The 61,205-nt window shown below is 38.0% G+C and overlaps 2 protein-coding genes across 2 annotated transcripts in view; one reads left to right on the top strand and one right to left on the bottom strand.

Annotated features, from left to right (window-relative positions):
• Positions 1-7,856: 7,856 nt before the first annotated feature.
• Asic5 (acid sensing ion channel subunit family member 5) lies at positions 7,857-28,034 on the bottom strand (the record flags this gene model as incomplete). The annotated part of the gene is made up of 9 exons (XM_028880131.2): positions 7,857-8,157; positions 9,500-9,591; positions 12,489-12,657; positions 14,654-14,710; positions 17,213-17,360; positions 18,245-18,394; positions 20,044-20,169; positions 22,080-22,317; positions 27,694-28,034. Coding segments are annotated over 9 exons (1,482 nt in total), but the record flags the coding sequence as incomplete, so codon positions are not given.
• A 26,510-nt stretch (positions 28,035-54,544) lies between these two features.
• Tdo2 (tryptophan 2,3-dioxygenase) overlaps positions 54,545-61,205 on the top strand; it is a 15,198-nt gene continuing 8,537 nt past the window's right edge. Inside the window, exons 1-5 of the mRNA XM_028880130.2 lie at positions 54,545-54,649; positions 54,866-54,971; positions 55,696-55,786; positions 58,444-58,514; positions 59,866-59,993. Of these exons, the coding sequence (XP_028735963.1) occupies positions 54,615-54,649; positions 54,866-54,971; positions 55,696-55,786; positions 58,444-58,514; positions 59,866-59,993 (431 nt within the window). The 5' untranslated portion in view covers positions 54,545-54,614. The remainder of the gene's footprint in view (positions 54,650-54,865; positions 54,972-55,695; positions 55,787-58,443; positions 58,515-59,865; positions 59,994-61,205) is intronic.

Here is a 61,205-nt window from a genome sequence, read left to right as displayed (position 1 = left end):
TCATATTAGTATTTCAGTGTTTAGATAAAAGTATATTTACCTAAATCACATAGTATATTCCTATTATAATGAAAAATTCTGTTTAATCTCATGTTCTCAACATTAATTTATAATCTGGAAATAATTTTGAAATTCTAGAGGAAATAATGAGATATTGTTTTAGTTGTATTAAACATTGTTTTTTAACCGATGGTAAGGAAAGGAAAACCAATCATGATTAAATGGGAAAATAAATAAAGTAGTAAGAGATTTACAGCTCTTTAAACATATTTCACTAAACAAAATTGGAAACAGGGCAGGATGGAGTTCATATAAGCTAAAATTAATAAAAGTGCTTCTATAAATTCCCACTAGAAAAAAAATTGTTAGCTCTTTTATGTAACTGAAAGTTTTCCTGTGCCCACCCGGCTCCTGGATCCTCGCTGTCCCGCAGCCACTCAGACCCAAATGAACACACAGAGGCTTATGTTAATTATGAACTGTAATGCCTACTAGCTCAAGCTTCTTGCTAGCTAGATCTTACATCTTAAATTAACCTATTTCTATAGATCTATACTTTGCCATGTTGCTCGTGGATTACCGATATCTTTACATCTTGCTTCATATGGCGGTGGCTGGCAGTGTCTCCTCTGTTCTCCTTCCTCCTCTCTAGTTAGAATGTCCTGCCTAACCCTATTCTGCCTCACCATTGGCCAAACAGCTCTTTTAAAAAGCCAATCAGAGGAACATATTTTCATAGCATACAAAAAGACATTCCCCTATCATCTTTACTTACTTTGTTTCTTCCTAAGTTTGAAATCATAGCTAGATTTCATATTCCCAGCACATCTAAAGTGAGCCACAGTCCAGTGCTCAAAGGCTACACACATAAAGCTATCATTCTCCATGAGGTAAGAATGCAGGCTGTAGCCCAGCTCTTCTATAACACCTGGAGGGATCTGAAATATTTGATTGTCTTGGTTTCTCTTTGCTATCAATGTAGCCACTGTATCACAGACACTACAATGGATTCAGTAGAAGCAACTAGTAGCAAGGAAGACATCATGGAGGACAGCATGGCAGAGCAAAGCTGCTTACCTTGTGGTGACCAGGAAGAAAAGAAGGAAGAAAGGGGTTTGAGATAAGCCCTAGAACATGCCCTAACTACATTTTTGCTCCAACTAGGCCCCATCTCTAGACTTTTCTACCACCTACCAATAATGATACCAAATTCTGACTCAACAATAGATTTATCCACTGGTTAAGTCATCGTTTTTTTTTTTTTTTTTTTTTTTTTTTTTTTTTTTTTTTTTTTTTTTTTTTTTTTGACTCAATCACTTCTCACTGCTGAGATCAGTCCCTGGGGGCAAAGACACATGGGCTGTTCTAGTTTGCATTCCTGTTGATATGATAAACACCATGATCAAAAACAACTGGGAGGAGAAAGGGTTTATGCTTGCAGTTCCAGGTTAACAGTCTGTCACTAAAGCAAGTCGAGGCAGGAATTCAAAGCAGGCCCCTACAGCAGAAATCATGGAGGCATGCTGGCTACTACCTTCCTCCCTCTGACTTCTTTAGCCTGTTTTTTTTAAATGTTTTTGTTAGATCATTAAGAATACCATATAATTCATTTTGATCATATTCACCCCCCCTCACCAACTTCTCCCAGATCAACTACCTTGCTATATCCAGAAGACCAGCTTTCTTAGACAAACTGTGCTTGCCTGTCTAGGGATGGTGCAGCCCACAGTGGACTGGGTCCTTGCACATCAATCATCAATCAAGACAGTCTCTCACAGATATGCCCATAAGCCAATCTGATCCATGCACTTCTTCAAATGAGTTTCCTTCTTCCCAGATGCCTCAAGTGTGTGTCAAGTTGACAATCAAAACTAATCAGTATATGAACATCCAAACCATAACAATATTTGAAAGAGAAAGTAGCTGTTGGATAAAGAAAAATGGTAAATCCATATTTATACTTTTTGTTTTGATTTACAATGAGCATCTCTGAACTGAATATTGCATTTTAATATTCTGTGTACTACAATATAATGTACAGTGGCAAGAAGAGAAAGAATAAAATAAAGAAAACAAAGGGTACTGTAGGAAAGAATTTTAGAAAAAATACAAAAACAAACTGATTGTTTTTATAAGTTGCTAACATAAGCAACTTAATGTTTTGGGATGACAAAGGAGATCTTCTATTCCCACTTGACAATTCTTTTGTTAATTTTAATGAAGTGTAATTATGTGACACTAAGTGGCACCTATTGTCCAGTGACAAAGTCAAGGCTTTTTGTGAAGATTTAGATCATCAGTCAGTCCATACTCACATGATGCTTTTTGTTTGTTTGGTATATATATATATATATGTGTGTGTGTGTGTGTGTGTGTGTGTGTGTGTGTGTGTGTGTTAAGGATATTCCCACTGTCAACTGAACATATCCTTCTGCATTTGGCAGAAATATTCCCAAAATGTGAACAGAAGGAGAAATCTGCAATGGTGACGACCAGAAGACTAGCATACCTATGCACATACAAGCACATTTTTAATGAACTTGTGCTCAATCAAATGTTCCAGAATTACAAGAACCGTTCAGGCTTTGGGAAGCAAGTGTCTCTACCATACTAAGTATGTGCTCTTATCTGTAAATTTACTAATATTTCTTCTCTGATTCATCAGCATTTTAAATTCAAAACTTCTTGTCTCCAGAACATTGCATTTCTTGACATTTAATGCTCCGTTAGTGTTTCTGTTCAAAACATAGTGTCAACATTTTAAGTCATATCACTCCTTTTTGAAACTTGTGTTTCTTTAAACATTGCTCAGTATTGTAAGTAATAATTCAATTTAATAGGCAAGAGTGTAGAGGGTACGAGGTCCTGGTGCACACAGATATGCACTAGGGGAACCAGGAAAGTTAAACACTCAGGCTTATCTCTGCAGAGGAAGAAGATATTTACCTCTCTTCCACCCTGAATGCTGGAAGAGGTTGCAGCTGACAACCTGGTGATCTTTCGCTATCTGTGGGGCCAGGCTTCACCAGAATCCCTCAGACTGTTACGTTTGTTTATCCTAGATTCCCTCTGCCACCCTGATAGACCTTGAGCATTGTGTCCCATCCCATCTTTATGAAGATGGCATGTGTGCCTTATAACAACCTAGGTAACTTCTGTGTTATCATAGGGCCAGTTGACCCTGATTCATACAGGCATTATGCTTACCTCAGTCATTCTCCCCTGACTCTTGAGCAATGTTTCTGAGTCAATAGAACCCATCTTTTGGAAGAGATAGTGTGTACTTTGTCAAGAGTTTGAATGTAAACATTACTTAAGCTTTGTGTGCACACAGTATTGAATTAATTGTCATCAGGAAATGTTTTTCCAAAATTATGCTGTTCTTCGCTATGGTTAAAATGTCAGATCCTAGACATTTCAATCAGCCTGGCTGATACATCTGGCTGACTGGATTTTCTTCTCGCCTCATGCTGATCATTTCTGTGGTGGCAGGCATGCTTGCAGGGAGCCCAGCACAGGAGACTAGCCAATGATAAAGATCTTTGCTGCTCTTCAAACTCCCCACTCCCCAGGCACAAGCAAATGGCACTTAAGAGTAAAGCTACAGTCACTAATGTCACCATGTGGCCTGTATTCCCAACATGACTTTAAATACTTTGCAGGAATTTAATTCTTGTAATAATCTGTTTAATTGTTCATGTATGAATTCTCATTATTTTACTTATGAGGAAACCAGAGTACATGAACTTTGGTGGATGCACCAAAGTCAAATAGAGACTGAATGTTAAAACCAGTGTCTATACTCAGCCAACTGGAGGCCAGAGCCCAGGCTCCCACCCAGTGTGCCCAAGCTCCACAATAAGAAATAAACCAGCAGTGTTTTCGAGGTGTGGCAAATTGAGATGATTGTATGCGAGACAGATCTTTAGTCAGGCAAGCACAGGCTTTTAAATAAACTTGGCAGGTGGACTTCCCCTAAGTGGCCACTGCCTCTGCCTCTGCCTCCAACCACCACCTTCTCTTGCTCCTTCTTCTCTTCCTCCACCTTCCTTCCATTGTTGCTTCCATCCTTTTCTTTTCTGCTGCCTCCTCCTCTTCCTCCTCTCCTCCTCTTCTCTTTTCTTCTTTTCGTTGGTTAGGGTTTTCATTTTAGCTCACATCTCAAGGCACAGTCCACCATGGTGCTGTGAAATCATGGCTGCAGGAATTTAAAACATAGAATCTAATTGCATCCCCACTCAGGATTCAGAGAGATGTGAATGCTGCTCTTCAGCTGTTTTTTTTTTTATTTTTTTAATTTTCAAACTATGTTTCATTTATCCATTCACAATTTCATACATGCCCACAGTGTATCTTAATCATATCTATTCCTGTTTCCCTTTCTCCCATACCACCCCAAACATATCCCCTCCAACTTCCATGTACTCTTTTATATTTATTTTGTTGTAACCCACTCAGTCCAGTTAGCGCTGCCTGCTTGGATGTTGACTGAGCTTGTTGACTTAGCCTTGTGTAGATCTTGTGCAAGTAATCATAACTCTAGTGAGTTCACACGTGCAATGACCATGTCATGTGCAGAAGACAGAATTTCATGGAATTCCTGTCCTCTGGACCTTATACTCCAGCCCCTTTCTCACACATCCTTGTTGAGCAAGAGAGTTGAAATGGATGTCTTATTTAGTGCTGAGCTACCAACAGTCAGTTATTCACAGCACATTGACCAGAGCTTTGAATCTTCCTGTTGTTTTCCCCAGCAAAAGTGGCTCTCAGACCAAGACTGAAAGTGGCTCTAATCTATGGGCATAAATGTTGTGTTAAGAACAGCATGTATACAGGACTCCATGAATGCAATATCTGAAGGAAAGAATCCAGATAATGCTGGTTAGGTTAAAACTGAATAGTGAATACATGACTGTTCATTTCATTTCATTCTTTCTTGAAGTTTCCAGTGTTTGAGATATTGAATACTCAAAAGAGAAAGTGGAGATGGCATGCAGATACTTTTCTATGTTAATTTTTGCATAAAATGTATCCAGCTGTCTAGTTGAATTTACTGATTCATTGTAATATTGTAAGTAAATGTTTCCTATTGCTCAAGTGTCTTACATTTAGATGGAAGAGATTTAAATTGTGATTAAAGAAAGTGGGGGACATTTGTCAGAGAATGAATGCCTTCAAAAGTCAGTGAAACTTAAGCATTTTTAAGAAAAGGAAAGTATTCTGAAAAGAGGATAAATTGCTGAAATATTGGACTGTATCCTACCCTGTCAAACTGGCCTGTATACATATGTTTAAGAAGTAGCTAAAAGTGGTGCTTAATATATAATGCGATTAGCTTATAAGAGATCATAAGACAGTAAGGTCTAATGAATTATATAGAAGTAGACAAATAGCATAACAGTAGAATTATTTAAGAAATTGCATTTCAGCATGGTACCCCATGATATAATTTGTTGGGGAGCAGTGCAGAGTCCTGCACTGAGACGGTTGTCATTGCAGGGATGAAGTCACAGGTCAGGAAGATGATGGTGGAAGATGAGAAGAAATGAGAAACGATGGAGTCTCTAAGACAGAGGCAGTCAAGTCCTGTGTCCACACAGCTTGTGTATCCCAGCAGACTTGGGTGTCACTGCTGCTCTCATACAGGCATCTCTTGCTTCTTAACCTGCAGACTTCCCTTTCTTATTATCTCTGATGTCCAACTATTCCAGCTCTGCACCTTCCAACTGCTGCTCTTGATTTTCAGAAGTGACCTTTGCTTCTCTGTAAGGCTAAGTGAACTGGTTTGTTTACATCAACTCGCTCATTGGATTTTAGCATGGACAGTTACAGGTTTGGGTACAGAGATTCTGATCATCAAGCCAATCATATTTTTTCCTGCCAACTTCTGAGAAGAGGATATTCAGCATTTTTTTTTCAACTCCTTCCTTTCCACTTCACTTTTGTATTGTTGTTACAAAACTCATCCCTGGGAGGAAAGGCCAGGAATGTGCTGCACTGTAACTGTGATTATGCTGGGTCTAAGGAGGGAGCCCCTTTGCACCCTGAAAAAAGAAAAAGTCCTTGTCTCTGTCTAGTGACCTTGTCAGTTTCTTCTCTCCTGCTCGTCTTCAAACATCGCCAACATTTCATGTTTTAGTATTTTTTTTCCCCTGATGTTCCTCCTTATTATTCACTGTGTTTTGCTGCAATACAGGTTCCTCCATGAGTTAACTCAGATATTTTGCCCATCGTTTATATGTACACATGACATCTGCCCAGAAGGTCACCCACAGTTTGGGGAAGTCGTGTGACCTCTCCCTTTTTGATAAGAGATTATATAAGGTGCTTGATTTTGTTATTACATCCACGTCTGTTTGGGTTAAGTCTGTGACATTTGGGGGTGGCTCATTGCTGTAATCATTCACTAGTGTTGCTCCTACCACAGATTTCACAATGCTCTGGGAGGTTATTCCACTTTTCTCAAGGTAACATTTAAAGCCTTTATTTTCAAAGTACAAATATTTTATTTTCTCACCACTGATTCCCAAACAGATAGCACTCATACATTTGAATACCGGGAGCTGGCTGATTGCCCGCCGAGCACCAGTGTAAACAGCTGATGATCAATTTTCATTCTGGACAGTGTCTTTCATGTCAGTATGTGTTAGTTATCAGGCCATTTCTCTTTTAATTACCTGAGCAAAAAAGAGTGAAGATGCCATGTAGTCGGGAAGAAACTGTAACCAAACAATACAATACAGAAAGAATTGGGAATTAGATTTATATTGTTTGTGCTGCAGACTGAAATCAGGTCCCCATACATGCTAAGCACAAACTAACTGACCCTCAGCCCTGGAGTTAGAGTTATTTGCCTTGATCATTGTTCAATGTGTTAAAGAAGAATTTTGAGCAATTCACCATTGAATGAACATTCCGAGAGGCTGAAAGTAGTTGATTGCCTAGAGCATAACAAACAGAACTGTTGAGGTTTTGTCTAGATTAAATTAGTATGTAAAAGTTGTTAGAAATGAGGAAATGCTGTGGAGTCCCTCTATAGTACAGATTCAGCTCCATTTTCAATTACATTTATTTTATGAATCCATCTGTACAGAAAATAGATTCCTGCCTACCCCAAGTCAGTTATAATAAAGCTATGTAGAAGAAAAACAAAAATGCAATGGTTTAGCAAAAATGAAAATTCTGAGAAAGTTTATAAAGCATAAATTATGCATACTATTTCCTAAATGAACAATTGTCTTGATTATTTATTGTTCTAGCTTTGTTTTTGATGCTATGCTTTGATTTGATGCTCACAAAAAGCAACTAAGGAAGAAAGGATTTATTTGACATACAATTCCAGATCACAGTCAACTCTTGAGTGGAAGTTGAGGCAGGAACTTAAAAAACTTACAGCCACAGTCAAAGGCACAGAGGGGATAGATTCATGGGTTTTTGCTTGCCTGGTTGCTGTCTTCAGTAGCTTCCTTCACTCTTTAACAGTTCAGGGCTCAGCCTAGGGAATGATGCTGCCTGTACTGTATTGAGTCAATTAACAAACAAGACAATCCCTCACAGACATGCCCATGGACCAAACCCAACCACATAATTCTTCAATGAAGACTCTAGTCACAGAGCAGGTGATTCTAGGTTGTGGCAGATTGTTTAAAATAATCCTCACAACCACATACAGTTTGATAACTGTGATTACCATATTTAGATATAAAGTACACCTTTTTCCATTCATTATTATAAAAAAGGAAAAGATGCCTACCATGTAATTGTTACTATTTTAACTGATCAGTTTACAATAGAGAAATAATTGAACAATACAGAATATATTATACAATACAGGCAGAGAGAAGTGTACACAGAAATAGGAATCTTCAATGATTTTTTATTAGACTTTCCAAACTGTGACATAAAGTCTCATAACAATGAATGAGCCATTATAATTATATGTATTATGAAAAGAAAAAAACAATATTTTTTATTGTAACAGAATATTAACATTCTTCTATACTGACTGAAGTTGAGGAGTCCTCTGGATCATTTCAAGTATTTTCAGCAAAAAGAAAATGACTATCCAGTAGAAATTGGTCAATACATATTCAATAATTTCTATAATTGTAATCAGACTAGCTCCACAAAATAAGCCCAGCTGACCGCCAACATCGGCTGTAATAAAAATCCATAAAGAAATTACATGTTTTTCATTAAAAAGTAAACATTATTATAGTACACATTATTTTAATCCAGCAAGTTGATCATGACTGATTTATGAATGTACATTAATCATATTATTTTAAAATTTAGTATAAATAAAGTGATACAAGCTAGTAATACCTGGTAATAATATTCACACAAATCCTCTTCAAAAGGAGAAGGTATAATACTATGTTTCCAAAAATTTAATTTAGACTTTGGGAGATTTGAATGCTAGGTAAAATTTTAACTACGGTGTAATGCGCACTCATGAAATGCAAAGCAGAACTGGAACTTGGTACCATATGGACTTGCAGGATTATGCTGTGTCTCAAGAAGACAATTTCCATGCAAATTGCATTGCTAGTGTCCTAATTATATTTTGTGTTAAACATCTATTGTGGCTCATTTAACCAAAAAATATATTTAAAACACTGCATTTTAAAAAATGTTTTTAATTTACATTGATATATACAACATTTACATTTGAACAATTTCTAAGTATGTAGTTCTAAGGCACACTGTATACTCTTTTTTTTTTTTTATCTTTATCATTACCACCTCTAAAACCTTTCTACATTCCTCAGAAGCACTCCTTTGAAAAAAATAATGCCCCAATTCCCTCCATCCACAAGACCCCAGCAATCACTCTTTTGCTTTTCCCCCTTGTAAACATCCCTGCTGTATGTAGTACTGCCTTCTAAGGAAGATTACATCATTAATAGTCTGTGTGGACTCATCTTTAGGAAACTGATGTTTGCCAGATGTTTTATAGAAGTGTGTTTTCTGCAGGAGTTTTAAATAATTTGGAGACTTCCTCACAATCTCTCTCTCAGCTGATTCATGTGACTGTGCTTATGCCTTAATCTAATATTCACTTCTGACTCCTGCATGGCTTCCTCTAGTGTATAACTGGATCTAGGAAATCCATGTTATAACAGCAGAAGCAGACAGTGTCTGTAAAAGAAATGACTCAGATTGTTTGCTTGGGACCTTTCTTACCCCTTGCTGGGAAGAAGCCTTTTGTGGAAGACCAAAGATTTGAACCTCTTGAAATACTGTACAATAGTTACATAGTGATGGGGCATCCTAAGGAGAGAGTAACTGTCAGTGAAACTCTGACACACACAGCAGTGGCTGCTTTGGCAAATTTCTGTGTGGTGGAGTCACTGGTGTTTCCTAGGGAGTATAAACACTTAATACCTGGTAGGAGGCAAGGACAATTGATTGTTCTTCCTCCACTGATAACCTAACCCCTGAACAGGAAATTAGTCCAATAGAAAATGAGAGTTGAGCCTGGAGTCAACACACTTACCAAGTAACTCAGGTACACTCACTGCCTTTTGCTGCTGTGTTATCTTATAGTTTAAGTCACTGTAGTTTATTTCAATGTTCACAAGATTCTCTCTGAGGATGAAAACAGAATGAGCATAGCTTACAGCTGTCACCACTACTTTTAGTCCCTATTTTAGATTCAGGAACTATTTAAAATTGCATTTGATCCAGCATGTATTAGCTCAGTTTTAATCTCTTCAGCATTATCTGAAAGGCACTCTTGCCATGATGATATTTGGGGGGAAAGAAAGAAAGAAAGAAAGAAAGAAAGGAAGAAAGAAAGGAAGGAAGAAAGAAAGAAAGAAAGAAAGAAAGAACCCACCCCATCATGTTTCTGTGCTTTATTCTTGAGAAACTGAAGAAAGACAGTACATGTAATCATCTAACTGTAGCCCATTATATTTACAAACTTCTGGATTATAATTTTAATTCAATTATTGACTTTTGCAAGTTGCCTAAATGATCCTGAAGAAGCAGGGTTGTTTCCTTTTCCAAGGTTAGTAGAGAAGAGCTGACCTCACAGGTTTTAGTGAGAAATTAAACATGGACCAGAGTAGAAGCTGTCCTGTTGATAAATGCAATTTCCCACTTATTGTTTACAAACTTGTAAACAATTGAGTCATTGAGCAATGACTTTATTTTCTTAATGTCCTCTTTAAACCTTCACACATGGCCAGGGTGGCTCAATATCACCTTAAAACCTCTACACTTGATACAGTTGAGGTCCCCAATCCTCTCCTCCAAGACCTCTACTTTGAATTCCAATCATGTATTTGATTGATTTTTGATAATTACACTCACTTGTCTAATAATTTAACACACTCCAACACATTCCAAGCCAAACTCTTGATATTTTCCGTTTGGCACCACTAAGCTGTCTAATAACAAATCTTGTTTGTGGAACCATCAGCATCTATGTAGAGTCCTATTGTTTCACACCCCACTCTTCCCACTGTCACCCAAGCAATCATAATCTCTCCCTGGGAGTTTTGTTATAGACATCTGGCTGGAGATTATGCTTTCAATTTGAGTTATCCCACCTCAGTAAATACCCGCTGTTCTTCATACAATAACCGATAATTCTTCAACCTGCTGAATCAGGACCCTCTGGCTGCATTCACCTGATACTCAGTGGGCGCTCTACGGGAAACATCTGCATGGACTTTGCAGACCCAAGGTTGTAGAGTTTTGTTCACTTCTGCTCAAGGTCTTTCCCACTGACAGTCCATAAATCTGAAGACAAGTCTTTTTTTTTTTTCACTCTTGCTTCTCCAGATGAATTTTCTTTTGTTTTTGTTTTTTGTTTTTTCTGTTCCAGCACCATTTTATATAACTTAAATACTTATCATCCACTCCCACCACAATGGAAATGTGTGCGATTAGGCCTGGCTTGTAAATTTTATCCATCCAGGAATCCTCATGCCTATCACAGCCTTTGAATCCAAACACCCAACACATGCTTATTATATAATTTGTTAAAATTGCAACAACTTAAAAATGAAGCCAACAAACAACTGGCTAAATATTAACCTGTCTGTGCTGTTAACCGAAGTTGAAATCAATTACCACATGATTTTCAGATGGCAATAGGAATTTTAATGAAGAATGAACCCTATTAGCAATGTTTCCTGAAACATGGCATTCGCTAACATATCTAAGGAACATGGCTGTAAACCACTTTCCTTATTGTTTACAGTTTGGGGAATCAATACTCTCTAATATACTTAATTCAAAATGCACCACTAATATGTGTAGTTAATTTCCATTAGTCTAATGCTAGGTAACAGGAAAACGTAAGATATTTAGACAGATCATCAGTGGAAACTGTAATATTTACAAGTGATAAAACAGTTATCAAAATGGAAGAAGTTGTAATGTTGTCATGGGAATTCAGACATTTTAGTGGCATTCTTGACTTCCTGTTCTCCATTGTCCTTTTAATTTGCATGTACACTGATAATATGCTTTATCTCTCCAAACTAAACTTTAGTGATCGTTTATGAAGACTATCCATCAGTGTTTTTCACGAGATGATAAATTCCTCTTCCATAAAAATATTGTGATGTTTATGCTGCTTCTCTCTGTCAGCTGACTCATCCATCCACATGAGTCTCTGAAATTGAAACTCAAGGTAATAATGAAATGGTTCTATTGAGTCCAAGTACACTTGCTTGTCTTGGGGAAAAGACATATATAATAAATAATAAAATAAAATCTGAGTTTTAATAACAGTAAAGAGATAAAAGAAAACTGATTATGTGTCTATATTACTAACCTCCGTGGGGCTTGAGCATTAGTATGGCATTAGAAGGAATGATCTGGTTTTGCACAAAATATGGCAAAAAATATTTCAAATGAAAATCTGTTTGGTTTTCTGTCTCAAAAAGACACTAAAATTTCATTACAGCCTTTTATTTGTCATTTGCAAGAATTAACATAGTATGGCAGAGAGGAAACTAACTGGGTACTCAGGATTGGAAGTAGAATCCCACATCATTGAGACTTGGTGGGAAGAGACCGAGTCTTCTCATGTCATTGACTGCCTTGATAGGTAGTTATTTAAAATTCAATGGACTTTGGTTCACTCTTGTAAAATGAAGATAATTTCTTTTTCACCTATTTTATATAGTTATTAGGAGTCTCAAAGCACAAAGTGTACAGATAAAGGCTTGTCATGTTTGAAGCACTAATATTAGATATCATTTGTATTTTCTCCAGTTAGGGCAATGAAGGAATGATCATGAGCAAATAATTTCAGTCAGCATCATATGACTATGTTAAAAGCTAAAATAGGGAGCTAACAGAGGTGACCGTATTTGACTCTAAATTCCCACCATTGTCATTATTAGCTGAACGACCTCCAAACTGCCTTCCTCGACTGACTACCATGTCATTTCCTGAAACTTCAAGTGTTCAGTAAGGAAAAATTAATGTTAATCATGAATAATTTATAAGACTAACCAGATTACCTGAGATATTCTTGGCTTTGATTCAATTTCTTGGCAAGAAATTTTAATGCTCTTTGACTTGGGAAAGTAGAATAAGAAACAGTAGCTGGGTATTCTGTTTCTTCACATGACACAGGGCAGCTGGAGTTGTGTGTTCCCATCGTGCACAGTCCCTTAAGCTCAATGTGATCTGAAATAAAATCAAGAACAGTGCACTTAGACAAGATACCACAATGGGGAGACAGAGCATTCTAAAATTCATCATTTCTTTTCCTGTGTTGAAAAAGACGTAGTTAACTATGCCTATTACTTTAGTAAATCATGTTTATATTTTACTGTTAGTACAACCAACAAGACAGAATATAAGACAGTTGTAATCCTTGATCCATTGAGTCACTGGAGTCAAATCTTCATTGGGAAAGAAATTCCAGGATGTTCCTGGACTATTTCCATATAAGATCAACTGTTTGGACAGAGCAGGATCGAGAGCCATGCCACTGTGAGAGGAACCTGCAGATAGAATTCTGAAAGTCAATGGCTTAAACTGTACTTACCTTTACACTTATCCTAAATTGGTGTGAAGTACTCTGTTGACATAAGGTTCCCTGTTTCCATGATTCTCTTAGCTTCTCAGGCACCACGGATGTTCTCTGTCTACCAGGTTGTCACCTTTCACTTTCACCTGCACACTACTACACATTCCTATACCCACACACACACAATCCAAAACACTCATATATTCACGAATGCTATTCTCATACAGATTCTTTAATGAATGTTCTCTGACACACTTGTACACTCATATACACTAATACCCTACACATATACTCATCCCCACACTCACACTCCTGTGCATGGCTTTATGATCCTGTTATCCCATAGCAGTCTCCAGACTACTGTATGTATGATTTATTTTTCCAGGCTCTCCCTTTGGCTTTCATCAGTGGCACAAAACAAAAGTTTGACAGCCTAGTTCTTATTCTTTTTTGTTTTTAATATGGCATTATGGCATTTGCATAAATGGTTTGGAAACTAAAGAAAAATCTAAATCTACTTCATATCCAGACCTTGAAATATTTTATAGCCATTTAAAAAATATTTATTCTACTGCTGCCATCTTAAAGATGTTTTTCTAACATTGAGTTAGAAAAAAAGACTTTCCTAGAAGAGTACAATGGATAGTTATGTTAACTTGCCAAAATCTAGAAACATCTGGGAAGGGAATTTCAATTAGGGATTCTCTAGATTAGGTTGGCTTGTGAGCATGTCTATGGTACATTATTTATTGTTTATATTAATTGAAGTGGGAAGACCTGCCCATTGTGGGGGAAACCATTTAAGGGATCTTGACCTGCATGAGTGGAGAAAGTAAATTAAGAAGAGGTGTGCATTCATCAATTTAATCCTTTCTGCTCTTAACTGTGGATCTGTTGATCTCCCCAGTCATGAACTGTATGGAACCTGTAATTGTGTTAAATTGAGTTAAAATAAATCCTTTGTGCCCCAGCTTGTTTTGGTAGATTGCTATATCCCACAAAAATAAGACAAAGAATATATAATATATTATATTTTCAGAGGGAAACCAATGATTTAAAAACATAACTCTCAAGTTATGTGCAGGGATCAAATTATACAAGAATGTAATATAATATTAATAATTTGGGGTCTATCCAAAGTTTAGGCAAAATAAATCTGTTTATGTTGTCAATACATAAGACATGTGTGGTTGTGATTCTATTTAGGTAAAAATGTTATACGTGACACATGTTTAATTAAATGAAACAATGGTTCTTAAAAATGTAAATGATTTTCAAACTAACAAGCTGCTACTGAGTTTTACATGATTCTTTTTCTAATTTGGAATATTTGATCTAGTTGTAAAAATGTTTCAGCAATGAAATAAGAATCAAGGCCATTTTGATAATATAGAGAACAGAGGTTATAAACAGCATAAAGATTTGAAAATAACCCCCTGAGCTATTGTGGACACTGTGTTGTCCTTGCCTTTAACTTGGAGGGAATTTCTTTGACTGTGTAATGTAGTGAGTGTTAAATAATTATTTAAAATTTTTTATACAGCTTCTTTTTTTCATATCTGGGATACCCATAGTGTTATTTCATGTCTTGTAACTAAATAATTTTAATATTAACCTTGAAAGTAAAAGAAAAAAAGTCAAGCAACTTACCAAGGATGGGAGATACACAGTTGTAGTGTTTTAGTAGATCACATTCGACACCATTTCCTTAAAAACAGGAAGTGTAACATATAAAGAGTTTTCTTGAAATAAAATTCTCCCATTAGAAAAGACGACGAAGCTTTGGAATGTGCACCTAGCTGGAGAGGTAATTTGGGAGACTGATTCTGGACACTGTTATTTGAGTTCACTGGCCTCTGTATTTTTGAGGATGCAGTTGTTTGAGTGCAGGACCTCAAATATTTTAAATACACCTCCAGCACTGAGACACCTCCAGCACTGAGCTACATATGGGCTCCAGATTTTTGATAAAATCAAAAGCACATTTCTTTTCTATATCTTCTCCTCTAACCATCCTTCATACTGACATTTATTCTTAGGATAATGAACACGCAGACATATACGAATCCAGAGAAAGGGGCTGCCGAGAAGAACACTTGTTTTTGTTTTTTTTATTCTTTTCACTTGTCTCCTCAAGTCAACTCTTTATGTTTTTAAATACTTGTAAATTTTAATTTTACAATTGCTTCCACAAGTTTCATCTTGTTTTAGCATGTTCATAATCTTATGATGTAGGAATTATCATTTTCCAGATGAAGAGCTAAGCCTCAGAAAGTGGCTTGTCCTAGACCATGCCATTAGAAAGGCCTTGGAATACTCTATCTTGTATCCTGTTTTCTCTTTATATTAACATATTGTTTGTTATTAATATATAAAGTTATATATATAAAAAAAAAAAAAAAAAAAAAAAAAAATATTTATATATTAAAATATTTTTTTTTATTATATTATATTTTATATATTTTATTACACATCAATTGATTGTAAAACAACACACATTGATAAAACTGCCCTTTAGGGAAGCACTTCTCAACCTATGCATTGCAGTCTTTTTGACAAACCTCCATCTCCAGAAATATTTACAATAAAATTCATAACAGTTGCAAAGTTACAGTTATGAAGTAGCAATAAAAATCATTTTAAGGGCGGTGGTGGCGCACGCCTTTAATCCCAGCACTCGGGAGGCAGAGCAGGGGATCTGGAGGGGCAGCTTGGGCTACCAAGATTCAAAAGCGCAAAGCTACACAGAGAAACCCTGTCTCGAAAAAACAAAAAAAAAAAAAAATCATTTTAAGGTTGGGGTCACCACAACATGAGGAGCTAAATTAAAGGGTCACAGCATTAGGATGGTTGAAAATCACTTATCTAGAGGTTGGATTAAGCCATGTAAGTGCCAATGTTTGTTATGCACCTGCTGCTCAAGATCTCTTGAGATGAAGAGAAATCAATTTACAGTTTATTCCCTGAGCTAATTTAGAAAAAAAAAAAAACATGGACTTTAAATGTAACTGGATATTTGTTTATTGGCATAACACAAGTAGTCTCTGAGGTTAGCCACAATGTTTACTCAATAGTCTTCAAAATCTAAAGGAAAGTGTGCTCTGAGAACTGTGGACAGTTTTCAGATTGCTTGTGAGGCTATAGGGGAGGACTGTGTCCCAAGTTCAAAAAGTTTAAAAGAAGGTGGCAAAGAGGGGGAAGAGGAGGAGGAAAAGAGGGGGAGAGAGGGGGCTAGGGAGAGAAAGAAAGAGAGAAAGTAAGAATAATGTGCTAGTACAGACTTTCTTTTTTCTTACTGTTTATTGAAATAACAACATTTGTGAGCCTTTATTGAGCTAAAAAGATAGAAGTAGATAGAAAGACAGAAGGGAAAACACACACACAGAGGGAAGGAGGGATGGAGGGAGGGCAGGAGGGAGGGAGAAAGGAGAGAGAGAGAGAGAGAGAGAGAGAGAGAGAGAGAGAGAGAGAGAGAGAGAGAGAGAGAGAGAACATGAGGGGTTTAGAGTGGCCACAGTTTTATTCTCTCCATTTCTATTTCTCTAATAGCCCACATCTCTTTATGGACATGGTAAGAAAAGGCAATAGAATAAATATAAATTAAATTGTTCATCATTTCTATAGATCTTATCTATGTTTTCTATTACCTGTTGCATCCTCATAAGGACCCTGCTCTGGTGCACACAATTCTCCCCATTTTATGGTAAGCACAGAGAGGTATGACATCAGCTAGATGTGAAAGTCTGAAATCAGACCCAAGTTTTATCCTCTGCTTATTGCCTGAGGGATCCCTGGTCCTGGAAATAACTGAGACTGCATGCAAAGAAGCCTAGAAGTTTCCTTCACAGTCACAAGGCAAGGAATTTCCCAACAGTGAAATCTTTAGAGTCTGTAGTGCTGTATGTATACATGATCCAGTTTTTAATTTCAAGTTACAAAACTCTTGACATTCCTTGAATTTAAGGTCCTTAAGAACATCTGATTTTAACCCTCTAAGAAAGAATTGAGGACCTAGATTGACGGCATCATTTTCTTTCCCAGAAAACTCTGTGATGCTTCCATGCTTTCAAATGGACCAACTGAGATAAAGATTTGGCAAGTGGGCCATTTTCCAGCATAGACTTTCGTGAGAATGGAATACTATTCAAGGACACACTAGCTTCCTATGCTTCCAATTAGGCAGTGCGGGGAGAAGCTGTCAGTCTTTACCTGGAAGCAGAAAGGGCAAACATCCACACTGCCGCTGGATGTGCTGGGCTTTGCATTCCTTCAAACAACTGTAAGTGCTGTAGGTGGCAAAGTCCCTCAACTTGATGTCAGGATTGCACTCTCCCCACGGGTACTCCTGGTGGACTGTCTGAAGACAACAGATGCCAGAGTTAGGACACAGACTTCTGCCATTTTCCATTAAAGGATGCTGTGCACTTTTACTTATCTCAAAGTTTTAAATTTTTTTTCCAATACACTAAATTTACCCATTTGTCCACGTTATCTTGAAAGTCTCTGAAGGCCACTATAACAGCAGCCTTTAAATCTTTAACCTAAATGTTAATGAAAACATCAAATAGACTAACCATTCTAAAAATTAATTCACATGAGTAAAAAAACATTTATGCAAATGCTACATCATTATTTTACTCAGGTTACTCACAAACCATCATCAACCAATGTGAAAAAAATTAATCCTTTATTGAGCAACTGCTACTTAACATGCAACAAGTACTTTGCTTTCTTTTTGTTACTTGGCTTTTAAACGTCGTAACTCTGGAAACGGAAAAGCTGTCCACTCGCCAAGAGTACAGGGAATGGATGCAAATTCAGAAAGTTAATTAAGGAAGTTCCTGAGTTAAAGGCAGTCTTGTGGAAGCCTGCCACACTGGCTTGTCTCCATGGTTGCTGCTCTCCCACTTTTTAAAAAAAAAATTTTGCAGATGGCTTCACAGAGGAAACATTCAATTCTGAAGCCTACTTTGTGGTCCTGTTCTTAATGATGTCTGAAGTTACCTTGGATTTAATAGGCTTCCCCATGCTCACTTAGGTTGTACATAGGAATCTACTGCCTTTTGCCACAGGGGAGCCTCCAGATAAAGGAAAGGCATCTGAAACCAAATGTTGGCCTTTCCAGCCGTAGCTTAAAAACATAGGAGATAAGGGTCTTTCATTAAAAAGGTTATTTGCGTGTTTAATGCATTCATTACCAGCTAATCGCCTCTCTCTCCTCTGCCTTTCCCAAGTTCTTACCTTCAGCTGGCGAATGGTCACCCGGGCGTGCATCCCCACAGGAGAAGACAAACCCAAGCCATCAAACTGTGGCTCCTTCTTGGGTGAGTGAATAACAAAGATGATCCCAGCATCAGCAAAACCAGGCATGGGATTATCAGTAAATTCCTCCTGAAGGGAACACATATACACACATGGATAATAGTTCTACAAGAGTTCAAAGTTTGCTTTTATCAAATGCATGGTGTATTTGACTTCCTAAATTCAGTTATACCAGATTAGGTTTCAATCTATTGTTGTGTGAGAGGTGTGGAAATTTCATATCTAAAACAGGCTTTTCCAGGCTGAATCACAGACAGTTAGTTGCTCCTGAGTAAATCCACAAGCACAATGGTATCAGCTGATGACTTCACTTCCTGTCAATCTCTTCTCCTAAGTGCCTTTCAGAAGTTCCTACTTGGTTCTTCTTTTTTCCCTGCAGATGTCTTTGTTACTAAACCTTGTTTAAAATTCAAATGTCTTCTTCAATAATTATTAATTTTTACATTATTTCTTTAACAACTTTTTAAAATCTATAAATCTATGTCAGGTAAAGATACTAACATGTAAATTGCTTGTGATGCTGTAGTTTCAGGATACAAGGAAAAGGTTGAATGTGTGCATATATTCTTCGGTGAATCAGTTCACTATTATGTAATTATCCTTGGGGAGCAAGCTTTAAATTCCTGTAACTCAGAGGCCCATTTGTCCTAGACTTGTTAAAACCTTCTAAAAAGCATTGACTAGGTTGGTTTAGAGAAATATCTAGGTGCCATTTGCTTACAGAACATTACATTACATTTGTAGGTTTAAATTGTATCATACAAATATTTGGGTTTTTCCACTATTAAAAATTCATAATTAATGTTTAAACTAATCCTAATGCTATTATCTAAATAGTTTAAAATTGGTCAAATATTTTCTGAGTGCAGGGTTGTGTTTGGGCATAAGTACAATTTTTTTTGAGCGAGACATAGGAAGTTATGAAGATGATATTAACAGAAGTTCTTAAAAGCAATCATGACCTCGTTCATGTTTATGGAGGAGTAAGTCATTTGCTGTGATTCAGATGAGGTGAACATCTTTCTCTGGCATTCATTGTTTGTCTTTAAATACTTACTCTACCATCATGGCAGAGTACTAATCTATAAACCCTTGGCAGCAGAGGGCAGGTATGGAAGCTATTCATTCAGCATCTTTGAAGTCACAGCAATGCAATTCTTAGATGTTGAAACATCTGAGTCTTAGGTTCAAATACAACTTCCTAGGCCAGTTACAAATAGAAACCACAAACAAAAGCAAACCAATGAACTGTGAGGCTTAGTTTAAGTATGCTTATGATTCTTACACAGTAGGGTCTTTTCTTCCTGTCAGAGAAGAATTCTACAACTAATCAAAGTACACATAGAGTTCTTCTCAAAATGCATTTTCATATTCAGATGAAAATTCTACCACAATTGCATTTTTAATGATAGTGTCATTAGATAAACACATGGCATGACAGAACTCTCTATTTCTTTACTCTACTGCATAAATGATCCTTGGTTAATAGAGAGTATTAGAACAGTAAACATTGTCTATTTTATGCCTGAAGGATCTGATTTCTGAAGCTCCAAGACAACAGTAATCCACAATTCATTGAGCATTAGAGTAAGTTGGCAAAGGGTGAAATAAACTCAACTGGTGGAATTTATTTGACAGAGAAAAATATTTTTACTAAAAATGGAGCCCTGTGCACTTGTTGCTTTTCAACCCAGACTAGAATGAAGTGAAGTGGATACCTGGTGGACATTGAAGAGCAGCTTTAAGCCTCTTCCAGACAAACTCACTTTATTCTTGCTTTGGATATTCTCACCATGGTTAAAAGTAAAGCAATTTCCATATTCAGTAAAAACGTGTTTGAAATCCTCCAATATGAAAATAAACCAAATAGAACACAGTCAGTGGAGAACTTTTCCATGCCCCAAAGTTCCAGTCACTCTACCATTTTTCTATACTTGCAAATGTTTATATAAGGAGGCTTATATCAGAAAGATTTGATAGTCCGACAAGTTATGCATGTATATGATCAACAGTTTTCACTTGTATAATGAACATTTAGGTCAATTTGCATGTTATTTTTAAATGAGACATTTTCATGTATAATTAAGCCTGCTTCTTTACAACAATTAAAAATAAGATTTTACTTTTTAAATAATGATTCATGGAAACATATTTTTAGGCTTTGGTGAATGGCTTCCACACCCCTCCTTTGACAAGTCACAGCTCCAATCATATGTTCTGGTGCAGTCACATTCTGCTTCCCGTTGACCCCTATGATAACTGGTCCCATCCTCCACAGAGGTGTGCATAAGCTGGGATGATCTGCATACCCCGACCTCTTGCCTCAGCAACTGTTTTAGGAACTGATGATGGGCCTACCATTAGATTCTCACCTGAATTCTTAAGTGCTACTGTGTCACTGTGAGAAAATTATTGTTGGCTGAAGTTTTGGGTCTCTATGGGAAGAGAGCATACCAAAAGCAGGCAGGAAAAGTTAAGAGACGTGAAGAAGAATCAAAGTAAGGAGGCTCGTTGGTATAGAGTTTTCTAAAGCCAGTCCTGCTTTTATATTACCCAGTTAACTAAACCAATTCATATATTTTACTACACAGATTACTAGAATTGGGTTTCTGGAATATATATTATCTCACTCGTGAAAATTTTCTAGGTAGTGAATTTAAATGTGTTAGTAAATACAAAGCAAGGAAGAAGAGCCCCTTTGGGTTAGAGTTCAAGCAATTCCTGCTGCTTGTCCTCATCCCCATCAACTTTCAGGAGTATCTATTGTGTGCCTCTCAGAAGGCTAAGTATCTCATGCAACTATGAATTTGATGTTCACTTTGAAACTCTCTCATAGCATAGGGAATTGGCTATGTAGGAAATAAACGGATCAGATTCTAGTCATGCTGTGTTTTACCTTAGACTAATTGCATAAGTAATTGAAACAGAATTTTAGACATATTCTGTGTGGATATAAAGCTCACTACATGTATTGTGCATGTGACATATAATTTTTAGTTGAAGACTAGAAGACTTATTTTTGTCTATTCTCATAAAATGCCACTATCTTGAAAACAGTGTGATAGCTGCTTAAGGAAAACAGAAATGCTTTCTTCAAATATGGTGTTGAAAGATAAGGAAAAAAATACAGTATCCTATGGTGTAAGCTCTTTTACTTTGGAAAAAAAAAAACTGTGCTTCAAAAAAGAACTTCTAAACTTTGGTCATCTATTGTTTTCTCTAGCCACCCACCCCTAGTGTGTGTTTGTGTGTGTGTGTGTGTGTGTGTGTGTGTGTGTGTGTGTGTGTGTATGTGCACATATCCCACTTGCACATGCACATGCAGTATACACACATGTGTGATGCCGAAGGACAGCTCTGAGTGCCCTGATCTGTCACTTCCCACATTATTTCCCGGAGCTAGGCTGGTATCCAGCCCCTACAAGCCTCCTGCCTCTGCTGCCTGCAAGGACACAGCACCACTAGCTTTGCAAGGCTGCTGGATCTGCACTCAGATCCCCGTGCCTGTGCAGCAAGTAATGCTCTTCTCCTCAGCCATCTCTCCAACCCTTAGATCACTCCTTGAAAAAAAGAAATTTGCCCCCCCATGGACCCCACATCTCCTGCTATTGCAAAGCAGAAGTGAGCAGAGCTGATGAAATGTACTTGTATAAACAGGTTGGTTTCTCAAGGGAACAATTTTATTTGAGCATAAAACTGAGCAAAACCACAGTCTACTGTCTTGATTAGATTTGGAGAAATTTTCAACCATTACCTTTGGACCACATGGTTTTCCAAAAAAGTCACAATGCAACAAAGTGTCCTGATTGAGAAAAAAGCCATTATTCTTGACAAATTCTGTAATGCTGAAGTTTTGGTGACTCGTAACAAAATCTAAGGTCTCTGAAGATTCTGTGTGGTTGCCACTAATTTCCTGAAGGCGGAGAACTTTGGAAACTACATCCCACAAGAAGACAATGATGCCAAATTTTGATACAGCCTCTGTTTGGAATCTGTAGGTAGGAATGAAGGCATTGGTTAGAATGATACAACTTGTAATTTTCTAGAAGACAGAAACAAGGCAAAGCTGCATTCATAAAAGATTATATTTGTTAAGCAATTTCTATTATGCATCATTCATTAGATTTTTATTTGCATGCTTTACATTCTTTCAAAATACAGGTAGTGATTTCACATTTTGATCCTAAAAACCCTTCAGTGAGCAGTTTTCCTCTCTTCTCCTTGTCTGACAGCACAGAATGGAATGGGTGGCCGTTCTGAGTAGGGTTCCATGTCACCCAGTACATGGTTTGCATGTCATTCTAGAATCTTCTTATGTTCTAGACTTTGTCATTCCTTTCTTTGTGACACTTACTAAATTTGCTTTAACTGATCTATAAAGATAGAAGATAGATATTTATTAGAGGGATAAGATGTGAATATACTCCGTAGTGTTTATGGAAGTTGAGCATGCCTGGGTTACCTTGTTGAACATAACACTCTACAACTCTATCCTCAATACAAACAAAAAGCTTTCAATTTTAATGCAGAATATTAGGATTTTTTTTTGCACATTTGCTGAAGCTTTGTTATTCATTCATCAACTATTGGCCTTTTGCATTGTTTCTGTTCTCAAGCACTGAATGGTGCTGTAATTATTGTTGTCATGTACATGCTTGTTTTGCATATTGACTTTCTTTTCTTTGATACATGGCCGATAGTAGGCTTTTTGGATAATGAGAAGTTTTATATGTAGTTTAGTGAGGAAGCAAAGTCCTACTTTCCACGTGGCTGTAATAATTTAACTCCTACCAATATTAGGTAAAGGTTACTCTTCCCCCACACCCTCAAAAACAATTCTTATTGGTTGTCTTTTCAGAAATAGCCATTCTCACATGAAGGGTGTTGATAGCTCATGGTGGTCCTGACCTAGATTTTATTTTCAATTTTCCTTTTGAAATGGGGGGGGGTATTTATTTAATTAGTAGTTTCTGTTGAACTATTTTAAAACCAATTATCAGAAAGTTATATTGAACATGATTAGAGATTTTAGTATATTTTTCCATTTTTAATATTTACAGATATTATCCTTGTGGTGATAATAATCTTGTTGTATTATTTATTTAATTTTTTTGAGAACTTCATACATCAGCTCTATATCTATGTCACTCCCATGCCTTCCTCTACCCCTCAAACTCTTACTGTGTCAACCTCCAAAATTTATAATATATCTTCTTTAATTATTATTGATGTGTGTGTATGTGAGTCCACGTAATTTTCTCTATATTTTGTCTTTAAAGTTTTCTTTCTAGTGCAAGCCCATATTCAATCTTTTCCCAAAAAATATAAAACAGATTCAAAACAAGCAAGCAAAAACTGCAAGCTAATAATATGTGATGCCCCCTAACATGTCAAAGATTACAATTGTTTTAATGATTATCATCTAACATACTCTAATGTCTTACTTCACCATCTCTGGTCCATCCATGGCCAGCTTTACATCCTGATCCTGAAACATCCTACTTTGAGACTCTGAGACAATTTTCTCACTATGAGATAGTCCTGACATTCTTCTAATTTTATTATGTTTCAACACCTCCCTTTTTTCAGTCAAAAGCCTTTCTGGAAACTATTTTTCCCAAAGTTAGTAACTAATAGATTTTGGTGAGAGGCACAGTTTTCATCGTGAATTAATGGTCACACTACAACTCTGATACACTATAGATGCCATGAGGCAATGCCTCTCATGGAAATGACTATACAGTGAACTTAAAGAATTGCCCCTCCTGTGGGTGCTATAAATATAGGGAATAAAATTCTTAAGAAAGCCTTCAGCTTAAAATGTTCTTATAAAATATATTGTTATGCTAATGAAGGTTGAGCCAATACTGGTAATTTCATTATATTAAATGATGTAAATAAAGCCTAGCAATGTTAGAAGCAAAGAAATGAAGTTTTTATAAGATACCTAGAACCAAAATGTCTTGCACTGAGTTTGTTTTTAACTTTGACATACACTTAAAAAAAAAAACTATTCTTTAAGAAAAGTTGTGATTGCTGAGAATAGTGGACAAAGGTAGCATTCTTGTCTCTCACGCATGGGACTGGATTCAGAAGCTGAAACTGCAAGACAAGGTTTGTGCCATGCTTCCACAATGTTTTTCTTAATGTTTTATGAAATATATCCTGGCAAGAATCATATTTAAATGTATATATATATATATATATATATATATATATGCTATCTATTGAACCTAACATATAAAGAATATATAATAAAATATAACAAAATATATTGACTTCTTTAAACAATCTAATACCTGGAAAACAATTGCTAAATCTATTCTTACACACACCAGTGGCTCAAAACTCACTTTCTAAAATCATATGCCCCAAATTAAAAAGTTTCACTTGATGCCTGAATTAGTGCCAGGTTCTGCCTTTCAATGAGTTCCACCAATATATCTTTTCAGATAATGTTAAAGAGAAAAAATCTGGAGAAGAATGACTTTTGGCTTCCCCTTTGAGCAGATTGTAACATTTTGCTGGTACTCTCATTAACTGACAGAATCTTTAACACATTTCATTAAAAATCCTTTAGTCTGCATGTACATACATACACACATGCATACATACACATGCACACACATGCATATATATACATGCATACACTTGCATGCACACACAAATGTACACACACACACACACACATTTACAAGAATTTGGTGAAAATAAATGATCACAATGATTGTAAAGAGGAAGAGACAGAAGAACATGGGTGGTGTGTTTTGGAACATGGTTAAGCACATGAACTCTTACCCATAAACCACTCTCTCTAGTTTTAGTAGAAGAAAAAGAAATGGAGAGTTTTGGCAAAATGTAATGGAAATTTGTGGTGAATTCTATAATAATGATATTTAGCTGGAATTGGATACAGAGCTATTTATAAGTTACTAGATTAGTTCCAAATAAAAAGGTCATGAATAATAGCTCATTTCCCAGAACCTATCATACAACTTAATTTTTGTGACTCTGTGCCAAATGTCTTTTATGAGCTTAGCTCTTCTTGTCTGCACACTGCTTTCTGTAAAGAAACTTTTCAAAATTGAAATTAATGGATATTTTTAAGAAGCTGCAAGTGAAGCAGACTGGCAACTCCAACATGCATCTATTAGGTTTAATATACAAAGACTATATTGAGTGTGACATTGAGTACACTGAACACTAATGCACTAAGAGGCTGATATAGATGAAGTCATTGACAACTTTGCATTACTGTTTACACATAAATGAAATGTTATTATTAAATCCCACAACTGATAAGAATGTATGTCCTCTTCCAAAAATATAAAATTATTATTACATGATTTTTTTCTTAAACTTTTGTTCTTTCTTTTCATTTTCAGCATTTTTAATATTATTAATATTATTTTATTAGTATTATAATAATATTATTTTCTGCTTCAAAACACACCTGTTAGTGGGAAGAATTGTGTCATTAAGGCCAGGATAGGGTAAGCCCATGTTTGAGCTGTAATCTTCACACACACGGGCCCCCAGAGAATTACTGAAAAATTTTGATCACTTCTTAGGTATCATGAATCCCTTAGCAACATTTTTAGCTATCAATCTCCTACTGATGAGATAGTTCACCACGGAAGAGTGTTGTAGCATGACCTCTGACTCTTTTCTTCCAGCAGACACATGGGCAGCAAAGAGATGCATGGTATCCCCAGCTACTATGCCACATTCACTGAAAATTTAACCTTGGCCACATGGACCTGGGTAGAGATACTATGTTGTCAACCTGAATTTCCCAGGACTCATTGCAATCCCTGGCTGAGAGGCGAGAGCACGGGAGCTTTGGTTTTCTTGCCTAAATCCACCAAGAGGCCCACTTTGGTCATGCGGAGACAGAAAAGGATGGGAAAAGAGACAGATACCTTGTCTAAGCTGTCCAGAACTCCACTATAGGTTCTGACATTCAGTTAGTAAATATTCCTGAAGAATCATATCTCCTTAGGCTATATTTCCTTCAGACTCAACACTTTAACAGTTCAGTTTCTGAAAATGTTTTTGCCCACGAGTTACAGTTGATTCTCTGGGAACAGTGACTGTGTATCTCCTCACATGGTTCTTCCAGTGTTTCAGAGTCTTTCAATCCAGTGTACCTGCAAGCAAGCCTCGCCTTTGTCACAATGCATGCCATCTCAGTAGTGTGAGGCAATGGATACTGAGGATCTTTTCTCTTGTGAGAGGGTTGACTTATCTTTGCCTTCTGTAAGTTGAAGCTTTAAAATACTAGTGACCACACAAACCTCTTATAACATGTACAATTTGTCCAGTACTTGTTCTTGAATTGCTTCAGAAACAAGAGGCAACATTACTAGAAATGATGTCACAAAAAATACGTAAAATGGTTGAATAAATTACATATCTATCTATAGCTATCTATCTACTCTTTCCTCCCTACACACACACACACACACACACACACACACACACACACACACACACACACACAGGGAGAGAGAAAGAGGAGAGAGAGAGAGAGAGAGAGAGAGAGAGAGGAATGAAGGGATCTATCCATGGTTAATTCCTTAATAACCCATGAAAAAGAGTTATTAATAAAGTCATAAAGTCTTACAAAGGTACATTAAGACTCTAGTGAAATTCTTAGATATGCTCTTTCAAGCGTCACCATGGACAGTCCCAAGGCTTTGTTTGTGAAGGCCTCACAGGAGGAAGCTGTCCTGGTTCAGTGACTGCAACTTTCTGCAATGGGCTACAGTCTGGAGCTTGAGAGTGGTCAAGGAGAATGCAGCCAAGTGTAAAGGTCTCCAGAACTCAGGGCCCTACGCAACTGATCAGGATGCATACCTTTGCCTCTCTAGCTAGCCCCATCTCTACTGAGATAGATATCCTGTCATATTATCAACCACACCTCATATCTCCAGGTATTGTGCATTAGTTCTCTTGTTAGTTCCTCCTCCTCTCCTCCTTGGAACCTCCAGTTATGTCCAAAACACTCCACGTAGAGTACTTGGGTATATATCTGTATTGTGTTACTAATTACCCAGTTACATAAGGATTCCCCTCTCTCATTAGCATACTTAAGTTCAGGGAATCACATTATTTTACATCTACTTAACCACAGAGTTTGATACTTACCCAGCATGTTAACACACAAGGAAAGAGGGGAGGGGAAAAAAATGAATGGATGAAGAAATTAGCAAGCTGCTTTCTTTCCTTATCTTTGTTAAGTTCAATTTAAAAATGCCATTGCTTTTACCTATGTCAAATACTGCATCAGAACACCTTACTTTCATTATCCAAATCAGTCCATACTAAAATTAATTAAAAGTCGAGACTAAAGCAATGATTCTTACCTATTCAAGTTACAGAACGTCACGGCTGGGAACTCGATCTTCTCCACATACTGAACCTCTATAGATGTGGTGGTTGGCCACGTGAAGTAATTGACCAAGCGACTATAGACTTGCCACACCAAGAGGGAGACAGAGCCCAGCACCACAGACAGCCAGAGCACCTTTCGAACCCTGCTCTGGTTCTGGGCAATGTTATAAATACCATGAAAGGAAGTGGAGACGGCAAACTCACGATCAAACTTCTTCCGTTCAGCAGGAGATGGCAGTGGTCTCTTTGCGAGGTAATGCTTTATCTTTCCTAAGAGTCCTACTGCCCACAAAATAGACAAAAACAAGTCAGTGAGTTAGAAAGACTTAAAGCTATTCATCAAAACTACAATTCACAAATAGCCAAGCAGGTTACTTCGTTACATGCAATTTCATAAAGGCCCCAGAATCGTTTGCACTGGGTGATTTACTTAGGAATCTGTAGAAGTGCCGACGAGGTGAACCTACTGATAATCTGCTAATGTCATCTGGAATCAGCTCCGGTTAGGGAAGAGGCATTGATGACAGGTGCATATTGGTGTATTGTTAAGGCCAACTTCCAATGAGTTGTTTGTGTCAGCTCATAACTTTTAAAAATAGTCCTAGATTACCCTTTCTCCCTGAAGAATCACAAAGTTCCTTGGCATGGGTTAGGCTTATTCTCTGGAGAGTCATAAGTGAAGCTACAAGCAATCAGTTCCTCGGCTGATCTTTGTCACAGTGTTGTAACTTTTTGTGGGTGTTGTGACTTCCATGCATTGGATGCTTTGTACACAATTGCTTTATCCCTTGGTTGGCTAATCAGAATGTTTACAGTTCAGTGGTATGATCAGCTTCCCACCTGTTTAGAAAATGAACTTGTCCTTTTGAGATTCCCACAATAATGATTATTGATATATTGATATTAGTTGGTAGAGATCAATGAGAGTTTCATTAAAATATATTTGATAATATACCAAATAGCCATCCAAAATTTTCCTTGAGTTAATATCATTTTGACCTGGTAATAGAAGATGCAAAGCTTCTCTGACAAGTTAAGAGGATGAGATTCACTTGCAACCGGGGGATTTAACTTCTGGTCTAGGTCTCCTCTCTTGTAACCTAGGCAACTTCAGGCAAGTTTCTCGATCTCCTCCTGCTTCTTCTATCAACAGACAGCAATAACATCTGCCTGATGACTTTTCATGTTAGATAGCATAATGCTTCTCAAGGTACATTACATAGACCATGAGGCACACTCGACAGTATTATGTATTTTTATGTTTTATTTTCTAATAGTGATGCAGCAAATGGTTAAATATTCAGAGTTTTGAGAAATGTTTTCAAGTTCTCACTTAAGAAACGAGTCCTCGGACAAGTGAGATGTCTAGCTGGCTGGCTCTTAGTGGGTAAGGGTGCTTGCTGCGCAAGTCTGAAGACCTGAGTTATATCTTTGGAACCCACATAAAGGTTGGAGGAGAAAAGCAGCTACCCATTTGTCCTCTGATCTCTATATATGTGCAGTGGCACCCAGGCACCCATCCCATATCTTACACATGCGCGCGCGCGGGACACACACACACACACACACACACACACACACACACACACTACTAATAAAAATAACAACACAAATCTCAAAAAAAAATGAGATCTTAAAAGCCTACTAAATCTCACAGTAAAGTTAGTTAAGATTTTAAATCTTTGCTCCAATTCAATAGATACCACTTTTGTGAACTATGCAGTATTATTTTTTTTTCTAAAATGCTCCAATCTTATCATTAAGTTAGTTTTTAATATCTTGCTAGTTTCTAATCAGTTAAGATTTTTTTCTCAGTTTGGAATACTAATGATATAAGTGGTATTTATTTACATTTTCTAAAGTTTCCCATTTCATCCACAGTACATGGACACTTAGAAATACTGTTCCAGTGTTAAAACTATTACAAACTTTGAAGTCATGTTTATATCAATACCATTTGCTGGAATTGTACCATAATCTATAACAGCATCACCTGATCTTTCTTTTATATCAGGTTAACCAGCACATATAAAAACATCGGGCAAAGTTTCAGGTAAAATCAGAAGGCTGAAAAAAAATCTTATTGATATTATTAGTTATCAAAATAATTTTAATCGTAATAAATTTTTATTACTTAATCATTACGTAGAGGCATTTATGAAGACTTTACCAGAACTGAAATACCAACTCAGCCACTGGGCAACTGGCAATTTCCACCTTTCCTACTGTTAGTGAGAAGAGTGATCCAGAGGGAAGTCCCTAGCCAGGCGAAGCGCTGCTGGCTGCACACAGTACTCCGAATAACACAGTTCAGGTTTATCTTCAGACACCAGATCCTACCATAAGGATATACTCATCGACGGCTGTGTGAACCTCACCGAGGCATTTGCTGCTATTTGTTAGCAATGTAGAAGTTTTTCAATGAGTGTTTCAGATGAAATGTGACGCTGTGGGGCGACCCATATCTGCTTAGAAGCCCAGAGCCTGCACTGTAAGGACAGAGGGTGGAGTTGGAGGATTTCCTACCTTTCTCAGCATGTGTCTTTGATTTCTCAGTATGTTCCATTGTTTTTTTGCTCTCGGTGATCCCAAGCCCTCTGGGTGCATCCAATTTTTATCAATAACAATATTCATTTGGGGCCCTTTATATAAAATGCAGCAGTGAAGGTTGTAAAATGTGGGAGCAATTTAAATATTTGTGTTGCTATGTTAAGCCTCATAAAGCACTTAATCTGTAAATCAAAAACCATTGACAGAACCAGCTATGGGCATTTATAGACTGGCAAGAGGCCACTGTAGATTGGAAACCAGAAAACATCACTGAGAACCCATTTTCTAAGGAAGAAAAACTGTGACCTCACAGGGGCCACTGGTACATGCTCAGGTAGCAGTCTTTTCACATTTTACTTCTACCTTCAGCTTGATACAAATCAAGTTGAGATGTGTGTGTGTGTGTGTGTGTGTGTGTGTGTGTGTGTGTGTGTGTAGAAGTATCTTTGTTTTGAAGTTCCTTTCATAAGAGAAAGCAGAATGACCAGTGGATATAGGAAAATAATAAAACTACAAAACATGCTAACTAAAGAAGAAATGCAACTGAAATAGTATAAATTTGCCAAGTCACAAAGGCCAGCTTTTCCACATTAACACTTTTGAGAACTTACCTTTTACTTTTATTAGTAAACGTCAATATGAATCCGCATGTACAAATGCTGCCATCTGTTGGCCAAATCCAGGAATTACAGTAGCTCTGCTAGATCCTGTTGGCTTTGTAACGGTGATATTTCACAAGCATCTATTCACTTCAACGTAATTACGTTGGACATCTACTTGGAAACTCCAGTAGCATAAGTTGAAACTGAGTTTATATGGAGGCAAGATAAGAACCCTTGGGTGATGGAAGGGCAGGGACTTGGGTGACTTTCTCCATTCAGTTCCATGAGGAACCGGGTGAATCTTGTGAGATGAATTTCTCAGCGAAAAATCTCTTCTTCTGGGTTAAACTGCAGAGTGGGATGCAGTAGCGGATTTCAGGTCCTCCTGACACTAAGAAGTCATTCACGTTTCCCTTGTCTTCGGACCTAATTACTCCTATGATCTTTCTGAAGAATGTGCAGAGCCATCTGATGTAAAAGTACCTATCAGAGAACCAAGGAGGCCTGCTTGCCAGATGTGTGCCGCTTGAGCTGCTAAAGGGAAGTGTCTTCAGTTGCTAGGTTGGTTTGAAAGCTCATTCTCCCCTGTTAGGAGTAAGGATAGCAAGAATATGGGGCTTCCTGGGAAGAAAAAGCTTGCAATAAAAAAGCAAGGGGAAGAAAGGGTCGCTAAGCTACACTCTGTCTGCCTCGCAACCTAACCAAGGCTCAGGCATGAATGTGAATTTGCATAAACTCCACTTTCTGGTTTCCATTTTCTACTAACTTTTCTTTTTCTAAGGCAAAACGTATTGCTATTTCACAGGTGCATGTGTGTAAAGACATAAAAGGAAAGCGAGAGTCCCCATGTCTTGTCAATTTCCTAGCTTATGACAAAGAAAAGAAAGCTGAGCTGTATGCCACAAATGCATTGGGACATGTGTGCCTCTTTCCTACAATATTAATAGAAAACATTTGCTCTTTGTCACACTGAGAACAGTTATTGCCCAACTCTCCTGTTAAAATGGGCTTCCCAACATCACTTCCCTTGGCAGTTTTTCTTTTATTAAGAAGTCACTCCTGCCCCCTTTTTGTTCGTGACTGAATTCAATTTGAATTTCAACTTCTCTGTCTAGTTACAGTCCCCTCTCCACTTTTCCTCACCTTCTTTTTTGAAACCAAAGTCCAGGATCCTCCTCACAGATAGACCCTGTTCTTTTATTAACTGCTTTTGTTCACTTTCTAAGATACCTAACTAAAGATAAACGTAGAGGCTCACACTTCCTTTCTCTGGTTGTGACAGCTGCTTGGAATACGGGTATCTGACAGAAGATAGATTTGCAAGCCCTCCTTCCCTGCCCCATCCACTTCTCACACACAAACATGAAGCTAGGGAATCATTTAGCAAGAACCGAGAGAATTCTGAGTTATCATTTCCTTCCCACTTTGCGCTTGCAGCAACCAACAGCAAACGATGACTTATTAATACTGACAAATGAAAAAAAAAGCTAGAGAAAAAATGTTGGGCAGAAGAGTAAACAGCAAACCTAGCTGACCTTTCCCTGAGATTCTGGGCATGAGCGATAATCGAAATCAATAAGGACCGTCTAGAGGACTGCGTTTACTCTGGCCCCGGCCCACCTATGGTGTTACTTACGTCGTTATTGAAGAATATTTTCCTTAATTCTATCTTTGAAATGCTGACATTTTCTTTAATTAAAAGTTTAGTTCTATTGAGTTGGCACGTACAGCACAATATTGAAAGATCTGGGGCTACTGCTCCCTTCTGTCATCGTGAGTGTGGTCACGGGACCCAGGTCCCTGCTCAAGCGAAGGGATTGTTGGACTGCTGAGTCTGACACTCTGCCATTTGCCTCCCACTTTGCAACTTTGTTATTATGTGAAATTTTACATTTGATTTTCTCTTTGGGAGAATGCATGACCATAACTAGAGATGACTTTTCCTCATCCTTCCCCTCCTCTCTCTCTTCCCCCACCGTCTTCCTTCTTTTTATGTTCAGACCAGGAATATATATATTATTTTACCTAAAATAGATGTTTGTTTTTTTCTAGGTAACTTTGGAAAATAAACTCCGAAGTTATCACGTGTTTAAGAGAATAAGTAATTTAATAGTTTATTGGTTTGGGTCTGAAATAAGATAAAATTGAAACTGACAGAGCCTAGTTCTACTATGGGCTGCAAGCACAGGTGATGGTTGTTACAGAAGTTTAGTTTTGTCTTCAGATTACATAAAGGCCATTTTGAATTAGGATGACTGATTCTTTTAAAGGCTTGAATTTCATGTTGGTAACAAACGTTCTTTTGGTGGCATGTTTAATATTGATACTGGTTGCTGTTCTTCAAGTGACTGATAATTTTTCTTTTATTGTTTCATCATTTCATAAATGCATATAATGTTTTTGGTTAGATCTATTCCTCACTTCCTCAGTTCCGAAGTTTTTGGAACTTGAGTTTTATCTTTGTAACTGGGAATGGGCCAGAGCAAATACAGTCCTCACCATCTTTTTCTCCCAACATCATGTATTTTTTTTTTTTTAAAACCCATCAAATCAACTGAGTACTGTTAGTACGTGCATGCGTATAGGACTGTCTGCCAGAGCAGGAGTAACCTATCAGGGACTGCAACCTGAGGAGAACTGACTCTCCCTCATCCAGCAGCCATAAGTTGCCAATGGTTCCTCAGCTGGCCTGGGACTTCATGAGCCCCCCCCCCCCATCTATGTTGGGACTTAGGCTGGCTAACTCTTTTGTAGGTCTTGTGCATGCACTCATACCTGTCTGGAACTTCATGTATGCATTCAGTTTTATTTTTATAGGACACAAGTCAGAAGTAATTATTCAATATGTCACATCTATTTAAATTTAAATCCACATATCTGAAGAGAAAATGTATAATGTAGAGAGTGACCTCAGGATTCAAAAGCATCCCATGTGGCCAGCACAAGCCTCAGTCATTTTACAGAAGAGGCAGCTTAGAAACAGGAAGAGAGAATAAAGAGCCCATGAAGGTGAACATTTAGCCTGTTTACTTTGCTGTCTATTGTGCTTATTAGAAAAATAGATAGCAGGCAGGCAGCAATCTTCAAATACTTGATGGATGGCTACGTGATTTGTCCCAGCCTTGTACTATTTTCATTTTTATGTCAGAAGAAAATTCCTGGAAGATTTTCAGCATTTATTTTGAAAAATGAAACATAGTAAAATGATTTAAAACTGGCTTATTACTGGAGTGGACTATAGGAACAGATGTGTTAAAACATGCCAGGTTCAGAGGCTCTTCCTGTGGAGAAAGATCTGGAAACTTTCACAAAGACAAAGCACCTAGATAGTAAGAAGGTGGAAGATGTTAACACATTTTCAATAAATACTCACAGCCAGACTCCATCCTTAAATATAAACGGCCTAAAAAATTAACAGGCCTCATTCAAAAGGTGTGAAACTCAGAAACGTAAAGTGGTCTTTGTCGGCAAAACCAAGCTCAATGCCAGCGCTTGCCTGAGGGTGGAGCTAAGGCTCAGAAAAATTGTACACACACCCCCACCAGGTCCCTACTCTAGCTATAAAGTATGTAATCTGTGTGGTTCCCTCATTCCATCTCAACAAATGACCGACTTTAAGGTCCCTGTAGACCACTGGCTACTGTGAAGACTCCATATATTGCCTTTCATAGTTTGAATCTCCGACCTTCAGTTATTTTTCCTTTGACTTTCTTTATAAAGATGAAAGAGAGAGAAACTGGAACCAAAGGACAACTATGTAGTGATGATTTGTCATGAATTTCACACCAGTGTCTCCCAGGAATAAGGAACAAATCCACATAAGTGAAGACATAGATCAACTTCAGAACTCAAGTGAAAAACTAAACACGAAACACTATCTCTTAGAACACACAGCTGCAGAAGTGTGGCATACTGAACAATTTGTTATGAAGGAGTTAAAAATCTCAGAGCCTGCCCTATTCCCTATCCTCGGAACCCACACTTGATTCTCCCCTTTCTTGGCTTGCTGCGAATTCCCCTCATCAGGTAAAAATCCAGTCCTATCAAAGGAAGACTCACTTGCAGTAACTTCTACAAACTCTCATGAGTACAGTTCACATCATATTGTCAAACCCCTTGGAAAGGTTTTGTCATGTACTTTGGTGTATACAGCATAATATAAAAAGGCCATCTTTGGCCACTGTATTTTAACTATTGTCTCTTCTGCATGTCAAAGGAATTTGGCCAATGTCATTGACTGCTCTCTAAATCCTTTGAGGTCCTCTAAAATATCAAGTACCAGTCCCTTAAAATTCCGCCCCCCTTTTGTTTACCACACCTCTAGAGAAAGGGGGTTGCAATGCTTTGAATCGTATTTGGCTAGTGGGTAACAATGTTCAGTGATGGGGCCACTAGCCTGTGCTTATTTTGGCATGTTAATAAGTTTGTATGCCTTTGGTCTTAGGAAGTTGGACAATGAGTACCCAGATCTGCTTTTTAGCTTCAATGCATCACCTCCCTCATTAGTTTAGTCTTCACTCTCAGTGGCATAAGCGTTTTATTTCTTAAGAACCAAAACATCCTCCAGGATGAATAGAATATATGGAGCTCATTCAGAATGCACAGGCTTGGTGCAGCCCTATTATTTAGCAGTCCATGTTCAAATGTTCTATAGTCTCTCCAAATATAACTTTATAATATGCAATTTACCTAATCCAGGGACCAATTAAGGATCACAGGTTGCTCTTTCCACTTGCATTTAGTAATCTCTAATCCAAAAGAGATCTGAAGGCATTCATTTACTTTTTGTTTCATTGCTATTTATTTTTTTTTTTAAAGTGCTGTTAGATGCTTTGCACAGCATGTCTTCATGCGCGATTTTCCAGTCTCCTTCTTAATTGTAGGTTCAGGTTAGATATTCATGGTAGGAGTCACACCGGTGATGCTTCGGTAGAGAGGCCCCAAGTTCTCAGTATCTTCTGTATTTGGTGACTGTACATTCTTCCATTGGATGGGATCTTCCAGGTTTTCCTTTGTGGGTGTATCTTTTCCCTTCCAAAATTAGCAAGCTAACTGCAAAGGCAGCTACTTAAGAGAAAGAATATCCCCCTCCAAATCTTTTTATGCCATGGCTTTAAGAAAAACCAATGAACCTCGTTGGAAAAAAATTATTCCTATGATGTTAGTAGAATGACAGGATCTGATTCTCATCACTCTTTCTGTATTTGTTGATTGGAATCCTCTTGGAATGAAGAGATTGAAGAGGTTTGATTTCTGTTCTTCCAGACTAAAAAAATGGTTACATTTGTAATTTCATGGACTGTTTAATAATTTTATAACTTATACCACATTTTGACAGTTATTAAATAAAAAGGTATTTAAATCTGTATTTTTACTAGAAAAACTAATTAAGTTTGCTATATACTTTTCCATTAAATGTAAGACAAAAACATGCTGTGGACGAACAATTCTGGTCTTTTGAGAATTCAAATTTGTAATACTTAAGATATTGATGAGCCAAAACCAGGATCCTTAAGTGTAGAAAAGGAGTTAGCTCATACCCATTTCAGCCTTCATTTATTTGAGAGTTTATGCAGAGATGGGTGAGACACCAGATTGACTACTAATTTCTGGATATTCCCTTTATATAGCTCAATAATTTTATTCATGTTTTATTTATACATTTTATAGTTTTCTATCAGACATATTAAAAACAAAATTTCTATACTTCTTGAGCCATAAGAAAAAGGAGAATGTCGTAATTTTTATTATTTCATTATGTGTCTCTTCGATGACTGTAGCTAACAGGATGCTGAGCTTATTTACGAACAGGATTCTGATTTCTATTTACATACACAGATTTAAGAAAATGCCCATACTTAGATCTTAAAGGTGAAAAGCAGCTATCCTTTATGCTATATGCAGGAACAATGCAGATAGAAAAATATTATGTGTTTGTGACATCACAATTAACAAACATTAATGTTAAATGCAGCATGGGCATGCCCTACTTATTTGTGCATTTGTAAAGCCCACACCTAGCCACCGTGCTCAGTCTTCTGAAAGCAAACGACCCTTGGGAGACTGTTGATGGGCTCTTCATTCATCAGTTCATGGTGACCTGCTATTGGCTCAGCCTGCGGGAGGGTTCTGTTTGTCACACAGCTACATCCTGGCCAGAACAGACACAGTTGCCCTTAAAAACTAGGAGGTATTTCATGAATAGTTATCAAAAATGCCCCTGTCATTGGTCAACAGAGGGGGCAGGATTCCACTAATGCTTAACTGGCAAGTTCATGAGATTGCCAAATGATGTGCCCATACAGCATCTGACACTGTGGGTCAAGGTTACCTGAAAAAGGTTTCTCCAAATATTCACCCTGAAATTTTATGTTCCTTTCTGTTTTCTCAATTCTGAACTTTTAGTTCTGTGCAATAGAACATCTGGGTAACAATTGCCTGCATCCCAATGCTCTAGAACAACAAAAAAATTGCCATTACTGTAGTACATTTGGACATTTTTCTAATGGAGATTATAAATTGTATTCTGTTTCTTTTGCAACACAAAACCAAAGAAAACCGAAGATGTCAGAACAAAGCACAAGGACAACCTAAAGATGGCAAAATAAAAATCAGAAAATTGCAGGGTTACACCATGGACGACTGTGCACCACTGATGAAGTTTCATCATGTGGATTTGAATACCACTGTGGAACAAAGAGTGTCTCCAAAAACAAAACAAAATCTATGTATCTTCAAAATCTCAGAATGTGAGCCCATTTGGGAAGGACTTTTGCCAGCTAACTCTTTAAGGGTGTTGTAATAAGATACTTGTGGATTTAGGACAGTCTTAAATCCAAACACTGGAGTCTTTATGAGGGACAGAAAAGGAGGCAATATGAACACCAGGACAAAGAGGAGAAAAGGTCGTAGAGATAGAAACGAACGCAGAGTTTAAAGATGTCTGGCTAAAGAATGCCCCAAGTGTCTGAAGCTGGTAGAATCATGCTAGAAGATATCTTCTTTAGGCTCACTTAAGGTAAGAAAACTGAAAAATAGGAACTGGAAAGAGGGCTCAATGATTAAGAGTATTCCACACCTTTTAAGGTGATCAGAGTTAGGCTCCCAGCACCCATGTGGGTCAGTTCACACTGCCTGTATTTCCTTCTTCATGGGTCTGATGCAGAAATTTTTGCATATAGTGTACAGGGACAAGACATTGACACCCCAAAGCCCATACCCAGGACCACAACTTCTTCAACAAAGCAACACCTTCTAATCCTGCTCATACAGTTCCAGCACTTGGGAATCAGGCATTCAAATATATTAGTCTATGGTGATCATTCTCATTCAAACTACCACATTCTACTCCATGGCCCCCATAGGCTCTTAGCCATATCATAATGCAAAATGCATTTATTCCAACCTCAAAATTCCCCATAATATTTCACAGTTTTGACATAGTTTAAAAAATTTTTTTAAAAAAAGGCCTTAAGTCTTTTCAAAACTCAAGGCAATCTCTTAATTGTATCCCCTTATAAAGATGTCAAAAAGCAGATTCCACATTTCCAACATAAAGCATGCATTCCCATTCTAAAAGAAAAGAATGGGGAATAGTGAGGAAACACCGGACCATAGCAAGACCTTCAGAACAGAGGGGGCAAAACTCCAAATACTGCAGTTCCATGACTGGGATCAAAGGCCTAGAATGCCTCTGCCCTTCCAGCTTCGCCGACTGTAACACACTTCTCTCTCATGGGCTGGTTCCACACCCTATCTGCAGCTTTTCCTGACAGACTTTCTACAGCTCCAGTACCTCCAACATCCTGGGGTCTCTAACAAAATACAAGCTTCATGCAACACACTCTCAGGGGCTTCCTGTCGCATGCCTGACTTCAGTGACTCTCCTTAACCTCAGAGGAAGACTCCACAACCCCCTTACTTGTACATCCCTCATGATTCTAAAGCCAGAAACACGTGACTGATGCTGCACCTGACTCTGTAATATTTACCTGGCCATCCTAGGATGGAGCTGGACCCCTTCCTTGGATTACATTTGCATGATCTTTTCATTATAGTTATTTTTTTATTTATTTGTTTGTTTATTTTTTTTATTTTTGTTATTTGTTTTATAGGTAGACTGTAAACTCTCAGGATCATTCTGCTTATCTGATTAAGTCAGACAGCCTGGCTAGTTTTTTTAGCTTTGGCTTTTTCTATGCCTGCTGAGCTCACATTGGGCTTCTTCTTACCTCGTTCAGCACAAGCCTTGGCTCCAAAATTAAACTTGTTTATGATCCTTTTGTCCTCAAACTATGTATCCCTCCCTCCTCCAGCTTGCTCCTTTTCATTGTAGACTTGCAGAAGAGTGCTTGCTAATAACCATAAGACAGAGTCAATATTAGGCTCTCTTTAAAATTTCCTTGCACCAAGTAGTCCAAAGCTTTTTATTTTTTTTTTTTTTTTATTTTTTTTTTTTTTTTTATTTATTTATTTATTTATTTATTTTTTTTTTTTTTGACATTTTCTTTTGTTTGCGCCTTTCCTGAACTCACTTTAGCTCAGGCTGCTCGAACTCAAAGATCACCTGGCTCTGCTCGATGCTGGATTAAAGCGTGCCACCACCGGTTGTCCAAAGCTTTTTAATTTGGTCTCAGGTAGATTTTTAGAGCAAGGGCAGAAAGCCATCACAGACTTTGTCAAAATATCACAAGAATGGTCTCTAGCTCAGCTGCTAATACTGTTCCCCTCCAAAACCTCTTGAGATGAGCTTCTGTAGTACACATTATTCTCAGCACTACTCTCTCCCAACCTCTCACTAGAGTGGCCCACTAAGCCCACTTAAAGTATTCAGCTGCTTTTCTAGTTCGAAGTCCCAAAGTTTTCCACATTTCTCTGAAAGCCGCCATGATAAAATTTATCACACCAAAAGCCCGACTCTATCTTAGATACTTTTCAGTTGCTGTGCCAAAAAAAAAGAAATGTAACCAAGGCAACCAATAAAAATAAACCTTTCCTTGGGGGCTCACAGAAGCAGAGGGCTAGAGTCCAGAACTATCATGATAGAGAGCATGATAGCAGGCAGACTGGGATGATGCTGGGATACACCCTTATTCATAAGTAGAAGGCAGAAAGCACAAACTGGAGCTGACATGGTAAATAAATGGCAAAGGTAAAGCAACGTCATGACCTCTATGGAGGTTTAAATGAGAAATATCCCTCACAGGCTCATGTATTTGATTTCTTGGTCCCAGTTGGCAGCACTATTTGGAGAGGTTATAGAACTTTCAGGATGTGGAAACTTCATTAAGGAAAAGAGTCACTGGAGCCAGTATGGTCCCCCACTTCCAATGTGTATGCCAGCCCCACCTCATTTCCACTCTCTGCCTGCATGCATGGTTGAGATGTGATTGCTCAGCTTCCTGCCCCTTCTCCCATCTCTTTCCCCACCATTATGGGCATCTAGCTCTCTGGAACTGTAAGCCAAATTAAACTTTCTTCCTTAAGTTGCCTTTGGATACATAGTACTGTAGTGGGCTACTGAACTATAGTTATGTTTGTTCATCAAAGTATTCTGAAAACCAGTTTAAGTGTTAAACTATCTTGGGTAAAACTGGTCTCTGGACCAGCCCTAAATTCCTATACAATGTGGCCCTGAGCCAGAAGTTAACTGCCTGACAATTTAACTGTTATCTCTCTGATTCTGTAAACAATGCTTGCTTGGTGCAAATGTCCAGAGCTGCCTTTCTGTGTATGCCACAATTGCAATTTTTTTTCCTTAAAAACTCAATTCCTGCTAACCTGCTTGGGGCAGTCCTGCCAGCGGTTATTAAAGTATTCAGCTGCTTTTCTAGTTCGAAAAGCTTATTCAGGCCTCTTGGGAGTTTTTCCCTTCAAGTACCCCATAACAGTACCCTAATACATCAACAACAACGAAATAACCAATACAACTACACAATGATAACTATTCATTGGTGATTGAGTGTCGTAAATTTTTCCCAAGAGGCAAGAGGAAAAGTGGGTTAAGAACTTTCACTGGAGTCTCTGGTGTTAGAGGAAGAAGGAACTTGTGTTTGTTGGCTGAAGTCTCTTTCGCATCCCTAGGGAAGAAGCCCAGTTTCTTAAGATGCTGTGGTGTGGTTCAAAACGAGAAGGGCATCTTAAAAGTTTCCTTAAATTTTAAGCCTTGATTAAAATATTTCTCCTATCATGATGTATTTTTTCAGTGTCCTCTGTCCACAGTGAAGCACACCCCCTGTCATCTTAGTGGGTGTCTGCTCACGAGTCTCATGCTGCAGATGTTTGCTTTGCTACTGCATTCACAGTTTTTTCCTATCTCACAGGGAAATCTGGTGTTTGGATTGTATTCAGTGAGCACTCGGAATTGCTACTGAATATTTACCCTGTTTGGTTGTTCTTTGTATTAATTATCTGACTACTTGTTAAAAGTACACACAGATGGCCATGAGGATGGCTTAGTGGGTAAATACACTTGTGATCAAGGATAGCCATCTGAATTCTCTACCTGGGACCCATAGGGTAGAAGGAAGGAACTAACTTCTGTAAAATGTCCTTTGACCTACACATGCATGCAAGGATAAATAAATAAGTGAAGAGAAAGAGGAAAATACCAGGAACTTAACAATGTTTTTCAGAAAGAGAACTACTTTTAAGAACCCAGTGGTTTGACATTCAGAAGAGTGGTTATATCAAGTCAAAAGACAAAGGTGTTAGGGAAACAAATAGCTCTTTGAATTTCTTCAAGAAAAACACATAATAACAAAATATCTATAAAACAATAAACCACTGTAAAATTGCTAGATCCCAGAGCACTAGCTTCCAGAAATAACCACCCAATAAATTAATTAACATCCTCTCCAAATTTAGTGAAACAAATGTTTTAAAAATTATTTTAGATAAACTTTCATAGAAAATTTTGTATATTTGATTTGACAGTTGTTATTCAGCTCAAACTCTGCAAACCAATATCCTAAGAGTTATAAGCAAAATATGTCTTTTAATCAGATTCAATGACTCTAGGACACCTGCCTAAAATCATAGGTTCCTCTCAGGGTCCACTCATGCTCACATGATGGCTAGAGAAGAAAGTACTGGGGTAATTGTCACCTGTCAGAGGTGGGGGATGAAGCCAGAGTTGGACTAAGGGATTTGGCAATTGGAGTTAGTTAACCATTTTTGTTTTTGCTTTTTTTTTTTCTGTTGCTGAATTAAAATACAGTGACAAAAGAAATTTAAGGGAAAACTGCTTCATCTTTGTCCACGGTGGTGGGGAAGTCAAGACATCAGAGCCAGCTCGGAACAGCTGCTCACATTGTACCATCAGTCATAAGAGAGCCATGAAAACCTGCATGCTGGTGCTCAGCTCACTTTCTACACTTTTACTCTGTCCGGGACCGCCTGCCTAGGGAAATGCTGCCACTCACACTGGGGAAGTCTTCTCATGTCAGTTAATACAATCAAGACAAAACCCCATAGAGATGCCCAGGGACCAGCCTCCTGGGTGATAACTTCTGCCATCTCGACAATTAAAATTAAGCATCATTTTTATCTTATTAGGTATTTCAGAGATTGTGGTTTTTTAAATTTTATTTTAGGGATAGGAGAAAAAAATTTTTATGTAATCAGAATTACTTTTAAAACAGATTCGTACTATAATGTACTTTAATACTTGAAGTAAAATAACCACTTTGAAAATATTTATACACTGCATATTTTTTTAAATAAATAAATTCATTTATTTACTTATTTTACATCTCCTCCACAGTTTTCCTTTCCTCCTCTCCTCCCAGCCTCTCCACCCCACCCCCCAATTCACTCCTCTGTTTCTGATTAGGAAAGGGCAGGTCTCTCATGAGTATCAATAAAAAATGACATATCAAGTCTCAATAAGACTAAGTCCCTCCCCATGTACTGAGGCTGGGCAAGGTGATTAGTAAAGTATGAGGAGTAGGGTCCCAAGAGCCAGCAAAAGAGTCAGAAAGCTCCTGCTCCCACTGTTAGGAGTCCCACAAGAGGACCAAGCCACAACTGTAACATATTTGCATAATGCCCAGCTCACACCCATGCAGGCTTCCTGGTTGTCAGTTCAGTCTCTGAGAGCTCCTTTGAGCCCAGGTTAGTTGATTCTGTGAGTTTTCTTGTGGTGTGTTTTACCCCTCTGGCTACTACAATCTTTTCTCCCCCTCTTCTGCAGGATTCACCAAACTCTGCTTAATGTTTGGTTGTGGATCTGCATCTATTTCCATCAGTAGCTGGATGAAGCCTCTCTGATGACAATTGGGCTAGTCACCAATCTGGTCACAGGAATTGGCCAGTTCAGGCTACATAGCTGTTATTGCTAGAAGTATTAGCTGTGGTCATCCTTGTAATTTTCTGGAAGATTCCCTTGCTACAGGTTTTTACCTGGCCCCAAAATGCATCCCCCCTTTCCAGTAGTCTCTTTCAGTACTCTCCCCATCTGTCCCTGAATCTGATTGCTTCTGTTCCCATCACCACCAGCCCTCAGTCCACCCACTGAAATTTATTCAATTTCCCGTTCCCAGGGAGATCTGGCATCTCCCCCCCATGAACTTTCCTTTTCACCTATTCTCTCTGGGTCTGTGGATTATAGCATAGCTATCATTTATTTTACAGCTGATATCAATTTATGAGTGAGTACATACATGTTTGTCTTTCTTTGTCTGGGTTACCTCACTTGGGATAATTTTTTTTCTAGTTGCATCCATTTGCCTTCAACTTTCCTGGTGTCCTTGTTTTTAACAACTGTGTAATACTCCATTGTGTAAATGTACAACATTTTATTTATCCATTTCTTGGTTGGTTGAGGGACATCTAGGTTGTTTTCACGTTCTGGCTATTACAAATAAAGCTTCTATGAACATGGTTGAGCAAGTGTCCTTGTGGTATGATTAAGCACCAATTGGGTATATGCCAAGGAGTGCTATCACTGGGTCTGTTGTAGATTGATTGCCAGTTTTCCGAGAATCACCACACTGACTTCCAATGTGGCTGTACAAGTTTGCATTCCCACCAGAAATGGAGGAGTGTTCCCCTTGCTCTACATCCTCTCTAGTACTAGATGCCACTGTTTTTTTATCTTAGTCATTATGATGAGTGTAAGATGGAATCTCAGAGTCAGTTTGATTTGAATTTTCCTGATGGCTAAGGATGTTGAACATCTTCTTAAGTGTTTCTGGGCCATTTGATATTCCTCTGTTGAGAATTCTCTGTTTAGATTTGTACATCATTTTTAATTGGATTATTTGGTTTGTTGGTATCTAGTTTCTTGAGTTCTTTATATATTTTGGAAATCAGTCCCCTGTCAGATGTGGTGTTGGTGAAGATCTTATCCCATTCTGTAGGCTACTGTTTTGTCCTATTAATAGTTGTTTTTTTCCTTATAGAAACTTTTCAACTTTATGAGGTCCCATTTATTAATTGTCTATCTTAGTGCCTGTGCTATTGGTGTTCTTTTCAGGAAGCTGTCTCCTGTGCCATTGTGTTAGAGATTATTTTCTATTTTCTCTTCTATAAGAATAAGTGTATCTGATTTATTTGATCCTCTTAGACTTGAGTTTTGTGTAGGGTGATAGACTAGATTCATTTGCATACTTCTACCTGCTGACATCCAGTTAGAGCATCACTGTTTGCTGAAGATGCTTTTTTCCATTGTATAATTATGGCTTCTTTATCAAAAACCAATTGGTCTGTAGGTGTGTGGACTTATGTCTGAATTATTGATTTGATTCCTTTCATCCACCTATCTCTTTTTATGCCAATACCATGTGGTTCTGTTACCATAGTTCTGTAGTACAGCTTTAAATCAGTGGTAGTGAAACCTCCAGAAGTTCTTTTATTGTACAAGATTATTTTAGCTATCCTGGAATTTTTGTTTTTCCATTTGAAGTTGAGCATTGTTCTTTCAAGGTAGTTTCAGAAGTTTAATCCATTATCATCATGGCGGGAGCATGGTGGTGTTCAGGCAGACATAGTGCTGGTTACATCTTAATCATAAGGCAATAGCAAGTAGACTGTGATACTGAGTGAAGCTTAAGCAAAAGAGCTATATACTGCATCTTTGTTATTCCTCCATGTTTTAAACTTTCATGAAACTAGCATAAAAGGATTAAAGATGAAATCTTAAAAGTAGTTTATTTATTCACATTGAGCATCAAGGTTTTTTTTTTTTTTTGTATTATTTGGTATCAGGATTTTAGCTGTTTTTTACCTGTTAGCTCTATGATGTTCAATTGTAGCAGGTCAGAACTAATAAGGAGTCTTACCCTGACCTTCCACCTCTGAAGATGCTCAGTATGAGAGCTCTGGCTTTATCTGGTTAGTTACAGAGAAGGCATTGACTTGAGTTCATCTTTCTGCCATCACCCAGTATTTCTGTAAGTGAGACAAAGGAGATAGAAACGGGAAAAAATATTCATGTGATCGCTTATACTAAGAAGAGTGTGGAATTCATCAATGTGTCCTGATGAAAAACCTTTCACAACTAATGAGAATACATAAAATGACTCTGTTGAGTTGCTGTGTGACCCTGTAGCTGTGTATGAGCAATGCTCAAAAATGCCAGTACTGAGGTACATGCAAGCAGTGGGTGGGGCTCCATGGCTCCAACAGAGCATTAATAAGAGTTATAAATTTGAATATATTGGATAATCAATTTTATTGCATAGATTTTCTTTGGAAATAAAGTTCTGTCAATGGAAGTGAACATGCTCAGTCTGGTCTGATATTCACACAGGTCTGTGTCAAGTGACTCTTAGCATCTGAACTTCCTTCACACAAGGGCCTCTTCTCCTCACCTTTGCTTTCTGCAAATCCCTGTCTCCAAGCTCTGTTTTAGTTTTCTTACAGCCACAACTTATTCTGTCACCTTACTTTCAACTTGTTTTAGGCTTTCATTGTTATTTTCCTCTTTCTGCTCGTCCTAGCTTCCTGAAAGAATCTGTGTCTGCTCATCACCTCGATCCTGCATTTTTCAAACCTGCTTGCAACAGGGTCATCATATTTGATATGAAGAGTGAAGGAAATCTTGTAGTAAAAACCTAAGTAGTCTTGTACCCAATACAAATCAGCCGTTACAAGTATCTGTATTTGTTGTATGGTTTTATTTGTCATGTTTGGACTGGATCTCACACATGCTAGACAAGTACACTACTAATGAGCTATATCTCCAGGCATTGTTGTAGTATATTATTTTAAATAATCCTCACTATTATCTTAATGGTAAAATTCTAAAACATAGCCTGTATTTAAAATATCTAGAATGTATAAAATGGATAAAGTATGTAGATAATGCTAATCATTTAGTTTATTAAAGTATGAGGCCTAGAATCCTTGTGTGCCATCATATTTTATCCTATCAGCTTAGGTAGATTTCTCTGCATTTGGTTGTTCTCAGTAACAGATGTTGAAGAAAATATGAAAGTGCTGAGACGTATGCTTGCACAAATGTATTACTTCTTGCAGACACTAGTGAAACCACCATCAGTGTCAGATTCATATCCATGCAATTTAACAAAGTTGAAAATCAAAGTCAAATAAACAAAACACCACAAAACGAATTTATTTACTGAACAAAATTTAAGGCATTTTTAGTTATTCAACAATGTAAAAACACTTATCCTTTACAAAGGTAAATTTTACTCATTGGGCATTATGTGGCAATCCAAGTAGGAGAAAATGCATAGATGTCACATGAAGAAATGTTTGGTTTATCTACTGGCTCTGTTAATGAACAGCTAATTCAGCCTAGGCAAAGCTAGTCCTCAGAGGCCTGAGCACAGAAACAAGCTGGTTGAGGACAGATAACCCTCTATTGCTAAACTCAGGAGGTTGAGGCAGGGAGGGGTTGATGAGTCTGGAATTTTCAGGACAGTCTGGATTGAAAATCCATCCCCAAATCAAGAACAAATCCTAGTTGCCAGATAATTAATAAGCTAATTAATTTAGTGAGAAATAAAATGACCCCAGCAGAGTGCCCAGCATAGAAAAAGCATTTTAAATATTGTTTCATTTTTGTTTTTACAGTTTAGCAAGTGTTCTGTAATCATTTATACAGTTAACTGTACAAACAGAAGGCAGTGATAAATTAATCATGAGAATTAAAGTTATAGTTTGATTATGAAATGTCTCCTACAGCTTCATGTGCTGACCCTTTAGTACCCAGCTCATGGTACCATTTTAGGAGGGTGTGGAAACTGCAAGTGGTGGGCTCAGTGGAAGAAGAAGGTCACTAAAGGCTGGACTTGGGAAGTTTTACCTTTTTTCTGGTTCTTGATCTGCTTTCTGTGTACCCAGACATGAACAGTATCTTCCATCAGACATATACACACACACACATGAATACACACTCCTGTGACCATGGTGATCTGCCTGGGCCAAGATTCAGTGCAGCAAAAGACTGTAGAGTGAAACTGATTAAACTGTGTGCTAAAATGAACTCTTCTTCTTTCTAAAGTGGTTTCTTGGGTATTTGGGTCGAAGTGACAATCAAGAAAGAAAACAATAATGGAAACAACAACACCAACCAACTAAACCCAAATAACTGTGCCACAGCTTTCGCTGAAAATCAAAAGCCATAGCCTTTTGGTATTAGGGTCCCAGAGAAGTCTCATAAAGGACCACCAGTCATGTATGCAATCAACAAGAACATTTATTAAAAATGACCAAGATGTTAGGGTCTAACCATCTGACAAAGTGACAAATGACATCCCTGAGAGAAGCTCACAGGCTCCTTTTAAGCAGGGTTAGGGGAATTCTAGGGAGAGAGATTAGTCTAGGGGATTATTGGTGGGTTTAAACAAAAAGTTTATGGGTTGTTACAGGATTGAGAGGTGGCTCTAGTGGTTAGGGCCTTTCCAGCGGCAGGATAGGAAAAGCTATCTTTAGCTAGTAGAAGGCTGTGGGGCACCTGCTCCTTGGTTGCCCCTGAATTGTGGGTCCCCCTTCTGCTCCCACTCCCCTGAAACAGTATTCAGCTCTAGCCAGCTCCAGTAAAACCAAAACTAAGGCCTGCTCCCTGGCCGGGCTACTAGGAGCCTGTCATGCCCCTTGTCTGGCTCCCAGTCCTCTCATTGGCATTCCTGTAGGGAAAGATCAGATACAAGTAAAGCTTCGCAGCTTTGTTCCTACTCACTAATTTTCCTTATCTCCCTTGTCTCTGTCTTCCAGGCTCTACATAGTGGGAAGTTTCTTTTCTGCTATACCTGAACACATCTATGATTCCAATGATCAAAGAGCAAAAGGAAGATTTGATTTTTGTTGAATAATCAATGTTAGATGTGTCCTTACCTGATCTAGGCTGAGTTCAGAAGATATAAAAAGAAGTGACACACATTACCTACCTAGTAGAAATCCAGCCTCCTGAACAAGCCAGGCACAGAACTCGATGGTAATGATCAAATTTGGTAAGTTCTAAAAATTTGAATAGGAAACAATTGGTAAAATCACTGAGGAGGAAGAAATCACTCTTTCTTGGAGGCATCTTAGGAAACATCCTATTGGAAAATTACCAGAAGCATGTTTTAAAGATCGAGTCCCTAAGCACAGATGACAGAGGAGATGGTACATTAGCATGGAGGTAGCAAGCCTAAAGTCCCTAGTTCACCCTCCATGAGACCTGAAAATCACAATCTTAAGAGCTACATCCTTCTGTGCTCTAGTAGCAGGTGTGAGGACCTCTCAGATGTTAAGTTCATAAAGGCAGCCTCAGAACAGCTTCCTCTTCCTGAAGTCCACATTTCCCTACTGGAGCAAATTTGCCTGAGTCACAACTCCTTATCATGTGTCCAATGTTTAGGATTTCATCATACTTCAATAGCAAAAGCAAGAAACTTTCAATATTGCTGACATTCAGTTAGTAAGATCCATTGAACTCCAATTTTATTTGCTTCAAACAGTATATTTCACTAAATGGCCCCAAAGGTTTTCATCATTTTGTTGTTTGTAATATAGCTGATGATAATTGTGCTTCTAAATGTTTTTCAAAAATTGTACATTGTGAATGAAATAAAATCTTTACAAAAGCTTTTTTTATACAATTTATCTTTCTTGTTAATTTTAATATTTTTTCAGTTGTACATAATACATTACTTTTAGAATTCCATTGAATGAAGAATTAATTTTAACTAGTTTTATTGTTTGATTAATTATTTTCTTAATTCATTCATTCGTTCATGGAGTGTGGAGATAGAGCTCAGGATCTGGTATATGCTAGGCAAGTAATCTACCAATAAGCTACATCTCCAGGCCATTGTTGAAACAATATTAATGGCCAATGTATCATTCATCTTGAAAGAACTTATTTTTAAAATGTTGATTGGAATTATACCACAATTACACCAATAACAAAGAAAAGCAGGTTTCATAATAAATTTGTGTTTAAAATAACTATAATTTGTATTTCAAATCTCAGTGTAATTGTGTTTATAATGTGTGTTTTAGCAAATAGAGAAATATAATAATAGTGTATCTGTAAGCCTTTATGCACAAACACCATATTTTGCAACCAGACTGAGAAAGATTCCTGGGGTCTTGGTGGCTTCCATGCTGTTCTATGCCCTTTGTTTCCTTATTTACATGATTGCTAAAATAAGTTACAGCAGCAGTCACCGTCCCAGCATACCTTGCTCTTTCCTTTGGAAAATCATAAAGAAAAAGTCCTATAACTACTCATAAGAAGCAACATGATTTCCTCCCCTTGAAATCAACAGTTTCTTTCCTGCTTTTTCTCCAGTCCCCCACAATAATCACTAAGCAAGTCTGTTCTTGGGCTTAAATAAAGAGATGTTGGAAAGCTCCAACTTGTCTGATTAAGTTGGTACCTAGTTAAAGGATTCTTATTCTTTCTAGAGTCCCATTTATGGAAATGAAAGAAAATACCACCAACAGAAAAGTACTTCAGTATGGTGATTGAACCTATCAGCTGTATTGAAGGGCTGACGCTTCTTTGCCTGGAAATGATTAAAGCTGAATAGAAAGTTGTTATTTGCTTCCTAAATGTGTTAGACTTTGTGATATAAGTAGACATGAGTTTGCTTTCCATCAAAGCACAACCTTAGTAGACCTGGGGAGTTATTTGATGGTGTTTCTAGTAGACATTGTGAAGACGTATGGGGGTAGTGGCACTAAGCAAACAAGGAGCAGTCAATAAGAATAAGTACTTGGGGAGCTGTGGAAATGACTCAGTGGTTAAGAGTATGTCTTAGTTACAGTTTACTATTGCTGTGAAGAGACACCACGACCATGGCAACTCATAAGCAAAGCATTTAATCGAGGGAGCTCGCTTACAGTTCAGAGGTTCAGTCCCTCATGGCAGGGAGCATGGTGGCATGCAGGCAGGCATGGTGCTGGAGAAATAGCCGAGTGTCCTAGATCTTGCAGGCAACAGGAAGCTGACTGACTGTCACACTGAGTGAAACTTGAGAAAAGGACCTCAAAGCCCACTCCTACAGTGACACACTTCCAACAGAAGGTGTGGTCCAGATTTAAGGTGTGCCCTCCAGCCTCAAGGTCTGGATTAAAGGTGTGTGTCATGTAGCCTCCTCCAGCAAGACCATGCTTTCTCCAATAAGAAGACACCTCCTAATAGCGCCACTCCCTATGAGTTTATGGGAGCCAAATACATTCAAACTACTGCAGAGTACTTGGTGTTCTTCAAAAGGATCTGGGTTCGGTTCCCAACACCGCCGTGGCTGCTCAAAAGAGTCTGTTCCAGGGAATCTGACGCCCTCTTCTAGCCTTATTGGGCACCAGGCATATGTGTGATACACACATACATGCATGCAAACACTTACACACATAACAAAAGGAGTAAGCACTTAGACATGGTGGCGACATCCCCATAATCCCAGGGCTCTGGAGGCAGAAACAGCGGCTCCAGTCTAAGACATCTTGGATTACATGGTCTGGCCCTTCCTCAGTCAGTCTGTCAATCAAATTAATCAACCCATCAATCAATCATCAGACCATAGCAAGGATCCAAGCACCAAGGGTTCCTAGGGAATACTTGAATAGAAATTTCAACTTCTTTCAGAATTAACTTCTCAAAGTTAAGAACACTAGAACATCTGTGCATGATGACACTGCTACTAGCTCTGTACTTTCATGTCTGCTGCAATACATAATTTAATTAATTTAAAATAAAATATAATAATTAACTTTAAAAATGTAGACAATTGGCTTGGGAGGTCGAGGCAGTAAATATAGACAATGAAGCATATAACAGAGTAGGTGGAGTGTTTGTTAAAGGAATACCACGGTGGCTGGAAGACTGGTTTTGTCGTTTCTATTTAGTGTCTAAATCAAGCCCAACACCATTGCCTACACATACTTTTCCTGGTTCTGCTGCCCTGGATCATGTCTGTTCTCTTGAAATCTCAAAAGGAGATCTAGAGATAAATTGTTTGCTCCAAAGAGTCTCTGTGTTTCTGAGCAAAGCTCATGTGAACTCAGAGACTGAAGCAGCATGCTCGGGGTCTGCACAGGTCTGCACCAGATTCTCTGTGTATACATTAAGGATTCCAGTTTCACGTTTTTATGGGATTCCTGAGTGTGGGAACAAGTGGGCCTCTGTTTTCATGCCTTCTCTTGGCCTCTTTTTCTTCTGTTTGCTTTGTTCAATTCCAATCTGTTAGTTTTTACTTTATCTTACTATGCTGTATTTTATAATTATCCCTTAGAAGCCTATTGGTTTCCTAATGAGAGAGAGAAGGGAGTAGATCCAGATGAGAGGAGTGTGGGAGGTAACTCGGAGGAGTAGAGGGAGGAGAAACCATAATCAGGACATATTATTCAAGGGGGAAAGTCTATTTTCAATAAAAGGAAAAAAAATTCTATGTTTCACATTCTTGACATTCTGTTACTACATACCAGGATGGAAGAATGTTTTGTCTTCAGGATTTCCAGCAGTTGGTTTGGGGGACCATTCAGGCTGATAATTAGTTACAATTTGAATCTTCCAAGTATGCACCTTAGTCAGTTTTTCGTCTAGCAAATTTCCTTAGTAATCCATGCATATACAGTTACCTGCATTTGGATACGAGTTTGGAAGATTACCCAGAGAACATTGTCTCCACATATATATTCCTTGGATCTGCCATAGTGCCTAAATTTCTTCATTACATCTGCTACTTTGAGTTAGAATCTATTTTTTCAAGAGCTGTGGGAAATTTCCAGTATAGGAGCTGGGCTGTAGCTCAGGACAGAGAACTTACCTGGAGTGCATGAGGCACATGGTCCCATCCCTAGTACTAAAAAGTGAATGAATGGTGTAGATGGGAAGGGAGGCTTGGAGGAGGGAGGGGGAAGACATCGAGATTATAAGATTTGTTTGGAATAATACATATTGATAATTATAAAAGTTTAAAATAGGATAATGAAAAGGGCTTGGCAAGTGGCTCAGAAACTGAGAGTTTGCCTAGCATGCACAAGGCACCACATTCCTCCTTCCATATTGGAGAAATCAAGATCATGATGGAGAAATCTACAGAGACAACTGAACCAAGCTTGTAGGAACTCACTAACTTTAGACTGATAGCTGTGGAGCCTGCGTGGGACTGGACTAGGCCCTCTGCATACAGGAGACAGTTGTATAGCTCGGTGTGTTTGAGGGGCCCCTGGTAGTGGGATCAGGATCTATCCCGGGTGCATGAGCTGGCTTTCTGGATCCCATTACCTATGGTGGGTTGCCTTGCTTACCCTTGATAGAGGGCGGAGGGGCTTGGTTCTGCCTCAACTGAATGTACCAGGCTTTGCTGACTCCCTATGGAAGGCCTTATTCTTTTGGAGGAGGGAATGGGGGGATGGGCCAGCCAGGGATGCTGAGGGGAAACATGAGGAAGGATGAGGGAGGGATTTGTGGTTGGTATGTAAAATGAATTAAAAAAATTTAAATTAAAAAAAGACAATGAAGAAAAAGATCTCCAGTCTGAAGCAAATACCAACTAGTGAATTTGTCCACATAGGAAAACAATTGAGTATTGTTCAGACTATAACTACCCATAAATCTGATGTGGTTGCTATGGCAAACATTATCAAGAATGAGTGTATTTAGGGGCTGCAGCAGCAGCTACCCACCCTGAGTGGAGGAAGCAAACTACTCTCCATCCATTTACCCATTTTCTGACACATCAGCTTTAAATCTTTGGATGCTTTGTCTAGATTTGGGAGAACAAACTCCCAAACTGACACTTGTTAGAAGAACCATGCATAATGCAAGGTTAAGAAAAGGAAAACTATTTCATTCTTAAATTACCTACTTTCTATAATTTTTAGAGTAGAAGCACTTTTCTTACCTTTTGCGCAAGCATGATGACCTGAAAGCGAAGAGCACTTCACAGTACAAAGCCTTAAAGAGAGTGAAATGAATCATTTAGCTCAAGTCCTTGTAAGTACCTACCTAGCTGAAAGAGCAATAACTGAGATCACTGAGGATTCTCTGATTCAGACCCTCTGGGCCAGAACATGATGAAGGGAACAGTCAGCCCTTTCCTATGTAAGGTCCCTGTCTCACGTGTAAGCTATGATCAGGCCATTGCCAGAACACGAAGCTTGTAAGGCTTGCACCGCAGAGGAATTTGGTGATTTCTAAGTTCTCCAGTATCACACCATTTAATTATTTTATAATATTTATCAATTAAATATTCAAATTGACTAAACCACAATAAAATAATTAAATGTGCATCAGAGTCTTCCAAATTATAATTTAAAAACTTTGTTTCTTGAGGATGTTGCTATAAAACTTAAATCAGTTTCTTCATATTACCCAGTTACAGTTAGAACTTAGCTTGGAAACAGTTTCTGGCTTCTGATTACTCTGAGAAGCCTGATGATGACGTATCTCTTTTGGATGGGACAAATGGGCAATGCTGTCTGTGTCAATTTCCTAACCGCCGCACAAATCGATTATGGGCTGGGTGATGGAGCTTCTGTCTTGGCTCAACAGAACTCAAAGCCATTATTTATAAAGCCAGCAAGTGGTATTCAGAGAAAGAACATTGTATCCATGATGAAGATATCTTTCAGAACTATGGGCACGTGGTAATTGCTCTTTTTGCACCAGGCACCCGCATAAATGGGTCTGTCCTGCCTGTGACTGGCATGCCTCAGCTAGTGTGAACTGTGAATCCCTGTGACTGGCATGCCTCAGCTAGTGTGAACTGTGAATCCCTGTGACTAGCATGCCTCAGCTGAGTTCAGTACAGCCAGATGAGCTCTAACATGGACTGGGCATGGCTCTAGCAGCATCAGCCTGTTTCAGTGAGTTTCTTTCTCCAGGAACATTTCAGTTCTTATTCCTCAGAGACTGTAAGACAATCCTACTTGGAGAGATTTAATTTGTTTATAATCTTATCATCTTTAGGGATCCTGACTCTAATAGAAAAATTATTGGAATTAAGAGGTTAAATGCAAATATCTGTGGACTTGGCCTCTATTGATTTATTTGACGTCTTCTATGTTGGATATAAAAGCACAACTTGGCAAGTCAGAGGGTTTGATTTGGCTCACTCTTCTAGCAAACAAGCTGTGCACAACACAAATCCACCTTCAAGTTACAGAGGTTCAGCTCTGAAGCAGTTCAAATGAGTGCCTAGCTAAGAGTGTAAGCCGAGTGCTGATTGGCTGGGGCTGGTGATCAGGATACATAAAAGGGAGCGCTGAAATATCTGGGGAGGTAGATGCTGCCACTGGCCTAGCAAATCTGTGTGCTCCTGAGACACCTCAGTACCATGAGTGGGTGCCCGTTTTTTGGAAACAGAGTGGGGTGAGTGTTTAATCTCTGTTCAAATGGAGGAGGCCTCCACAGCATTAGCCTGTAAGCAGTTAAATTTCTGGACCTGAAAGTCACCTTACTTGTTATTATTTTCTTCACTTATTAATAAACCAAACAGAAATAGTAACAGAAGCATAATGGCTTAGATTTATGGTCACTGTGTTTTTTCAAGCTCCTTTGTTTTTATGTCATTTACTCAAACTGCAGATCTTCTTTGAAAAATTTATCTCTAGAAGACAGTGAAGAAGACAAAGCTCAAACTGGTGAGAACAAAGCCAGCAAAGGTGGACTCATCTATGGGAACTACTTGCAGGTAGGTGGCAAGTCCTCACTGGAGTTAACTGCTGTTGTTAGCCACCACTTGGGCTCCGTGCTTTTCCTTGCCTATCTTTTTTCAATCATCAACAGTTTTCTGAACCTTAGAACTCAACTATTCATGCCTTTTCAAATTCGCAGTAGCAAGCTAAGGGGTGAAATGTACCTCCCTAGAAGAGGTACGGCAAGAGCTGGAAGTTCTGTATCTAGACAGAAGATCGTGACAGATGAACTACTGTGCAGATGGCAGATAGGCATTTCCCAGGATAGAAAAAGATGTGGTCAGAACCCCAGATTACCATAACAAGTCTTCAAATTCCTCATCATAAAGCAGAAATGTTAAAGTTGCACAGAACTTTCTCGAAATCACTAGTAAATAAAAGAGAGCTTTCTGTGAGAAATTCAGAGGTCATTATGGTTACTAGTCAGCTTAAAATTTTAAGACGAAAAATAGAATCCTTGATGCCTTGGTTTTTTTTTTTTTTTTTTTTTTTTTGATGGTTTTGTAAGGATGACTGATTTAAAAAAATGTAAACCCTTCCAGGAGCTTTTTGGAGTGAGGAGAGGAAGGTATCGTAGACTTGCAGCTGGCCAAACATCACACTCACTTAGGGGCAGTGCCATTTGCTAGCCAGGATTTCAATCTGCTCCTTATTAATGTGTGCTTCTGAAACTCCAGATCTGAAATCTCAAAAGCAATCTTCTCATTTTCTTATTTAAAGTTGGAAAAAATTTTGAATGCTCAAGAACTTCAAAGTGAAATAAAAGGAAATAAAATCCATGATGAACATCTTTTTATTATAACTCATCAAGGTAAGTCGTAAGGGCTGGGAAACAATCAGCTGTCTTTGTAATGATTCATCATCTATAAGGCAACAGCCACTTTACCTGTAAGACAGTGAAAGACTGAGGAATTGTCTTCATTAGATACACTTGAGAAATTTCTGTGTCATATGAAATCTCACAGGAATCTCTTTGAGCACTCCTCAGTTATTTTTGTGTTTCTTCACTGCCAGTTAGATTGTATGGGACTCCTTTTTTTGTTCTGAGTTTGGGAGAGACTTTACAGCTCTTGAAATTTGAAAAGGATTTGCAAGCTAAGATGCTATTATGTTTTGCTTTTATGGAGCACCAAAAAAACCTACTTTCCAGAAATAAGTCCTTTTAATTTATTAAAAATACATTCATTTTTTGCATTTATATTTTTTAAAATTTTTATTGTTTCTTCATCTATTTTACATCCTGATGGAAGTTTCCCCTTCCTCCTTTCCTCCCATTCCCTTACCCTACCTTCCCTTTGCCCCCACTTAATCCACTCCTTCTCTGTTTCTACAAATACGTATAATTTTATAAAAATTAAGTATTAAGAAAAAACACAGAGTTTTTATATTTGGTAATGTTTTTCAGACCTTTTATTTCTGGATAGTGGTATTCAGGCTAGAAATCTGTATCTTCAGAAGGGCCTTGTACACTGAGATTACATGGACATTTTCACAAATATGTATATTAATAGGCCTATGACCCCACAATATTAAGAATACTTGCTGTGTGGTTGTTAATTCTGTGTTATAGTGTGTGTCTGTGCAGGAGCTCTGCTCTAATCTACAAACCCACACACTTTTCCCTTTCAATGAGTTCTTGTCTTTTGTTCAAATGAGTTCTTATTCCTCTGGGTGGTTAACAGCAGAAAAGCCTTTTAATGAAGAAATTAATGATAGGAAAGAGTCAGCTTGTTGTGTTGTTATATATTTTGTATTTGTTTATTTTTTTCCTTAAATTTTTATTGGTGGCTCATACTAAAGTAAAATCAGTAAAAGAGGAATCCTGGCTAGTCAGCATGAATGAAATACAAAGATAATTTTGAACCCCATCTCTGTTATGAATGACACAATCTTAGTCAGATTACTTAGATTTCAGACCTCCATCATTGAAAGAAGACAATTATTCTGTGTTCTTACTTGTTTCCATGATGAGGAGATGAAATAATGATCAATAAACACTCGAGTATAACACATAGTAAGCTTATAACAGAAGGTGGGCATTGTGATTTGATGTCTTCCAGGCTTTAGTTACAGTGTGCTGGCAGGGCCTCATAGGACTACCTACACAAGGTTCAACCTGGAAACACACATATAAAATGACCAGCAAACATTTGATTTTCTTGTTATCTAAATATAAAATTTTGATCTCCCCAAATCTTAAGCACAACTGAAAATTATAGTACAGTTTTCTAGTTTCCTAATTATCACAACAGAACCTTTATTCACAGGATGGTATACATGGGATATACCAGGGACATCAGATTGTTAACCTTCTATGCTCATCTAATTATTACACTGATAACTTAGTTTGCTTATTCATTAAGCAAACACCCACTGCCAAGCATTGTGCTAGTTACTGAAGGAAAACATAGATGACTATGATGAAAATCCTTCTTTTGTGGATTTTCTTATGTGAAAGGACAAGCTAATGGGAAAGAATAGTTTTGCTTGCCATGAAGAGTCTGGTAGCATGAGTCAAACTGTCTTCCTATGTCTGTCACATTCTTACTATGAATCTTGAGTCTGAAGTACAAGCTCCCACCTACAGGAAGATAACTGATCACTGTGCAAATGGATTAACTGGGTGATGTTAAGGAAAGTTCTTCATCCCCAATGACATTCTTAGTAACCAAATGTTTTAGTCCTAACATGCATGTTCTACTTGGCTAGGCTGTAGGACTTTTCAATATTGGTTGTATTATTTGGTTACCCCTGTGGAAGAGGAAAGCAAGCTCTCACAGACAAATCCCACTTACATTCCTCAGCAGAAATGCTCTGATAGAATTCTGGCTTAAGGAAGTTGCCTGGAACTGAAGCAGAAACTCTGAGAGAGGCTGTGCTGCTTGAGACTAACTCGCTTAGAAGACAAAGTGCCTCTCAATTGGCAGTGTGATTAGCATGAGGCTCCACTGTGACTGTTTGATCAGTCAGCTATCTGCTTTCTTGTCTATCTTGAACCCACAAGTCCCTAGAATTGTGCCAATAATGAACAACCAAAACCCAATAACCCCCCAATAAAGAACAATAACAACAACAATACCTTGCTTTATAAATATAAGACCTTCTAGTCCTTTATCTAAGCTTGTGATTGCTAATTTCTCAGTGGAGGGGTGAAGCTGAGGATCAGGTGTCTACATAAGAAGTGAGAATGGGTTGTGTGTGTTATCCTAAAAGACCTAAACAAATATGTCTGCTGGGAGGAGCCCTGTACTAATAATGAAAATACAGAATAAAGTAAAATTCCCACTATATTAGAAATTAAAAAATAGAGATAATTAAAATTAAGTGCTTATTTCTAACATAAAAATGAGTTCATGATCACATTTATTAATTTTAAAGTTACACTTTTCAATTTCTTATAAGTATCTGTCATATAATTATAGTCAAAGAGGCACTTGTAAGTTTCTAACTGACTTTTTAAAATTACAGCTTATGAACTCTGGTTTAAACAAATCCTCTGGGAACTAGATTCCGTTCGTGAGATTTTTCAGAATGGCCACGTAAGTTGTTTGTATACCTTCTTTTTTTTTTTTGGTTTTTTCGAGACAGGGTTTCTCTGTGTAGCTTTGCGCCTTTCCTGGAGCTCACTTGGTAGCCCAGGCTGGCCTCGAACTCACAGAGATCTGCCTGCCTCTGCCTCCCAAGTGCTGGGATTAAAGGCGTGCGCCACCAACGCCCGGCCTTGTATACCTTCTTAATGCACACAGGACGTCTGAAGTGAACATTCTAACTTATATGTAACAAAATACTGAAATGACTAAAGGGTTTTTGGAGATTCTTTCTGAGAAGTTTCATTGTTATTTCAAGTCTTAAAGTCCTTTTACGTGACTCACTCCTCTCTTTAAGATGCTGTTCTAAATGGGGTAGGTTACCAGGCTAAATTGTAATGATCCCAGATCCCCACAGCAGGTAACAGAATTCTATTTCTACTTAGTTTTGCCTATGGTAAGATAAGTGGGGGGAAGTCAAGATAGGCTAGATGAGGGAAATGACAAGGGAAGAGTCAGAAGAGGAAGAAAAAAGAGGAAAGGGTGGGAAGACAAAAGATGAGAGAAGACTGAACAGCACCTGGGGCTAGGAGAAGAGCAACCACACCCACCCATCTCCATCTCCCATCTCCCATCTTCCATCTCCCATCTCCCATCTCCATCTCCCATCTCCCATCTCCATCTCCCATCTCCTATCTCCCATCTTCCATTCTCCATTTCTGAGGCTTGAGACACTATCATAGGTTCCTTCTCTGAGGCTCTGCTCCGTGAGCTCCAGTTCTTATTCTCTCTCTCTCTCTCTCTCTCTCTCTCTCTCTCTCTCTCTCTCTCTCTCTCTCTCTCTCTCTTCTCTCTCTCCTTCTCTCCTCCTCCTCTCTCTCTCTGTCTCTCTCTGTCTCTGTCTCTCTCTCCCACCCTTTTTTGTGAATACAACACCATGTTTTATCAGTAGCAACCTGTGCTTTCAGTGAAGAATAGATTAATAGAGTTATCCATTTATCTAATCATTTCCTACAAGTCTCTCTGGTACTTTGAGCTTTCTTCTCTGAAATAAAATGAAATGAACTTTCTTCTCTGAAACAAAATCAAAGCAGAAGCATGCTTTGAAATCAGAGGCAATTGTTTTCATGGACAGCTTCTAACTTGCATCTGCTTTAAGAATAGAAAGAAATTTCAATTTGGAGAAATCTCTTGCATGCAACTCAGAATTGCAGTATTTTCACAAATACTCGTGGTACATTTTAGTTCCAGTTGTCTCTGTTAAGATTTACACAAAGCTGACAGACAGCAATGCATTGCCATTCACAATCTGTATCTTCTCAAAATCCAACTGACTACTCAAGGTTTCTTCCTTTCGCACCAGGTCAGGGATGAGAGGAACATGCTCAAGGTGATGACTCGGATGCACAGGGTGGTGGTCATCTTCAAGCTCCTGGTGCAGCAGTTCTCTGTGCTGGAAACAATGACTGCCTTGGACTTCAACGACTTCAGGTGTGCACCTCCCAGTTCAGAATGCAATGGGATTCACTCTTTCATTCTGATTCTTTAAAAGAAGAACATGTATGGAGTGAAAAGAGAAGTTTGTTTCATTAACGCTTGAAGGACACTCATCACAGAATACTTGAGGAGTGGTTAAAAACATTCCATGACTCATTTTTAGATATAAAACTAGATGATCAACTCATTTCAGTTTATCATCATGTGTCCTGTTTTTCTCAATAAAGGATATTAGACATGGGATGGCTTAAACAGCTCACAATATGAAAATGCAAGACATAGCAGTGGTGTATAAATAAAATACGCCAACCAAAATGTCAGTATTCATTATATACTGTCAATTTTGGTTCTAACCTTTCAAACACACACAGCCATCTGTATATGTGTGTACATTCATATCTGTATCTGAATATGACTTACATCTTTAAAAAGCACACATACAAGAATTTTTTTCTAAAATTAAAGAAGAAATTTTCTCAAGAAATTTAAACCAAGTCCATCATATGGTGTAATAGGCAATGTTTCCAACAAGTTTCAAAGAAAAAAAAAGAGGATAAAGTCGAGTTATTTGTGGTAGCATTTAAGACATTAAAATGTCAGCATCACTTAGAGTTAGAGGATTTGAGAGTCTTGATGGTTTAGTCACATCCTCGATCATCTTTGTCTGTGTCAGGCAGCATCTCATTGTTTGTACTTGCTCTATCTCACGGATGCTCATCTGTGTAGGAAGATGGATGATAGTATCCATGATTAGCACTGGTAGATGGATTAAATAATGTTTGTATACAATCTTCTGCCGTTGTGGAAAACACAATCCTAATGTCCACCTGTCTTTTTTTCTTAGAAAAGAAAAGCATGACACACATGCTCACCATTATTTATGTGTATATTTATTCAATTTATTCTTACAGAAAATTTATATTATCTGCTATGTCTATAAATTAATTTATACTGAAATATGTATTACACATGTTAAAATATATGACATTTCATAACTATGGAGACTATTCAGCTTCAAAGTAGTCCACAGTGACAATGGTGCTTACGCATCTCATTTTTTATTTACATAAGGGGCTTCTTATGGTAGAATTCTAGGTGGCTGTCTGTTCCGGATAGGTATTCTGACAAACCCTCAATTTAGAAGTGTAGAGGTGTACAGTCTCATCTCTCCCTTGCTCTTTTTTCCCTTCTTGTGTTAATTCTTAG

Source organism: Peromyscus leucopus, chromosome 6 (genome assembly GCF_004664715.2).
Source record: "Peromyscus leucopus breed LL Stock chromosome 6, UCI_PerLeu_2.1, whole genome shotgun sequence".
Lineage (NCBI taxonomy): Eukaryota > Metazoa > Chordata > Mammalia > Rodentia > Cricetidae > Peromyscus > Peromyscus leucopus.
This window is presented reverse-complemented; position numbering and strand designations above follow the sequence as displayed.